The sequence below is a fragment of the Choristoneura fumiferana genome, chromosome 22, assembly GCF_025370935.1.
Source record: "Choristoneura fumiferana chromosome 22, NRCan_CFum_1, whole genome shotgun sequence".
Lineage (NCBI taxonomy): Eukaryota > Metazoa > Arthropoda > Insecta > Lepidoptera > Tortricidae > Choristoneura > Choristoneura fumiferana.
The window spans coordinates 5,307,345-5,372,286 of record NC_133493.1 but is presented as its reverse complement, the minus strand read 5'-3'; the positions used below and the strand labels follow the sequence as shown (position 1 = coordinate 5,372,286).

The window sequence follows — 64,942 nt, the reverse complement described above, 5'->3', positions numbered from 1 at the left end:
AATACTAGCTGTTGCCCACGACTCCGTCGCGTAGAATCCATTTATGGTTATTCCGCATGAAACAATGCAATTTTGCGGGATTAAAAACTAAGCTGAAGGAAAACATCGTGGGAAACCTGCACAATATCTGCGAGCAATTTAATAGTGTGTGTGAAGTTCCAATCGAATTCTGGGACCTAGTGGGAACTACGGCCCAACCCTTTCATTCTGAGAAGAGCCTGTGCCCACCAGTTATATATAAGCTGGGATGATGTTGAATTGATATGTGAGATTAATCACGTTTGTATTCACTAGCAAAGATTCGTTTCAAACAAACATCGTAAGAAACAAGAAAAAACCTGCTTACATATTCAATATTTGCATTTAAGTATTAATACTAGCTGTTGCCCACGTCCGAACTAGAATCCATTTATGTTATTCGCATGAACATGCAATTTGCGGGATAAAATGCCCTTCCCGGGAATCAAGTTACCGAACTTCATCTAAAACAAGCTGGTTGCCCACGATTTTGTCCTCTGTCTTCGTTCGGTTATATTTATATCAGAGGTCCTAGTGTATCCTACGATTCCTACGCAACCAAACCCTACAGCTATACAAATCTCAAGTTACTTAAAAATTAAACAAAAACTATTTCTCCAGACAACGTATTATATTTTTCCTCAAGCCAATATTTTCCGAATCGTGTTTGAGCTCCATTTACTTCTAAAACATTAACTAATTCCCATGGAAAGCTCTAATTTTATTAGGCGCATCACATTTCGCTGTAGGTGGCCAAATTTTCCTTTTCAATTTCACAAGTAAATTGGATTACTGTCGTCCTGCCAGTCAAAGAAGTCAGTTTTTACCCCCGCAACAACCCCGGGTAGACTATACGTGAACTTCAGGTATTTATAATAGATTGCGTGTTTTGTTAGTAATTTGTTGTGCTGTGAGCATCTTGGCCGCGCAATGTACAGAAAATTTGCTTGTTGAGTCACTAGTCTTGCGTATACGAGGCCGGGTCGCTAAAGTCAGAGTACATGAAATTTGTGACAAGGGACTGATAATGTCAAGGAAGTTTGTACGTGTGCTAGCTTTCAATGATCTTAATGTTCCTGGTTTTAAAAATATCAATTGGTTTTGTGGTGAAAAAAACTCGCCGATTGCGAGTCGACCTCGCGCACTGAAAATCTATGTGTAATATAATACCTTTAAATATATTATGTGTATTTTCTCCCTGACATTTTTTCTAGATTCCGTTAATTCTAGATCCAGTTCCGTAATTTAAATCACCGTCTTTTGTCCAATGACATCATGCCACTCCGACTTCAAAAGCCCACGGACATTCGAACCCAAATTCCGAATCCTACTTTAGCACTCTTAGTGTATGTAAATCCCCGTTTCACATTCAAGCCCACTCCAAGCCCACAAGTGGACTCATGAATCCATTGTCCCCAATCCATTTGCAAACAATCGATTGGAGCATTGTAAGGATCTGTTACACTAAATGCTACTAAAGTCCTTTCAGCTGATCACTCCATCAAATTAAACACGTACATGTGCTGTACGTATGTATGTACACTCATTTGCATTACCTACCTAATATCTGCCACATTTCTAGAAGTCGTATCGTATCAAATATTTCTGCACACTGTTGTGTCAGATATTGGTACTGGTGACTGTACTACATAGACTTTACACGCGGCTTCGCACACGTAAACTATTGAGCTAGTTGAATTGAATTACGGTTTATTAATTCACAAAAATTACATGGTGAATTTAATTAAAGTTCCACATAAAAGTGCTTACGCTAAATGTCATGACTAAACCCAGCAAATTTTTCGAGATGGTCACGATTTTGAATGGATATTTAAGTTATTTAACAGAGTTCTAGACTAAGAGACTTGCTTTTTACTTTTTAGACGTCTTTTACTTTTTAGCTAGTATACGTATAGCATTTACTGTGATACGCATTTGCTGTGACGCATCTTTACGTCATTCAACTCGTACAATATCCAACTTTATCTTTCTTTGCTAAGATCTAAACTCAAATAAAAGTATGGATCCTGATTTTAAATAAGTATAAAAATAGCGTATAGATAAGGTCTGCTTTGGCGTGTGCTTGAACCACTGGGGGTTTCTTTTAGATTGGGGTCGTATTTAACTATTGTTTGAAGAGTTCGCACTTACTGGTAGAATTGATGCTGGTGTGAGAATGGAGTTTAATGCTATGTGTTTTTAAAATGCAACTCAGTACAGATTAGAAGATATATTGGCGACTTTATTATTTGACATAACAGGGGTTAAAATTTTGGGGAAGTCATAAACAAGCAAAGTATAGGGTTATACTATATTAACATTTTTAATGGCGGTAATCAAAATAGGTCAGAAAACAGGGTACGTATTATCATGTATAAATTTAAAATACATAAGTACAATGGAAATACCGAAAATTATAAAATATAATGCATCAAAATATATTAAGTTATTTGACATGAGTTCTAAACGCATAAGCTTGAAATGCATAGTGGTCAAATATATAATAGTTACAATGCATAATAGTTTTTAGTCATATGGCACAAAATGCATATGTTGATAATGTATACATTAAATATACATAAAATTATAAAAAATAAATAGTTAAATGAAATATCAATCAACATCTACTCGTATTCAGTATGTTTTCTATAATGATTGAAATACAGACACTGAAATTTCATAAAGAGAAATACATAGAATACAATTCTGGTCATAGTTGAACCTAACACGCTCCTCCTAGTCGCACCTAAAGTTTCTATTCAACTAATGATCAGACTTTAGTTTAAAATGCAATGTAGGTACTAACTAAGTAATCTAAACAAAAACTCAGTGCCAGAGGCCGTATTGCGTCCGCTTGTTAGACAATACGGCCTGCGATCAGTCGATATCTTTAAGGTTAGGTTAGAGTTTTGTCCAGGCGCGGTGCCTTAACTGCGCGGAATAGGAGCTCCGCGAAGCAGAGCTCCGTCGACATTGTCTTATAGCCCTTAATTTTTCAGAACCTAACATGCAAATACAACGTAAATAGACTGGAGATGATGATGAACATGGGCATTATATCGTAGGTATTTTGACCATTATGAAAAACATACTATAGGATTTTTAATTGTTATTTCTTTCAACTATTATATAGCATCCGTTCTGATTGTATAAATTCTGAACACATACATTGTGATGTTAGTCATTTTAACTGTATGTATTTCGACCATTATGATAAACGTGCTTTATGAATTTTGATTGTTATTTATTTTAACCATTATATTTTATAATTTTCGGTATTTCAACTGTATGTATTTCAACCGATATGTGTTTTAAATTCATACATTATAATACGTACCCCAAAAAACAATTTTATTAAAAGAAATATCTTTAATTTTCCTGTGTCTTTAGCATCCACACAAGAATACCACAGAATACGTTTAAAAGTACAAAAGCTCTGAGAAGAAACTTATAAAAGCTTACCCCTTCAAGTTCCCAGAGATCCCAAAAGTTCGTGAAAAAGACGTTGGGCACTTTCAGGCATAATATTTCTTATGTTAGGTAGGTACGTATTAAAAAAGACGCGGTATTTTTTTAGGATTACATCTTTTTGAAAGAAAGAAAGAAAGATTTATTTTGGCTCCATAAGTACCACCTAAGACTAAGACTAAAACTAGTACTAAAACTATGTTACTTGGTGACACGGCAGGATACCAAAAAGGGTCTCCACTCAGCATGTGTTCCCGCACATTATGTGCAGTAACGCGCTGGTTTTCTGTGGAGCCCAAACGTTAAATATGTATGCATGAGCCAGTACCTTTGCCCCAGTCAGTTAGGAAAATTTGGGTTTTGAAAGCTTAATTTTTATTTCAATTGAGACGGAATCCTACTAAGGGTCTCCTCACTCTATCGATGTGGACTCGATAAAAGCCGATAGAAAAAACCATTATGTCGAAGCAATAAGAGCTAACAAGTCATTGTTCGGCTCGTGTCGGCTCGGCCGACGCCTGCCGACACGTCGACGTCTTTTTCGCTCTTATTGCGTGGACATAAAAAGTTTTTTGATCGGCTTAAGCCGATTCTGCGGAGATAAATGTGGGGAGACCCTAATAATAAGAAGTGCGTGCGTGCGCGCGCGCGCGTATGAGTGTGTTTCAGTGTGTATATTTGTTACTCAACCAAATGGATTTAGATGAGATTTTAAATCGTTGTATATACTCGTAACACAACCCTTCAGGCGGTCAGTTAAAATAACATTTTCGCAAACTTTCGCAATGAAAATATTTGTTTCTTACGTATAATTTTCAGGTTATTTAAATTAGAGGAATTAATATAACTGCTACGAAATAAAACGAAAACGAAACGAAACAAAAATAACTTAGACTAAATATTATGCTCAAATGGTCACACCTTGAAACATTTCAATGGAAATTGTTTGTGATTTCATTGAAGCTGACCTGTTATGAAACTTAAAGCTGAAACAAACTATGAAGTCAACTTTAACTTTTAAGTGCTGGAAATATGTTGTTTAGTAAACTGCTGAAGCGTTTTGTTAGGGTAAAATTTCACTTTAGGCAATTGCCCTACTGTCGTCAAAGAAGCGATCGAATAAAATATTAAATCATGAAGAATAGTCACTTAAAGTTCCACGCTATGTCACGCCATGCGACATGCACGTTTTAGCCTCCAATTATTTGCTCGAATACGGTTACATACAGATTTTATAAATTATGTTAGGCTCGCTCTGTGATGCTCGCTTGGCTATCAGAACTTACGCCGAGGGAAAAACAATCAGCGATCATTAAACTACATAATTATTCTGCACGAGCGAAGCCGCGGGCAAAAGTTAGTTACTCTATAGTGTGAGTAATTGCTCGTCACACTCGTACACTCGCTTAACTTTAGTAAGGGGTAATTTTGATAACATAAAACATAAACCAAGTATTACTCGTAATTGCCCAAAAAAAAGTATCATCTTGCGCTGCTTGGCAACTCTATCTAGTTTGTAGCTCTGCTCGCTTCTCGTTCATAGTCGGTGGTGGAGCAAAAGCCGATTAGTTGGATTTAATTAATGTTTTAGCGACTAAAGGATGCCGTGAATTTATCAATGTATACCAGATATTTTGAGCTCTACAGATTTTATCGTAACTATGATATTGATAAAGAGTGCTGATACTCTATTAACAAAAAAGACTGAAAGGTTTACAATTAAATTAGCTATGTATAGCTGGACTTTGGGAATAACGTATGGGCTATTTTTATTCCGATATTTTGAGTCACGATAATTTTGAACTATTTTTCTTCGTGTCCCGAGAGATCTTTTGGATCTCAGGGTCATAGGCTGGCAAGAGCTGGCCCAAGGTTTTAAAGCATGGCGTAGTCTCGTATTGGAGTCTAGTACCCACTTCGGTTTACTTCTCCCGGATACTAAGTAAATAGGTAGAAAATTGTTTTTCCCCATGAAACTACAGTGAGACACTCATTTTAAATGATAAATGATAACATAACAGATATTTCACTTCTGAAATCGAGTTTAGCTCAACATGTTTCGGGCTAATCCGTAACCTTCGTTTCGTTTTGAGTGCGCGTGTTGCAGCTGCCACCGAGTCGCGTTGCTCCCAGAAGAAGGGTTACGGATTAGCCCGAAACATGTCGCGCTAAGCTTATGTTAGTTATGTTATAATTTTAAATTGTTTTTCATTCAACGTAAAAAACGACGAAATTTCCAAATAGGAGTTTATGAGTGTGTGTATACAAATAGGAGTTTCTCATAATACCTACTTACCAGAATTTTAATTCAAGTAACAAATGTGATAAAAATCGTGTGCGTTTTAGTGTAATAAAGGTTCATCCACAACACTTTCAACTGGTCTAGCGAGTTCTACTAACAATAAATACTAACAATAACTAATAACAGTAAATAACGAAGCCCCTAGGCCAAGGGTAGGAAGTTATTGTAGAACTGAGAGCTGTAATGCCCTGTGGAGACGTTTGGGGTTCATCGCGAGGGTTAAGGTGCCCTTTGACTTGTAATCTAGTAATTCTATAGTATATTAAATACGTGTTTTTTAATAATAATATTCAATGGACTGTAGAATTTGAAGATTATAGGTAATATTTTTAATAATATTATTCGATATGGACGGACAAACGGACGGACGGACGGACAGGAAGAAACTATAAGGGCTCCGTTTTATCATTGCAAGTATTTTGAATAGCGAACAATTTTTCGAATTTTCATTCTATGCCTACGGATTTTAGCGAGCGTCATACATCAAAGTCGGCTTCATTGAGGTATGTTGTTCATGAATTTGTTCTCTAGACATAATGCTGCACAGAAGAACAATAAGCCACGGCTTTGGTCACAGTTACTATTTAGAAGGTTTAATTTAACAAATATGTTATATTCTTATTACCTGACATACTATTTTGGTACCACGTAAAAAACTTATTAAAACTTATTACTTATTATAACTTAACTTGTTAGTTGCGTGTCATGTCCGGTTAGAATTACACCTCTCCATTTCTTCTTTGTCGTAAAAGGCGACAAAGGATACCGTGGGCGACAGGCTAGCAACCTGTCACTATTGTACCGTTTTTATCAAACTTTAAATCTAAAATTGCTAAAAGTGGCTCCAAGCGGTAACGTTTCGTGGGCTATGCCTACCTCATTTGGGAATACAGGCGTGATGTTTGTGTGTGTGTGTGTGCGTGCGTGTGTGTGTGCGTGCGTGCGTGCGTGCGTGCGTGCGTGCGTGCGCGTGTGTTTGTGTGTATGTATATGTTACGTATTTTACGACCGGACGAGCGGTCAGTCACCAGATAGAGAACTTGGCTACTAAGCTTGAGGTCCCGGGTTCGATCTCCGATCGGGACAGATATTTGAGAAAAATACGAATGCGCATTCTCGATACTTGGGTGTTTGTATGTTTGTACGTTTGTCCGTCTTTCACGTCGAAACGGAGCGACGGATCGACGTGATTTTTGGCATAAAAATAGTTTATAGGCCAGAGAGTGACATGGGCTACTTTTTATCCCGGAAAAATGCACACTTCCCGAGGGAACAGCGCGCGATAACCGAATTTCACGCGGGAGAAGCCGCGGGCAAAAGCTAGTTGTATATAAACACACTCAAAAAATAAATAAAAGTTTTTTTTAGGTATTTTGCCTAAGCCTAAGTAAGTTGCCTAAACACCCATAACACACCTTAGTACCCATAACACAACTTTGCCTGCTTTGGGACTAGGTCAATTGGTGTCAAGTATCCCGTGATATTTATTTTACTTATTAGTTTTTCTGCTAATCATACATCTAACGTTAATCCATGTCTATTCGTAGAAGCCTCCTTAACACTTCGCCTACCCTCTAACCGCGAAAGGCCCAGGACTATTGTTAGTTACCAAATTCGAAGGCTGCGCCATAATGCGGTCCTCATAAATGCGACTAGGGAAATCATAGTTCGGCTCTTGAACATGAAATTAAATTTAATGTAACACAGGCTCTGAAGGCCCTTATAGATCTGGTATTATAATAGGACTTACAAAATTCGAAGTTCATATCATGCCGTACCGCTCACGTTAATAGTATTTAAAACAAGAGTAAGCGAGACGGTAGGATACCTACGAACTTTGACTTTATAGTTTTAGAGCAGTCTCCGTCTGGTCTGGAAAGTTGGCCTTCTATGCAAATTACCGATGTAAGTATTTGACTAATGTTTACTTATTATTAAGGTATAAAAATCTTAGCTTATACTTATTTACATAAAACAGAACTATTAAAATTAAAATTTGAAATAAATAAGTATAATTATTAAAAATTCAAGAAGAGACAAAGATCGAAATTCTAGCATATGAAATCATTTTAAAAAGACATGTAGATTTTTTTAAAAATCACCGTAGATTCAATTATATATTCAACGTTTTTTTTCTAACGCTAAATATTAGCGCCTCTATTTTGATAGTAGGGTATACATAGAATATGGCAAATTCAAAAGTTGAAATACTGTATAGTACGATTGAAACTACGCATACACACACATAGAAATTAAATAGAAAATGTAAACCAAAACTCAAAACCCAATATCCACCGATTGAAACGCCAGTCTTATTACATAATACACATGCAAATACACCCATTCAATGACAATGTAATTCAGCTCTAAAATTACATTCAATAACATCTGCCGTAAAAAGTAATCGCCCGCACAATCCAAACAAAAACGTTCCAGACAAAACTCTTCAAATATTTCTCTTTTACAATGACAATTTCGTCCCCAGGGAATTCGTACAATATTTTGTACAAAGCCTAGCATTACTCGGTAGCAGAACTGTCCGAGAAATTTTATATGCCCCAACCGGGACGTGATGCGATAAAAAGGCTTTTGGAGTTAATATTCGGTGAGGTAAAGATGGACTTAGTCTTGTTGTAGTTTCAGAACGTTTTGGCTTTGGGCGATTGCAGTGTTAAGGTAGGTATGAGGCTTGTCACTGTCCTAGTAGTTTTATGTTTTGGGTATTAGCATGTCAAACACTGACATTTCTCGTACCTGAATTACTTGTGAGAATCTGCCGCTAGAAATGACTTAAAAACGAACAACGTTTAACGTGAAAAAAGAAAAAATACCTACACACAAAACTTTATATTTGTAATAATTATGTATAATTAAAACAAAACAAATGGATGAAAAGTGTGAAAACTTTCCTGTACTTAGATTCCTCTACTAATTATTCTTGAATATTTTCAGGTAAGGAAACACTGTTTACCAATTAATGTACTCGTAGTAGCCTCGTAAGCCCCAACTAAAACGTAGTGGTTATATGCTCTTTGGCCCCAACGTCCTAAATTTAGGACACACGTCACAGCAAATGTCGACTTTTACTGATTGACATTAAGTTTCAAATTGTTATACTAGAAATTTGACGTGGGCCTTACGAGGTTAAGATAAAATTTACTTGCAACTGAAACTAGTTTTAAAACGCATTCAGAATATTCGTCCCGAAATGCTACATTTGTAATGTCAGTGGGACTCAATCGAGTCACCACTAAATACTACAAGACAAATGTAAGAAATATATGAAGACTTTAATGTATTTCTTCTGCTATTCTTGAACTATTCAGGCAAAGAAATATCATAACATTGTCATAATTAATCCATGCATAGTAAAATAATGTTGTACCCTTTTAATTATCTAAAACCTGGTTTAAACGCTTTCAGAATATCCGTCCTGACTTTTCGCCCGCTTAAAAGTCTTTAGGTAGTACAGTTCTGCAAAGCAGTGCATTTATTTCATAAATGGCTTAACAGTTATTTGACTTTTATATTTGTAGCACTGAATTCTAGGATTGTTTATTAGGAAACAAAGGATGATCTTTGGCACTGAGTGCTGTAGTGTTTTGATTATTATTTAGTGGTAATTATAAATTGAAATAGGTAGGTACGGTCATGGAATTTAATTCATGAGCCACCATGGAATCTTTTAAAAGGAAAAGTCATTACGATTTTCTTTCTGCATGAATGCGATGTCACTATGACGTACACTCTGAACATTAAATGGTTCCATGGTGGCAAGTCTTTGACCGTACATCATATTTTTGGGTTAGCATTAATAATTTTGTTATTTTTGTGAAAAAGGAGCAAGATGCCAATAGTTTTGGAAAATTTCACGTTAGATTGCAGTTTTAATAATACCACCCAAAAGAAAATAGGGGCCAGATGAGTTTCATTGGTAGAACGAAAATACTAAAAGAATAATTATTTTAAACATTCCTTGTCTAAAAAATAGTTTAATTATACAGCAAATCATAATACAAAATATTTCGTTCGTTTTTATACAAATAAAAACGCAATACTAGATTGTACAACAAGAATATAAAACGATCTATTTTACCCAAGGCGTTCATATAGCCACCCGAGCCGGTACGGCGAGGGTCGATAGATACGTCAAGGGGAAAATGGGTTTAATGCTCGAGTTTTACACTCTGCTTTTCACTTAGATTGCGAGGAAATGAAATAGCAACAGTGGAAACAATGATTCACTTTCTATGTACCTGTAACTTTTTATGCATTATTTATTATATAATTCCTATTTTTTAATTTTATTACTTTATTTTGATTGATTTGATAGATTTTTAGTTTTTTATAAATTAAAAATTATTAAAAAAATATGTGTAGAAACTTTTTGTTTGTGGCTGTTGACACCTGATTACCTTAGTCTTAGACGAAGATTTTATTTTATGCACTAGAGCATAAACAGTCATTTTATGTCGCCAGCATAAACACGAACTTTACGAGCATGAGAAGTGAAAATATATTTATATAATTTTTAATTTATATTAAACGAAAAATAAATCAATCTAAATCAATAAAACTAAAAAAATATAAGTAAAATATAAATAATGCGTGAAAAATAAAACGGTAGCTACCTACCTACATAGAAAGTGAACAATTGTTTCCACTGTTGCTACTTAATTTCCTCGCAATCGAAGTGAAAAGCAGTGTAAAACTCGACCATTAAAGCCATTTTCCGCTCGACGTGTCTATCCACCGTATCTCGCCGTACCAGCTCGGGTGGCTATATGAACCTCTTGGTTAAAATGGCTCGTTTTATGCTCTTGTTGTACAATCTACTATTTGATTTCATTTTACTGATAAAACTTAAGTGGCCCTTATTTTCTTTTGACTAGTGTAATTATTATTTTGACGATCATTATTTCCTATATTAAAATTTGTTAAATCTGGTAATCAGTAAAATTTTAAGTTTATAAATATACATAATATACGGTGTAACAGGTCACCACCATATACTATACTTTTATATTATATTATACTTTTATGTGTATTAAATCCTGTCCTTTTCATACAAAGGAGAGTGAGGTAGACAAGAGACTTTTGAGCGACCGTGAAACAAAAGGAGTGTTGAAAGGGAGAGAACAAAAGTCTTGCAGTTTCACTAAGGCATAAAAAACTGTATTTTAGCTAGCTAAATAAAACTTTATCTAATAATAATCCAAACCTGAAGCTATAAAACTCAATTGACAAAAATGCCATACAATTCTTGAACCTCGCCGCTGAAGTCATGGAAAAAACTAGTGCATGGTTAAAAAATCGGCCAAGTGCGAGTCGGACTCGCGCACCGAGGGTTCCGTACAAACCCAGGTAGTAACTTTAAAATTATTTAAAATATTTTTATAATAAATATGATGTAACTAAAAATTTACGGTTTTCGCAATTTTTCCTTTAGCTGTGCTATAAGACGTTGTTTCGTATCAAATTTCAAGATTCTGAGTTCACGGGAAGTACCCTGTAGGTTTTGATTCCCTTGCGAGTTTCGAAAATTTGCGGAAATTAGCCGCATAAACGGCTGTATCTTTTGATTGTGTTGGCTTAGAAGCTTGATTTTTTCACAGCTCCAGGGGACAGTTGAGTATTTGATATAAATTTCAGCTCGATACCTCGACGCGTTCCTGAGAAAAAGGGTCTAGACAGACGGACGGACGGACAACAAAGTGATCCTATAAGGCTTCCGTTTTTTCCTTTTGAGGTACGGAACCCTAAAAAGTGTCTTGATCACAGGTGCCCCGAGGCTACATTAAATGATCTAACTGGCAGACCCTCGCAGTCACATACACTATCCCTTTCTACCCTCGGCCTACACCTGCGTGAGATAAAAATAAAAATTCGGTCTAGGGCGAGTCGGACTCGTACATGAAGGGTTCCGTACCGACCTCCGTACAATGTTTTAAAAACAGTTCAGTAATGAGTTTTTGCTAAAAGTTCTATTACAGCTCTTTTTTTGCTGATTGCACCTAGCCCCTAGCAACTGGCGGCTGTCACCTTGCCCGCCTAGCAACCAAAAAAGCGCTGAAAAAAACACGTTTGGTGTATGAGGAGACGACCCCCTTTAACTTTTAACTTCATTTTCAACCGACTTCAATATAGGAAGGAGGAGGTTCTCAATTCGGCTGTATGTTTGTTACGCGATAACTCCGCCAATTGTGGGCCGAATTTCAAAATTCTGTTTTTGTTCTAAAGGACATACTTCCAAGGTGTTCCCATTGACACCAAGTCAGGATCTGATGATGGGATATTAGGGAAATCGAGGGAAACCCTCGAATTTTTAAAGCACACCTTTAGCGATATTGGTATTTTTAACACCAAGTCAAGTATTTACATCCAGTAAGTATCATTTGGTGAACGGGACCCGATAAAAAAGACCGTAGGTACCGGGACACTGTTATAAAATAACTTCTAAAACCTTGAAAATAATTTTCTACTAGTTTGAAGTTGGTACCTCAGCTCCATTTCATGTTAATTTTATTTTTATTTTTTAGTATTTGTTGATAAATAACGACCACAGTAATACATAATCTGTGATAATTTAGCTATTACGGGTCAAGAGATAGAGCCCTGTGACAGACAGACGGACAGACAGACAGACAAATAGACAGCGGAGTCTCAGTAATAAGGTCCCGTTGGCACCCTTTGGGTACGCAACCTTAAAAATTATGAAATGCAAATTCCGAACTCATTAAATAATATGTCCTTCGGTCACTTCCCTTCCTTATTTCATAAATAAAAAGAAGAAATATGGCCTCGAAAAATGAGACGTTCACTAAATAAATCACAGTACTTTGATATATTATTCAAATCTAATTTACTTTTGCGACTAACGAGACAAACTTCGCAATGACTTTGCAGCAATTTTATTTTTTTATCCAATTTGCAAGTTATTTCCGTGCGATATTATCTGAGAAAACGTTGCTTTCAGACTCTTTCAGACCAGGTAATTACATTTATAACCCATTTTAAAGCAACTTTCTTTGCTGTAAAAGAAATATAATAATATTTTGCTAATACTCGTAGCTTGGTTTTGATACAGTTATTTTGTGGCTGTCAGATTTTTTTTTAGCCTGGTATAGTATCCTAGGGCTGGGCAAAAGCCTCTTCTTGAAAAATTCTTTATTAACCCCCCCCCCCCCGATGCAAAAAGAGGAGTGTTATATTTTTAAAAGTCGCTGAACTTATGTTGTTCAGTTTGACGAGTACCTATGATCTATGTTTTCATTATTTGCTCATATTACAGGCCACACCCCGTAAATTTGACGCTAATGTTTATCTGTCTGTCTGTGGCATCGTAGGCTCTGAAACGAATAGACAGATTGCGATGCTTTTTTAGGGTTCCGTACACAAAGGTTAAAAACGGGAACCCTTTTACTGAGACTTCGCTGTCCGTCCGTCCGTCTGTCACCAGGCTGTATCTCATGAGCCGTGATAGTTAGACAGTTGAAATTTTCACAGATTATGTAAAACTGTGACCGCTATAACAAAAAATACTAAAAACAGAGTAAAATAAATACAACAAACGTGATTTGCCGTTTTTTTGCTAATGTCTAATGAATGTTGTATAAATGGTTCGGAACCCTTCGTGCGCGTGTCCGACTCGCACTTGGACAGTTTTTTTTTATGTAAGAGCAAATCCGTGGCTAATGTCTAGTGCATTCATATGTGATTTTGTAGTTAAGTATTCCTTCCGTGTTGCCAAAATTATTTAGAAAGAAAAAAAAAACAATTATTCTCGACACAACAATAGACAACGCTACAAGACCAAACTTAACTTAACTTCGGGAAATTGCATTCAAAGACAGATCTACCTAACTAATACTTCTCTCTCATTCTCCGGGTTGTCTAACGAAAATGTTCACCACGCCCACTGGTTTGTACTAAGTAGTACTAGTTAAGTTAACCTTAGGTTAACTTTTACACTTTTGCATCTTTTGCTTTCAGTGTTTAATTTTGTATCATTGCAAAAAAAGGTTAAATTTGAATTTGATTTTTGTTCTGTTTTCACTAGTCAGGATTTTTTAAGGCAACTCGATAACGATAAGTATAATTATACTTAATATTCTTTTTCATACTTTTAATTCTACGAAGGTTCTCAAATGGCGGTCGCGGACCACTGTTTTCGTACTATTTTCTCATTAAAATAGCTATTCATGATTTCAATGCAGCATACACAAGTACTTCGCGGCAATCGCGACACACCTAAGAACATACGCGTCACACCGGTTGAAAAAGTCTGGTATAGACATAGACATAGCAAGTGATGTTAATAAAAGACTAAAAATTTGCTTGAAAATCAGCATTTTTAGTACATTCGAGGTCAAAGATATCTTTATCTACATCCATTATCATAACTTCCCTATAATGTTCAGAGACGATAAGCAAATGACCTACATTAAGAAACTTCTATCTGTGGTTTCATCTTAATGTCGCGTATGAATTTGCCGTTAGAGGCGCTAGTGTAGCGTGTGAGGTCTCCGAAATGTCAAATCTCATAGTTTTTGGGTGAGCTACGCGGGTTTTTTTATAATTAGAATAATTTTGTAAATATTTTGCATTACCAGAAATTAATTATGGCATTTATGCGATAAGGGGCAATGAATGTCTGTGTTGTGAGACAGTTTTGTCTTTCGAAAACTTTTGTCCTTTCTTTCTTCCCAAACAAAACGGGACTGCGGAAGACTGTGGTTGCTCGATATTTTTATGGTACGGTTTTTAGATGCATTTAATATGATTTAAATCCAAGCTTTGTTTTCACTCCCGTAATAACAGACTTTGAAAGCCGCACTTAAAAACCTCACGCAACAGTGGCGCCATCTAAAAAACGATAGCCCTCATTACATTCAAATTTCGAAAATCTTAAAAACAAAAAATCATGTTTGGTTGCGATAATCGCATTAGTCGATTTGTAATTTCATTCAATAATAAAATTATTGTTCCATATTTCTTAAATCGCGAATATTTTAGAATCAAAATCGACTTAAGTCTAGATTGCTATAACTGTCACTGTAAGTCATTTATTGATACTGAGGTTTTATGTCTGCAAACAAAGAACAACTTACTCAAAAAGGTCGAGTACTGCCTTTTCGCAACGTAACGTTTGGCAACCTGTTTCATTTCGCAACTTTTCATTACGCAAACTCTAAAACTGTAAATATTTCAGGCTTTATTTCAGGGCCATCGTGTAGAGCCCTTTAGGTTAAGTTAGGTTAGTTTTATAAAAATCCTGAAATATTTACAGTTTCAGAAATATTAAACAGTTGGGAAATGAAAAGTTGCGAAATGGAACAGGTTGCCAAACGTTATTCGCCGAAACATTAGTAAACCCAAAAAGGTACGTATATCTATACATATTATAGAAAACTTATGGTATGCATGTAGATAAAATTATGTATGCGACTGTACATAACTAGGCATTATGTATCAGTCACATAAATAACTATTTCACTTTACTTCTGTACCTTGTCGCTAATATTTCATGTTTGAACTTTTGTACAAAATTGTCCGATTGCATACTGTGACAAGTACTATACAAGGTCGAATCGTATTCCGAACAAACTCAATATAGCGGAGCAGCCATTTAAATTCTATTACATGGAAGTTTTGCTTTTGCGTTTTTTCCAGGCACTTCTTTTCTTATAACAGCGAATTTTAGACGTTGCGGCGTTTCGCGACATATTATCTTAGTGTGAACACGGCTACAGTATTATTGCAGTATTCTAGCACTATACAAAGCATTTTTTAATATGTAAAAATGCATATAACGGGACACTTGCCACGCTTACCAACAATTGACCTAATCCCAAAGTGAGCTAATGATTAAATAAATAAATAAATATCATGGGACACTTGACACCAATTATTGACCTAGTCCCAAACTAAGCAAAGCTTGTACTATGGATACTAGGCAACGGATCAACATACTTATGTAGATAAATACATATAAATACATATTAAACATCCGAGACACGAGAGCAAACATTTGTATTATTCATACAAATATCTGCCCCGGCCGGGAATCGAATCCGGGACCTCAAGCTTTTAGTCAGGTTCTCTAACCACTTGGCCATCCGGTCGTCAAAATATTTCGTTCGTAATTGTTTTACGGATTGTGCCATAGTTACTATTATGCCATTGATATAGACTCGAGAACAAACATTCCTATTTTTCCAAAAAAATCTCTGTTTCAAAAATGTATTTAAGTATATGTCGTTTTGCTAAATCTCAGAATTAATGTTGTTATTGTAATGTTTCTCTTACTCACAGAACGGAAGCTTGACCAGGGAAAAAGATTGGCGAGTCTTGCCTCAATACCTAAGCTCCTCCTTTGATACCGTTGACCATGCAATACTTATAAAAAATCTTGAATTTCATTCACACACCAACGTTTGTAAAATTATTTTGAAAATAGAAAACAATTTGTGGAAATAACTGACAATCAAAATAGTCACAAAAATCTAAGGTTGTCGATGTTAAACGAGGTGTTCCCCAGAGATCCATTCTGGGCCCTCTATTCTTTCCTATATTGACTAACGGCCTCAACAATTTATCACTAATATCGATGAAAACTATTCTATGTCCTTCCCAGAGTCTTGAACTATCTCCATATCAAAATACATAATTACTTTCGCATTTACAGTAAGTATAAATATTATTAACGATTATCAAGGATAAAAATATTGTTCTCTGTTTGTAGTTACCTTCATTTTGCAAAGTTTTAACCTCCGGTAAAGCCAGATTTACTTCAACAAACACTATTCCTCTTTAGTAAAGTCTTATCCTTCTTTTGCTTACGTAACCCTTATTTCCGCACTTGTTTCGCAGCCCCGAGCGCGAGACAGTTTGAAATTGAAAAGAAAACTCAAGGAAAATTCTCTCCGAAGAGGAATCGTCGTGTAAGATTGTTATGAGTTGAAGCCATGAATATTTTGATGGCTTACCTTCATACTGATTGGAGCTTACTTGGTACACAGTGCGATAGGAGGCAGAAGTTGTATTATAGTAGGGTCTGATTGCAAGCCTTCCTATGTCATTAAGTATCACGTTGGGATAAATATGGGCTAGACACTCCAAAGTTACGTAAAAACAAATACAAGTACATTATGCGATGTATTTCCCGGTTTTGTATGATAGCCATTCAGGATTTGTTTAGTCAGAGATTATTGCGCAATGATGGATGGATTGTGAAATGCAACATTGTATAAGTAAGTGAAACATAACTCTCCTCTGACAATGTTTGCTACGCTCACGTCTTATCCCGCGCTACTCTTTTTTTTTAAATAACTGTTGCATAAAATACTACTTCAACCTCTGTCTAAAATAATGAATTTGGTTACCGAGGGACAGATTCTAGAACACAAGGCATCTTCTGGTGACGACATAGTCAGGACGCAGCAGTAACGGTAATATTAAGAACTGTATTGAGTTAAACAGCAAGGCATGCTTGTTTATTCTTTATGTCCTGCAGTGAGCGTCAAGGGGCTTTTAAATAAGAAACGGCTGTATTTAGCGTGACAAAGTCTTGTTGCTCTATATAAAACGTAACATATTGTATAAAGCGAAATAGGTAATGAAATACTGTTTATATCACCTCGATATGGCCACATTGTAGTGTGGCTGAGTTGATGAGAAGGCAAAAGTTTAACAGTATCGTTTAGCTATAAAATGTAGACAAAGAAAATTTGGTGACAATGCAATAATTTAGTAGTTGTACTCTGATGGTTTAGCCAGGATCATCCCCGCAGGACGGAACTTTTCAACTGTTTATGGCACTGACTACGAGTATAATTGTACTCATAGTGTCTACTCTTGTGTCTGATATCCTGTCAATCGTTCAAAGGTTAACTGGAGATAAGTTCGCCTTTGTGCATCTTATTATCCTGTGTTCAGTTTTACAATACAATACAATAAATAATCTTAGGAGATATTATGTAGTTTGGATGACAATGCAAATACAATTAACAAAAAGTACAGGCAACAAAAACCCCTCCGGCCACGTGGTTCGACAACGTTGTCCGACATGTCGGACGACGAGGAATTTTGATTCCTTGCTGCCCGACAAAAACGACTGGTATTATATTTTACCAAAAACATGTTATGCTTCTGCTATTCTTATGTTTGTGGCATGATGAATTGGCCCTCTTCAATTGATATCGGAAGTTTGAATATTGAAGATGCCGTATTTTTCTGCGTTATTTTCTTCTTCCATTTTTTTTAATTACACAGACGCTGGGAAAAAATGGTTTTGATTTAAAGACAAATTATATGTTTGGATTTGATTTCAAATGATTGTCTAAGATTAAATAAAGGCTTACCTAAACTTATTTAGGTACCGTTTTTATGTAAGGTAAATTATCATTATTACCTTTAGGGTTTTGATCTAGGGTGTCCCAAAAAGGACGCAAGATTTGAAATTGATGAAATACGCATTTTTTTCGTTATAATATATTTGTATAAAATCTTGAAATACATAAAATAGGGTTATTTGTGGAATAATACGTCAGGCAAATGTCCTCCTAGGCTTTGCTTGGTACATACGCACTCTTTTGTCAAAATTTTCTAAGACCATTTTGCATAGATGCGGCTGAATTTATCCAATGCAGCGTTGAATTTCCTCTTTTAAAGCATTGCCATTTGAACGGCTTGTTTTTGGACGACCAGTGGATGAACATCATGAATTGATCCACTCTCCCTGAACTTTGCAACCACTCTGCTCGCAGTTGATGAAGTCAAGTCAATATTCCGACCATATTTTGCACGGAATTTTCGAATCGTACAAGCCAAACTTCTTCTCAAATATTGTTCAATAATAAAAACGCGTTGATCTTTCGTATAACCCGTCATTTTTACATTCAGCTGTCAAATAGTTTTTTTACGGTTGCCAGCACTAAAATACAAAAATGGCGGTAAATTGAAATCTTGCGTCCTTTTTGGGACACCCGATATATACGGCCTACTCCCACTGAGGCACGGGACACCTAAAAAGCAGTGTACAGTCGAGTTCATAAACTTGTGAGCAAAAATTTGATCAAAAATATCTGAACACGACTCTATTGTTAACGGCGTAGAAGCGTGTTCAGATGTTTTTGATCAAATTTTTGCTCACAAGTTTATGAACTCGATTGTACCTTTAGGCAAGGTTGGCAGGTCTCTAACTAGGTGGACTGAGGACATCGTGAGATTTGCACGCAACCAGTGGACGCAAAAGGGACGGGGTCAGAAGGTTCTCGAATGGCGTCCGCGGACCGGGAGACGAGCTGTCGGTAGGCCTCCAACAAGATGGAGCGACGACTTGGTTAAGATCGCGGGATCGCGGTGGATGCGGAAAGCACAAGACCGGTCTGAGTGGAGAGCCTTGGGGGAGGCCTATGTCCAGCAGTGGACGTCTTTCGGCTGACATGATGATGATGATGAGTGGACGCAAGTGGCCAGTTTTATTATGGCGTTCTAAGGGGGGAGTCTTCAACAGTGGTCGTCTTCTGGCTGATGATGGTGATTGCATGTACCCGTCGAAGAAATAATCTTAAAATCGATTGTGAAACGGTTCCATTCGGACATGATTCAGTTTTCGCGGCTATAGCCAGTTGAACTGACTGTTTTGTGTGTATTTTGCAACAAGTAATTGGTAATTTTGTGTTTCCAAAGCGTTAAAATGCTGCCAATCTACCTGCTATGTAAGCCATTCTAGCTAGCCTAAGTCAACGGGGGCAGGCTGAAAACCAGCGCTGGCAGCTTCTGAGCAAGCGCAGCATAAGCTGAGCCTGTTCCTTTTGCCACACAGTGCAAGGAACTGGCAAACACATTCTTTATTAGTTTATTGTTTATTTGTATTCTGTGTGCCTATCCTGTATTGTTCATGTTGGCAAATAAATCAATCTTCTTCTTCTTCTTCTTCTTAAAAAGTATATAACAAACATCCGCTGTGAAGCTACGTAATCCTTTAAAGCACTTTATTTCAAAACTAAACATTAAAACTGAAAACGATGGTTGTCTGTCACAGATATGTAAAATAGGTTTTATTAAATTGTACTGTAAAAAAATTGGTAGGACATTTAACTATTTAATAATCTTTATTTTAATTACTGACATATTATTATAATATCTTAACTATATTGTAATTGCATATGTCGGCGGCCGATCGTAAAATCCGCCATATCACGAAATTCCTAGGCATATCCTAAACGTTGCCTAAAAACTATGCCTAAACGTTGGCCAGGCATATCACGCACGATGTGCCTGAGAAACAATACGGCAGATCAATTAGAGCAATGCATTCGTCGATACTCGGCTCTATACCAGGCACATCGTGATATGTCTAAAAAAAGAAAAATGTAGGCACGACGAGCGAAGCGAGGAGTGGTTAGTATGAATTATGACCACAACGCACGAGCCGAGTGGGCGAAGCGAGCGTGCCGCGGCGAAGTGCCAGAACCGATATGGCTGCGTTTCATTGACCTGTCTAAATTGGTCAAATCATGAAATGGCGGCATTTCATGATATGCCTAGGAATTTCATGATCTGCCTAAACGTCACTAGGCAAATCGTGAAACGGTGAGTTTTCAACGATATGGCGGATGTCCCTTAGCCAATTCATGAAAAGGCACCATTTCAGGATATGCCTAGGAATTTCGTGAACTGGCGGATTTTACGATCGGAATGGATGCGGAACATGCCGCCGACACATACACCGTGAACCCGCGGCTAAATAGGTCATCCGTTCATGTCGTTGGTGGACGTCCTACGCTACGCTTGCCGAACTATTGAATTTGATACTTAGGTATCATGTATCTATGTATGTATGTAAACTTTTAATAAAAAAAAACACAACTGACAAACGTTGAAATGCATGACAAAGGCGAACTTAATACACGGCTTAATTTGTATTAGAACTCTTGCTATCTAAGTTAAATCTCTCTTTTGACCTCATCCATTGCCTATCCTCCCAAGCATATCTCTGCGTTAGATAGAACATTACAGGACAGTTGGGTCACGGGCAATTAGAGTCCAAAATGAGGAGCTCCTCTCTTAATGGGTTCTCTAACCGAACACCAAGCAGCTACTAATCTAAAAGAACGGCGCAAATTTTGTCCACAGTTACCATTCGAGTACTTAATTTATGTGGAGTTGTATCCAGTAGTGGACTGCTGATGATTATTACCTCAATCAATTAAAGCCACGTTTTAATTTTCTTTGATTTTTATTTGATTTTGAGAATATACCAACTAACCTAACCTATTTTTAACCCCCAACGCAAAAAGAGGGGTGTTATAAGTTTGACCGCTGTGTGTCTGTTTGTCTGTCTGTGACACCATAGCTCTTGAGCGGATAGACCGGTCTTTTATTTGAAATCAGGTTTGTTAGCGATGGTTCTTAGGCATGTATCGTTTCATCAAAATCGGTTTAGCCGTTTTTGAGATTGCAGTTTGAAGTGACAAAGTCGGGAGCTTTCCAACTTTTTGTTGGTGTTATTTAAGTATTTCACTGGGCCTAATTGTGTAAAATTATGTTATGCCTTCTGGTCGTTTCACCTAATGTTAGTATGCATTTAAATTAATATACAAATAAATGGCATTGCTCCACACGAACGTGATGCCAATCATCATCATCATGCCATTATGATTGGTTTTTTGGAGTCTTTTTGATTTTTTTATTTCAACTCCAAATTTGCTACTTTTTGTGTTTTTTTTTATAGATGTCGCTAGTGCTGCTGCTTAAGTAGCAAAGTAGAAATAAGCAACCTTAAATATGTATGCATAGGAAAAAATCGTGTCTAGATTCCTGTCCAGCAGTGGTGTAGGGGTTATAGCACGCAGCACGGAATGCTGAGGACCTGGGTTCGATTCCCAGTGCTGGTCTCTTTTTCTGGTTTTTCTGTGTATCCATGTCTCAGTTTGTATTTTCCATATCATCATGCCAGCCAAAAGACGTCCACTGCTGGACATAGGCCTTCCCCAAGGCTCTCCACTCAGACCGGTCTTGTGCTTTCCGCATCCAACGCGATCCCGCGATATTAACCAGGTCGTCGCTCCATCTTGTTGGAGGCCTACCGACAGCTTGTCTCCCGGTCCGCGGACGCCAACCTTCGTTCGGTTCGTGAACCTTCTGCCCCATCGGCCGCCAGTCCTGCGAGCAATGTGTGTGCCCACTGCCACTTCAGTTTCCCAATTCTTTGCAGTGTCTTTTCGTCCAAATTACCGCAGTGTTTAAAGTCAAAAGTCTTTGACCAGTGTGTATTGCCAGTGATGACATACGGATCTGAGACGTGGGCGTTAACTTTGGGCCTCATGAGGAAGCTCAAAGTCACTCAAAGGGCTATGGAGAGGTCTATGCTCGGGGTTCCTCTGCGCTATAGAATCAGAAATGATGATATCCGCAGTAGAACTAAGGTTACCGACATAGCCCGAAGAATTGCGAAACTGTTATGCCAATATATTATGGCAAATGAGCATTATGTAATCTAAACGTTATGCTTTTCAAAAGTTATGCGTTATTATGATTTACGTTCCCTATGTAATATAGGTAGGATGTTGTATTAAGTTCAGTCCGTCGCATTGCCCGCAGTTTCTGGAACTAGTGATAAGGTGCATACTTGAGACGAAACTCATTCCTTTTTCAATAAAAAAAAAAACTTGTTTTTCACAGAACTGAAAACATTTCTATACCAAAACGATCAAACACATCGAACGTAACGCAGTTAATCTAGATAGATCAAGATCAATAGACTAGGTCAAACAATATAATGGAAATGAATTCCCCTAGGAGGGATGAAAAATGGAAACTTCGAGAAGGGTCGGTCCATTGACGTGGCAGGGAATATAGAAACGGTTGGATTTACTAACAAAAGCTCTTGAGGGTTTTAGACTAAGCGGCGAAATATCGAAGTTTGACCCGGATTTTGGTAATTAACTTTGTCATTTTATTCTTTGTTTAAACCAGTGGTTTTCAACCAGTGATCCACGGACTAGTTGTGAATGCCCCGCAAGAGTTAAAAAGAAAACCCGCAAAAGTGTTTTAACTTGGAACCGATGCATGCCTGGCATGCCACGGCACTGCGCGTTTTGATAGTTGCACTAGTGAAAAGTAAATGACAATGCAGTTTCTCATCATCATATCAGCTGCAGGTCGTCCACCATCGGACATAAGCTTCCTCCATATACCTCCAGTTGCTTCGGTTGGAAGTGGTCTGCATCCACCGTGAACCCGCGGCTTTAACCAGGTCATCCGCCCATCTCGTTGGTGGACGATACCTACGCTGCGTTTGCCGATCCGCGGTCTCCATTCGAGAACTTTTCGGGTCCGATGGACATTGTTCTCCTTGCTATACAAATTTATGTTTGTTTGTCTTTGTGAATGGGAATAAATGTCTTCTTTCTTTCTTTTTTTATAGCCCGCCCATTGGCATTTTCAACGAGCTAACTCGGTTGGCTATGTCTTGCTTGCTTGTTTGTGGCTTGGCTTGGGTATGTATATATGCATTACAACGTCAAAAATAATCAAATCAAAAACACTATTTCGGATCAAAAAAATACATAGTGTTAGAATACAACAAGGTACTTATGTAGTAGGTATACGGTTAGTAACATAATAATATAGCACTACCTTCGCATATAATATATAAAAAAATAGACGAAAAGAAGCGCCGGAGCAGGGAACAGCGGAATATAAATGAAATAAAAACATTTTAACTTCATGAGGCCTGGCATAATATATGTAATGACATAAATAACCGGACAAGAGCGTGTCGGTCACGCCCTAAATAAGGTTCCGTAGCCATTACGAAAAAAATAAATTTTATTTTTCTAAGGATTTCGTATTTTATACGGAATCTTCCAAGTTTAGGTATATTTTATACCTATACGATACAATACCCCACACTACAAGGTTGGATGAGAAAAAAAAATACCCCTACTTTACGTCTGTGGGAGGTACACAATTTTTTTTTTAAATCTTTATTGTGCCATTTTGTTGGCATAGTTTACATACATATTCCTGCAAAATTAAGCTTTCTAGCATTGATAGTCCCTGAGCAAAGCCGCGGACAGACAGACAGACAGACAGACAGACGGACAGACATGGTGAAACTATAAGGGTTCCGTTTTTGCCATTTTGGCTCCGGAACCCTAAAAAACTGAACTTCATTGATATTCGGTTCAAATTGTGAAAACAGAAATTTTACGTCGGGCCTCAGGAGGTTAAGTCACCTCTAATAAATATAAAAGTAAAAATCATTGCTACAAACCCCAAACTCCATTTGATAGTAACTCCATGTCCCTCTGTAATTTATACACCAAGTACCGAAATCATCTACGTATATCTATTACCATAGTAAAACTTCCATTAAGACGGCCAAGGTTCATTAGAACTGTTTGAATTATTTCGTGTTCTTTTTATTTACGGTGATTTAATAAAAATCTGTTTTTATATACCAATAATAAGTTTATGTGTGCGTGCGTGTGTGCGTACGTGCGTGTCCAATGTCCATAGATATTTTAGCACACAGTAATATATCTTAAACGAGGCGGAAAAAAATTAGGTATACATGCTCTGGAGGGAAACTGCCTTAAATCCTTAAGTAAGCTCATTTTACTTAAAGAAATCATTCTTTTATTTAAGAAAAAAAAAACCAGAACTGCTCTAAGTAATAGATTTTGTAATATTTATTAAAATTTTCCTTTATGTTCACGTGTTATTTATACTTATTATAATTAATTAATTTAATTATTATGTTGATAATAAAATGAAATTAATGTAAGATTCCACTTTTTTCGTATTTCAAAGAAGTTTTATGTTTATTAGAACATTTTATCCTGACCTAATAGCCATAAAAAGCGAGTGTTAGTTTTTTGCTTATTTGATTTTCGGGTGAGATAAGCGAATTTAAATAAAAAGTTTGAATGCAGTTTTGTTTCTTCTCGAAAATAAAATAATGTTTTAATTAAGTAAAATGAGCTCACTAAAGCAAGGATTTAAGTCAACTTTCTTCCAGAGCCCATCAATTTTTTCCACTCTGTGTACCGTCAAATTATAATACTTTTACAGTAACAGAAAATCTGCTTTCATCTCGAAAGACTGCTAGTTTAATATCCTCAGACATTATTACCCAATAATCGATAATGGAATAAAACGATTGGCTAATAAAAGCAAATAAGTGGAACCCAAAGCAGAAACGAAGGAAGTCTGCTACTGACATCTATTGTACATGCGTGCACTGCGAGCCAGGTGAATTAGTAGGCATCTTATTATTAGCCCCCGACGCAAAAAGAGGGGGGTTATAAGTTTGACCGCTGTGTATCTGTGTCTGTCTGTCTGTGGCACCGTAGCTCTTAAACGGGTTGACCCTTTTGATTGCGGTTTGTTTTATTGAAATCAGGTTTTCTAGCAATGGTTCTTAGACATGTTTCATCGAAATCAGTTTAGCCGTTTTTGAGATATTGAACTTTGAAGTGACAAAGTCGAGGGTTTTCCAACTTTTTGATGGTTAGGTTACAAGCTTTTATTCAACTTGCAATATGTACTCGTATGAATGTATGTACAGTCGAATCAGGTTTCCTGACCCGCCGTAGAACGAGCTCACAGTAAGTATCACAATGAATTTCCTTGTCAGGCAATGCGATGTCACTAAGTATAACTTCTTCTGCGAAAAGGTTCCGCAGTGGATCACGATTCAGTTGGTGATTGGTTGGTTGGTGGTGGTGGTTGGTGGTTGGTGGTTGGTGGTTGGTGGTTGGTGGTTGGTGGTTGGTGGTTGGGGTTGGTGGTTGGTGGTTGGTGGTTGGTGGTTGGTGGTTAGTGGTTGGTGGTTGGTGGCGGTGGTTAGTGGTTGGTGGTTGGTGGTTGGTTGGTTCGATAGGTAGTGAGGTGAATACGCGGGCGCTTGTATCGCCGTCATTGTTCTCAAAACTTTTTTTATCAGATTTCTTAAGAAATAGGCACAATAAATAAATAAATAAATAAATATCACGGGACAATTCACACCAATTGACCTAGTCCCAAAGTAAGCTTAGCAAAGTTTGTGTTATGGGTACTAAGCAACGGATAAATATAATTATATAGATAGATACATACTTAAATACATAGTAAACACCCAAGACCCGAGAACAAACATTCGTATTTTTCATACAAATATCTGCCCCGACACGGGAATCGAACCCGGAACCTCAAGCTTCGTAGTCAGGTTCTCTAACCACTAGGCCATCTGGTCGTCTAAACATCAACATGTGTCAACATTCATCAATATGTGTCGGATGATGACTTTTTTTTTTGAGGGAGGTGGAGAATGCTCATAGAATACTGCCGAGCCGGCCTCGGCGGCATGCCCGACTCATCTGTGAATGGCTCACCAGACGCCTACGGACTAAACTACACCCCCTATGGAGTGTTTGTTGTACCTTTTTCTTACGAAATCTGATAAAAAAAGTGTTGAGTACAATGACGGCGGTACAAACGCCAGAATATTCACCCAGTGGTTGGTTGGTTGGTTGGTTCATGTGGGGCTCAAATCTTGCAAGTTAAAATATGACGCACTTTCAGTGGTCAGATTGACTTGAAATTTGGTATACTTATGTAAATCTAGTAGCAAAACAGTATTCTGGTAGTGGTATCCTGGTGCTCCGGCCAGGATCGCCTCCGCAGGATGGAACTAGTCAACCGTAAGTGGCATCGACTTGAAATTTAGTATAGAGATGTAGTTTGTATAATAACGCAACAGTCTGTTGAAAATGATGAAGAAGACGATTATTTATTAATTAAAACATTATATTTTCATAGCAATACGAACTAAGACACATATCGAAAGACAGCTAAACTAGACATATTCAAACCATAGTTAAAGTGTAAGCGGCCAATATAAATCTACAAAGGTTTACAACCTCAACACAGTCAATATAAAGTATACCCAGAAAAAAAACTCGTTGGTATCAAAAATTATTTTCACTTCTCATGCTCGTAAAGTTCATGTTTATGCTGGATTTAGGCGACATAAAATTACTTTTTATGCACTAGTGCATAAAGTGAAATCTTCGTCTAAGACCAAGGTAATCAAGTGTCAACAGCCACAAACAAAAAAGTTTCTACATATTTTTTAAAATAATTTCTAATTTATTTAAAACTAAAAATAAATCAATAAAACTAAAAAATATAATTAATTATATAAAATTGCATGAAAAAAGGTACATAGCAAGTGAACAATTGTTTCCACTGTTGCTATTTCATTTCCTCGCAATCTAAGTGAAAATCAGAGTGTAAAACTCGAACATTAAACCCATTTTCCCCTCGAAGTGTCTATCTATATGAACGTCTTGGGTAAAATGGCTCGTTTTATGCTCTTGTTGTACAATCTACTATTTTTTATCATAATTTTATTTAAGCTTCATTTAGACGATGCATGAACTTGCATGCGAGCTGCGTTACATTGCGGACTATTAGAGGACAATGAATTCAGTTGATCAAACAAATACCGCATTGTCTAAATGAGGCTTAGGAATACTATTATAAAAATTTTGCCCAAAAAGTCGATAAGAACATCCTTTTACATCAATTATTTCAGACACAAATCATTTATTTACACACAATATAATAATATACAATGAGTATCAAATACGTTATTATATCAAAAAACCGGCCAAGAGCGTGTCGGACACGCTCATAATAGGGTTCCGTAGCCATTACGAAAAAATTAAGTAATATTTTTTCAAGGATTTCGTATTTTATACGGAATCTTCCAAGTTTAGGTATGTTTTATACCTTAGGCTGCTATTTACTCTTAAACTACTAATAATTCTCAAGCAAACTTAGCCGTTCCTTGAAAGTTTGATATACTTACTACCATCCTGAATTTTTACAAATTTTTCCACCCACTGGTTTAGAATTTAGAGGGGGGGGGAACGCTCGATTTTCATGAAAATCATTGCACTTTAAAGTTGAATATTTCGCAAACAAATCACTGAATCGCAAAATCGTTTTAGCAAACCAGTAATGGTTTTAAAGGACCTATCCAACAACTATCACACTATAGGGTTGGATGAGAAAAAAAATCACCCCCACTTTACGTCTATGGGAGGTACTCCAAAAAAATTTATTTAGAGTTTTTTTATTGTACTATTTTGTCGGCATAGTTTACATATATATCTGTGCAAGATTACAGCTTTCTAGCATTGATAGTCCCTGAGCAAAGCCGCGGACGGACGGACAGACAGACAGACAGACAGACAAACATGGCGAAACTATAAGGGTGTTTTTGCCGTTTTGGCTCCGGAACCCTAAAAAAAGAAAAATACATCATATTCTAAGTCTAAAACCTATACTTATAAGTATCACCTATCACTACCGTTCGGCAGGGTGCCCCTAAGGCTGCATTTCCTCGTCGTGTAAAATTGCAATGCCAATACGTTGACCGAGAAAAGCGCCATAAATATCTGTGGTCACATGTGGAACTGACAAGTTTCTTTTTTGTTTGGGTGACTCAAAAAAGTATCTATTTAAACTGTCCGCCATTGTTCGTCCCGCTGCTCGTGGCCAATGACAATAAAAAGGCATTTAATAAATGTCGTACGCCATTGTAACAGTTTTATCTTAGAAAAGGATTTCATAGTTATTTTATGGGACGGCTCACACAAATTCAAGGCAGAGGATTTCAATGAAGAAGGAAAATAGAGAGGAAAGGAAGAATACGCGGAAACGGAAAAAAAAAAAAAATTTATTAAGAACAGAAACCAATAAAATTTTTGGTGGCAGTAATGATTTTTTTTAGTTAAAAATATATGGTTGGTAAATGTTTTTATTGATATTACAATATAGATTATTTTAATAGGCAGCCAGGCTTTGAAATTAAAACAGCTTGATTTATTTATTTATTATTTATTTATTTATCAATACAAATTACAGCAATACAGTTAGAAAACCAATGCAATGATGAAATTCTGCGTTTTATCGAAACCGATTAAGCCATTGAGTTAATGAGCGGACATTTAAGAGAGGTCATACATACAGGTTTACACAAACATAACCCTCCTTTTGGGCTTCGCCGTAGGGTAAAAAGATACCGTCAGGTAGCCCTCCATTCGAGTTTTGCTTGAGTAAAAAAAAGATAAAAAAATATCTTACGTTTGAAATTTACCATGAGCTTCCGGTGAAGGAATAACATCGCTAGGAACCCTGCCCACACCGGTGAAAAAATTTAATAGCGTGTGTAAAGTTCTCAATCCGCACTGGGCCCGCGTGGGAACTGCAGGAGATGATGAAGATTATGACGATGAGAGAAGCTTAAGTAACCGTGACACCTGAAAAGTCTCATACACTCAGCCATTACTCCCCCAGGTCTCAATATGGTGGTTCCGTAATTTCCTAGATATAATAAATGCCAGCATAGTAAACCGTCCGATCGGAAGATAATGTATTGTGTTGTCAATGAAGCCCGCCCTATGGGGGTATGGCGGCCGAGATAAGAAGGGGTAGCTCTTAGTGCGATATCTATAAAAAATAAACAAACTTGCTTCATATTTTTATTCTTAACTGACGTGTTCATTTACTGATCAAAGTTCCAAAATAAAAAAAAGAGAAAAAATAAAAAAAAAACAACGCAAAGAGTGGTATTATATTTAACACCAATGTTTGTTTATCTGTTATTATATGGCATCGTAGTTGATGCGGTTTTTAGGGTTCCGGAGCCAAAATGGCAAAAATGGAACTCTTATAGATTCGTCATGTCCGTCTGTCTGTCTGTCCGTCCGTATGTCACAGGCATTACTATGTTACAGGAAAACTACAAGATGTATATCTATGTAAACTACAATATGAAATTTGGAGTACAGATGTCTTGTCAAAGCCGCTATTTAGTTTTGAAGTTAAATTACAAAAAAAAAAAATTATAGGAAGGGCACTCCATACACGTAACAGAAATTGTTTTTTTTTTTTTAACTCGCATCAACGTGTGGCACATAGTTCGACAGCTCTTTTGAAAAGATAGTAAGGTTTCTCAAAAATTTTTTTCATTAAGTGAAGATTTCCGGAAATAATCGCTCCCATAGTAGCAAAAATTTTCTTGTGGAAGAGACATACAAAAAAAAAACATTTCCTTTACTCATTACATCAGTTCAACATTCATCATCATCATCATCATATCAGCCGTAGGACGTCCACTGTTAAATATTTAGACCTCCAGTTTCTGATCAGTAATAAATTTAAAAAAAGTTACTGGAACTCCCAAAACCGCTTTTGCGTTTACCCAAGGCACAGTACGATCCGTTCAGCGACCGGTAAAACAAGAGACCCATTGTCAGGTCTCATATCTAGATACCTCTATACAAACTTATACCAACCACCTTCACTGCAAACTCAACTCCTCGTGTTTCATCATAGGACTCAAAGCGAACGAACTCATAAAATTGTCCTTAAATACGGCGCGCAAACTTACCATCGCACTAATACTGGTGTAAAGAGAGCTCTATTTGTTTCTCAATAAGGTTTTAGAACATGCTGTTTGCAAATTTGTGCAAGCTCTTAGACACGATGGTTAAGCACTCAATGTACCCTTTATCTAAGATTAAAAAAGGGGGGTTTCCACTAGATAGTCAGGGGGAGACAGGTGTTGAGAGATGATGTAAATGTGTTTGGCAAGGCATAATTTATTAAAGAGAGGTATTTTCTTTAGAAATAGCCGGGGAGATGATACTCGTAATCAGATTAGAAGACAGTATTTCCATAGCTTCAATAATATAGAAAGTTCCACGATGGACGTACCACCATAGAGTAATTTTATTGCATCAGGCGTTAATTCTTACTTTACGATAGCTACGTCTACATATGCACCGGTATCCATGCATTTCGCAACTAACGTTTTGGCAACCTGATTAATTTCGCAAACTCTAAAACTGTAAATATTTTAGGATTTATTTCAGGGTCATCGTGTAGAACCCTTTAGGTTAGGTTAGGTTATTTTTATAAAAATCCTGAAATATTTACTGTTTCAGAAATATTAAACAGTTGCGAAGTTCATCGTGCTAATAGATGTTAGGTGTATAGAGGACCAGATCGCTTGAAGTGCATTTATAACTATCGGGAAAGAAAGTTTCTCGAGTGGCGACCACCTAAAGACGCAGTGGTTGCAGGCCTTCTATTAAGTGAACCTACGATCGTGAGAGTTGTGGAGAAGGTAGAAAGTTGTTGTCGTTAAATAGTGGCGAAAATGGAAATACTTTTCTTCAGAAGTGGACATCCAGCGGATCATGATGATGATAAACTAGAACATCTCTGAGCTATGTTTGAAGTTGGAAACTGATTTAAGTATTTAAGTATAGTTGCAACAAAGCCCCGACTTGACTGGCAAGTTGTTAGGAGTTCAAAAAGAACTAAAATTTAATTTGTACTCTGATCGCTATAGTCACTATTTTCGTTAGAATTCAATGAAAATCGCAAGTGTATACTTTTCCAAATCATTAATTGCAGATCTGTAATTTCGTTATTTTGCAGTGATTTCAGATATTTTGCATATTTCCGATCGAATGCTACGAGTAAGTATATCATACTTTCGCCGATTATTCTGCACAGAATAAAACAGTTTGTTTTTTATTTTATAGTAATATCAGATAGATTATTTTCAAATATTATACAAAAATTGACAAAAAGTTGGGATTTTAAGATATTTTCACATACGGCGCTGTCGATTATCTGGCCAATACCGGTGCGGAGCTCAAGGCGGAGCTCAATGACCGAGATCAAGACCTCCTCCTCGGCGACCTGGAGATATCCGGGATCCCGGAGGCAGCCAGCGAGAATGGATCGCATCTCGTGGGCCTGGTTGCGAGGAGCCTCGGCGTGGTCTTGGACGAGCGCGACATCGTTTTTGCGGCGCGTGTGGGGGCGCCTCGGCGGTCGCGGGACGTCGCGGAGGGTGGCGGTGCTGCTGGAGACGCGGGCGTCAGTGTGGAGCGCGTGCGCCTGCGCCCCTTGTTCGTGCGTCTCGCCCGCCGGGCGCCGCGTCCGACCTGCTGCGCCGCGAGGGTGCGCCGGGGCGCGGACACGTCAGATTTCGGTTTGCCCGGATCGCCCACTCGGTCCTATGCGAACGAGCGACTCACCAGGCTGAACCGGTCGCTTTTCTACAGCACGCGGTAGGAGTGCAGGAGGCTCGACTGGCGTTACCCGTGGACGACGGCTGGTCGCGTGTACCTACGTGCGCCGCGATAGGGATGGGCCTGCCCATCGGATTCGCTCGTCTGCATGACATCGCTCAGGTTTTTGGCAACTTATCGCGTTAGCGCCAGTGCAGTGCAGTGTAGTAGACTATCTTAAAAAGAGACTTGATATATGCTTGATATGATATGTTGAGTCGGATGCAGATTTTGTCGAAATAAAAATATTCAATTTTTTTGTCTATTTAATCGTTTGTTGTCACGGCTAAGGCTGCATTTCTACCAAAGACGTGTGAGGATGCGTTGCGAGGAATGCACTTGTCTTGAACCCATAGAAACGCTTCATTTACTTAGCTTTGCTCCGCCAAGCATTTTCCACTAGAGATGAACTGAGCGAGGATTGTTAAATGAACTGTTTTTATTGTTTCATAACAAACACATAATGTGGTGGAACTGTGGCGGTCCACTTAGCTGATTTAGGTAAAAAGGACATACGCTTTTATGCTGGAATTATTATTATTGTGGTTGTGGTTATGCGGGTGTGTGTGCTTGAAGATCGTGGGGATGCACTTACGTGAATCTTAGGGTGCATAGATTCAAACGCCCAGTCCGTTTTATGGTTTATTATATCACACACGGTATAGCAATTTAACCACTAAATAACTTAAAAAGCATAGAAGAAGATAAGCAGAATTATTGCCAAGCACAAGCAAGCGCGTAAGCAAGAAATCGTATGCTTAAACAGCGGCGGCGGGCGACATGCACCTCGCGTCTCAATCATATTCAGACTGGTGCGCGGGCGCAGCGCGGCGAGCGCCGCGCGCTGGGTAAACCGGTTAGGCCGTGCATCGTGCATCGTACGTAACCGGCCGCGCGCAGGTAGCTACAAAAATACTACTAATAAAATGAAACGGTCTGTCCCATTTCAACGTACAAAATTAATAACATGCACTCAAGTTGTTATATAAAACAACTTGACATTCTTTTAATTACTAGGTAATCATTATTTAAGGATTTATAATATTGTACAGTTTAGACATGTATAATTAATATTAAGTTAGATTAAAATACATCATCAAATAAAAAATGAAGTAAATAATTAAAACATGATTTACAAATTAGGCGATTACAATTATTTGAAATAATCAGTTATACTAAATATAAAATAATTTGATTGCAAACATTAAAATTGTAAATTATAAATAATAAAATTGATTCCATTTGACATAATTTCATTAGACATAATTTTACAACACATATTTATATAATAATAAATTCATTTAAATAATTAAAATTCAATAAATAAATTCATTTTAATTATTAAAATTCAATAAATAAATTAATTTCAATTATTAGAATTCCACAAATAAATTCATTCAAATTATTAAAATTAAACGCATAAATTTATTTGATTAGCCATAATTGCACGAATGATAGGATTTGGCATAAAATCTGCCCACATTATGTTTCACGCTAAAAATTCAACGCGGACGAAATCGCCGGTGGAAAGCTAGTATTTATATAAGACCGTAATATATGAAGTCCGTATTGATTCACGGACGTTTAAGTCAACAAATGTTCGTAATTTTATTATTAACCATGACTAAAATATTTCAATATAAGACCATTAAATATGGAGTTCGTATTATTTCACGAACGTTCGAGTCAACATGTTGACTCCCTGTTGCAACAGGAAGTTCCCAATGGCGAAGTTGATATTAATACATTTTACAGTAGTATTATTGGCACGAATTAGTGAATCCGCTAGAATTTTTGCGTGGTTTCCGGCGCCTTGTATTAGCCATCAAGTTGTGTTTCGACCAATCACACACGAATTGGCGAGACGTGGCCATGAAGTGATTGTAATGACGACAGACCCAGCGTTCCCGAATGACAAGGCTCCACAAAACCTCAAAGAAATCGACGTTCACGACATCTCATACGATACATGGAGAGACATAGTTATATCAAAGCAAAAAGAAATGACTAATGATATAGAAGTACAATTAAAGATGTTCTACAACGCAATAAAAGAATTATATAGAAAGCAAATGAATACTACGGAAATGAAGAACATAATTAACGGTCATGAAAAATTTGATCTGTTAATATTTGACGCAAACGCCTTCGGCGCTTTGGCTTTAAAAGAAATAATAAAAGCTCCTGTAATAATGATAAGTTCCTTGGGACCTTCTACAGGACATATGGAAGCTCTTGGTGCCCCAGTTCACACTTTCCTGTACCCAAATTCGCTAAAAAAAAAAATTAACATTCCCAGTATGTGGGATAAGATACAAGAATTTATCAACTTGTGGAAAATTGGGAATTTTATTTTACGGGTACGACCAAATATATTTAAAGATATGTCAAAGTATTTGGGTGTCCATTTACCTTCAATGACAGAGTTGATGACGAATATTGACTTGCTCATGCTTAACGAGCATCCAGCGTGGAGTGGAGTACGCCCTGTTCCGCCGAATGTAGTGTACATCGGTGGTATTCATCAGAGTTCCAGGAAAGATTTACCAGAGGTAAGGAACTTTATGACAAACTACTTCTGATACTTTTAACAATTACATTGTCATGTCACGATAAGGATTAAATTTTTGCCCTACTTTAGGTAAAAATAATACAGTAAAATGAGCATTTGCTCGCTAGTTTTATGGTAACTATCATGATTCATTAAAATAATTTGTTTTTTTAGTATAGGTAGTATCACGAGAGTTGAAGTGAATTAATTACAAACACAGCTAGTAACACGAAGAACTGATTGCACAACATACTTTTTTCACGCTTTTTAGTGTAAAAGATCTAAGATACAATAGTTCAATGTCAACTGCTCGTCACCTTTTACGAAAATTTCATTATTGAGGAGTCCTGGTGCTTCATCACCCGTTTCATTTCACCATATACATTATGATGAGCTTAAATTGCTTATCAACTGTGTTAAAGTAATTGAAATTTAACCCGTGAAGTACTTGTTATTGAGTGGTCGCTCCGTTGGTCAAATGTGGTGTTCGACTAAGCAATCAGCCCCCTGTACCACAAAAGTTACAAGTGCTACAATTCGACAAAATTGTAACATTTTACTATGGGAAACTTGACAATTTTGTCGAATTGTAGCACTTGTAACTTTTGTGGTACAGGGGGCAGATCTTACAATTTATATTCCTTTTTTCAACAAGATACATTTTTTTTAATTCTAGGAACTTAAAACCTACCTTGACTCTTCGAAACATGGAGTAATCTATATGAGTTTTGGTACAAACGTGGACCCTTCGGTACTTCCTCCACAGAAGATTCAGGCGTTCATTAAAGCATTCTCTGAGCTTCCTTACGACGTATTGTGGAAATGGAATGAAGATGAACTTCCTGGTCGCACTAAGAATATAAGGATATCGAAATGGCTACCACAATCAGACTTACTCTGTAAGTATGAGAACATTGTGTAAAACACTACAGGAAGAGGACAGACTGGTAATAACTAATACTTGAAGTTGACGGTAAAAGTGCACTGCTAGACAAAGTCGTACTAGAAGTCCACGTCATAATAACGACGCAATAAAAAAATTTAAGTCAAAGTAACTTTTGCAAACCTAAGTGTATAGGATAAAGCGATGGTCAAAAATAAATAAAGACAAAGGTCTAACTAAAATTCTGTTCTGTCTGAGAGGGTACAAAAATTAATGTCATGTTGATTAGTAAAATTTCAACAGTAAGCTTGGTTTAGTTACCATCACATCATTATCATCTCGGCCTATATACGTCTTACTACTGAGCAAAACCTTCGTCTCAGAATGAGCTCTGCGATATAATAATCATGAGCTTTAACCCGCGGCTTCACTCGCCTGAACCATAAACATTTCAAAGAAGCAAGCAATCAATCAAGCAAGCAAGCATGCAAGTGAGCATGTAAGCAAGCATAATTATGCAAGAAATAGTGCAAGCAAGCATGCATTCAAGGCTGCGCATTTAAGCATGCAAGCAAGTATGCAAGCCAGCATGAAAGCAAGCAGGCATGCAAGCAAGCCTAGCAACTAAAATCTTTAAAAATAAAGATTAGCTAGGAATATCATGTAACTAATTGTAAAATTGTTATGAAAATTAAATAAACAGTTATAAATTTTAATTTTTTTTTTTAAGCATGCAAGTGAGCATGTAAGCAATCATGCAAGCAACCATGCAAGCAAGCATGCAAGCAAGCATGCAAGCAAGCATGCAAGCAGGCATGCATTCAATCATGGAAGCAAGCATGTAATTATGCAAGAAATAGTGCAAGCAAGCATGTAGGCAAGCATGCAAGCAAGCATGCAACCAAGCGTGGAAGCAATCATGTTAGCAAGCATGTAATTATAAATGAAATAGTGCAAGCAAGTATGCATGAAATTGTACAAGCAAGCATGCATTCAAGGCTGCATTTAAGCATGCAAGCAAACATGTAAGCAAGCATGTAATTATGCGAAAAATGGTGCAAGCAAGCATACAGGCAAGTATGCAAGCCAGAAAGCAAGCAAGCATGCTTTTTAACACATTATTTAAAAAACGTTTGTGTAACGTGCATTCATAGTTCTATGTAGAGAGTCAGCTCAGCGGTTAGAATAAACTTTTAGTCATGGGAACGGTAATTTTTTTCGTGATAAAAAATATCCTATTATTTATTTAGGACTACTAATATATATGAGTATGACGTATGCAAAATTTCATAAGAATCGGTGCAGTAGTTACGGCGTCAAAGCGTAACAAACAAACAAACTCACTTTCCCCTTTATAATAGTAAAGATTCATCTCAACAATTAGTAGGATTAAGTTTTTTGAAGATGATTGTTATTCTAAGGGGCTGTTTCACCATCCATTGATAAGTGTTATCTGACGGTTAAATGTGATGCCATCTCTATTTGTTTTGTCCGAACACCACATAAGAAGCGAAAGGAGAAAAAGATATCGTATCAAGTCATACATTTAACGACCGGATGGCCAAGTGGTTAGAGAACCTGACTACGAAGCTTGAGGTCCCGGGTTCGATTCCCGGCCGGGGCAGATATTTGTGTGAATAACACGAATGCTTGGTCTCGGGTCTTGGATGTTTAATATGTACTTAAGTATGTATTTATCTATATATGTTTATTGTCTAGTATCCATAGCACAAGCTTTGCTTAGTTTGGGGCTAGGTCAATTGGTGTCAAGTGTCCCATGATATGATATTTATACTACTCCTCATCAGTGCTGCTTCTTGATGTTGGTTGTTTTACGCTAGTCAAAATATCAAATAATGCTGCAGAGCGAGTTGAGTAGTGAAGGCAACATCGTGGATGCGCAATGAGTAGAACGAGGTACAGTGGATTGTAGTAACATAACACTTGCGAATGAAAGTTTTTTTTATACAGTTCACCCAAAAGTAAAGCTATTCATAACGCAAGCTGGCCTGCAGTCCACGGATGAGGCGATCAACGCCGGCATTCCAGTGATCGGCGTGCCCATGTTGATGGATCAGTGGTACAACGCCGAACACTATGTCCAACACCGGGTCGGGCTGCAGCTTGACATACTGACGCTTGATGCAGATGTAGTGAAGAATGCTGTTGAAACTGTTATAAAAGATCCAAGGTAGGTGAAATTTCGTAGTGGTATGAGGAATAAAGCCCAGTTTATACCTACAATGCATTATATTGCAACCACGGACTTCCGGACTTAACATTTCACCAAAATTAACACATAAACAATTTACTCACACATGCAGAAAAACCAGGTCAGGATTTAGGTTTCACAGTATTTTTAAAGGTCTACCGTAAAATTGTAAACTCATGTCATGTACCATATTAGTTATACTTGAGCGTCAAATTATATTTTAACACTGCTATTTACCACATCTATAGGTCCTTAGTATTAAAAGAGCAACGATTTAGAGTTGTAAAGAATAATCAAAAAAATTGCGAATAATTCTACTTAGTGGCTAAACAATCGCTCTTTTCGGAATCGAATATGCAGTAGGTCTATAATACTTCTCATACTTTATTATTTCGTTGATAGATTGTTTAATTTATTATTAACCTAAATCGATTATATTTCGTGAACTGGATACCGATCGTGAAGAGCAAAAAGATTGGTAAAATTTAATCTTAGTATGTATAAAAATATTCAAAAACAAAAACTTTTTGTGTTAGCTTTTGCGAAAATATCTTTCAGGGCCCCGTAGTAACTCAAACTTTTTCTTGGCTGATTATTTTTTACATAAAATTGCAAAAACATCCCCTATTTGCCAACACCATAATTTAGCTTATCAACATGGCGGACCTTTGGAAATGGTCACATTTAGCTAAATGTCATTGTAGTGGTGCGTGTTGCTATTTAGTGAAAGAAAGGGATGGCATAATTTATTATGGCTGGCAGCACGCACGCATTTAAGCACGCACACAAACGCTATCCGTGAAATGTGTAAGATCTGCTTGTTCATATCATGTCTGCGATTGCAACATACATGATTTTTATAAGCAAAAAAAATTGGTGGTAGCTGAAAGCTTGAAGCCACAAGTTGACAGCCTGAGTTTTAGCTGTCATTCTGATTTTGTGGGTAGGGGAATCAGAAGAAGAGTATGTATAGTCTAGATTGCTATCTTAGCTCCTTAGTTAGATAAAGTTGACTCAGAAGTTTATTTTTTTCACTGCGTCGAGAGATAGCAGTCATTAGTAGTAACATTGACTGCTGCTTGATACCTTGATATCTAAAAAACGTCATGTCAGAGACAGACAGACTGACATACGGACAACAAATTAATTCTATTAGTTTTCCGTTTTTTCAATCAATCAAATGATATTTTGTATGTTCATGAGTTTTACATAGGTGTCAATTATTATTTAGTATGTCTAGTACATCATGTCGTGCCGAGAGGCGTACAATATCTAGGAGTAACTATAGGTATGAATAATCTATGCTAAACCAAATGTCAATATTTTGTTACATTAAATATTCAATAAGATAAATTAATAAAATGATACTACTAATAAAATATACTTAGTCAATTTTATAATAATTTGGAATCAATTTAAATATTATATGTTATAGGCTGAAATTCACTAACATGTCTAGGTAATCACTAATGCTATAAATACATTTATTGTCAATATCCAAAATACAAACTGAAACGTAGTTGCACAGAAAAACCATAAAAAGAGACCAGCGCTGGGAATCGAACTCAGGTCCTCAGCATTCCGTGCTGCGTGCTATACCGCTACACCACCACTGGACAGAAGTACAGACACGAATTTCTCCTATACACCACATATCTCAGCTTGTTTGTTTTTTATTTAGTCACTTAAGTAGCGACACTAGACCGACCGACTGAAAAACGACCGTAAAAGTAACAAAATTCGGAGTTGAAATAAGAAATACAAAAAGACTCCAAAAACCAAACTTACATTTGTAAACTAACCAGTTAATAAAAAGCATTATTTTAAAAACTAGACAAGGCAATTGTTTAAGGTCATTGGTAACTTATTATAAACTTTTGCACTCATGCATTACAGAGAAAAACGCAGACGTTGACTTTGATCCAACCACATCATATCCATATTTCGGTTGAAGTCTTGCTCTTGGATTTCTACCCCTAAACATGTCTATATTATTCCTTACAAAAAGATAGAGCTCATATAAGTACAGAGCAGGAAAAGTAAGAATCTTCTTATATGATATTCTGATACCTTTAGTAAGCCATTTAACTTTTCTTGTATTGCTAATCCTTACTCCAAGATTATGGAATTCTGAATAAAATATGCTTCATTTGCGTTATCTGCTTGAAATGTTTCGCAAAAACTTAAACTAATAATGCATTCCCTAAAAATTCTATTATATTTACACATTTCCCGTTTCCATGTGTACCAAAAATCTAATTTTCTTTGCTTTATTGGCAGGTATAGCAATCGTTTGGGCAGTGTGATCTGATAACTTTTAGGTCGTGGATTGCTATTCTGCCGCCTTAAGGAGAAAAACCATAAGTGTTTTTTTTTTGCAAAATTGACTTTTCACCAGCCTCGCACTCCGGGAAAAAAATTTGATTTTTCTGTCTAGCAGTTATTTGGATATCTCTTACAGGTCATGATTTTTTAGGCAAGAACCAGTCCATGCCATTTTGTTGCTATTACTTCCTGTTGGAGGATGAAAAGACGTAACACTATTGTTTTATGGTCTCTAAAGTTTATTGCCATGTTATCAATGCAAGTACTTGTTGTATTAGTTATCCTAGTGGGTGTACCAATTTGCAGTCTAAAATTATGTTATACAATATAGATTCAAATTTTGTATTTTAAGAGTTTTTGAGTTGACGGTTGATGTTGAAGTCCCCGCATATAACAACTTTCTTATTACGCAAGTAATATTATTTTTTTCTGTTTGAGAAACGGGACCCTCTAAATGACAATGCTGTCTGTTCTCTGTTCTCACTCTCTTCACAATGAGAAGTTGATTTATACTTTAATATTTTTTAGCTACCGACAAAATATTGTGAAAATCCGAGAACTGATAAGCGACCAGCCGATGTCCCCCCTGGACCGCGCGGTGTGGTGGACGGAGCACGTGCTGCAGCACGGCGGCGCGAGACACCTGCGCGCGCCCGCCGCCAACATGCCGTGGACGCAGTACTACGAACTGGATCTAGGACTTCTAGTACTAGGGGCTTCACTAGCGTCATTGATAGGAGTAATTGTGGTTGCTCGATACGCTGTTACGATATTAGTGAAGAAGTTCATAAAGATGAAAGTAAAACAATCCTAGTTAAATTTTACTTTATCATAATTTACTATTCACGGTATCCAATCATTTGGCAACAAACGTTTCAACAAATATTCATTTAACAAACAACGTTTCGCTATCTTTTGTTTCACAAATTAATCGTTTTATAACACTGCATATTTCACAAATTGTTCATTTCACAAACTCTTTATTTGACAAACCATCATATAAGAAACAATAATAATAATAGAAATTTATATTCACCATCACAACTAAAAAATTAAAATTACAATACACAGACAGATAACATTACTAAGTGAGGCAAAATGGACAGGAGACGCAGCGAGGTTGCTGGTTTTCAGTCTCCAACCAAACTAAAACTAACTTAACAGTACTAATCTACTTAGAACTACGGTAGGTGCGCTGCCATAAAGACAGTATTACAACAAAGTATCCGGTACATGTACTTACATTACCAAATCAATTTTCGTTCAGAGGCAGAAATTTCAACTCAACCAAGTTTCACCAGTAAAAACAATCAGTTCACCAATAATAAAATACAGTGGCATAATATGTCACTAACTTAATTAATTCTAATAATACAACACATAGTTCAAGGTTCGCCTTTGTACATCCTTTCTCTTGCTAACTGTAATTTTCATATGTTTTAATGCTCAATAACGAGTTATACAATACAATACAAACATCACAACAAGTGCGCAACAGCAGGTAGGTAATACTAAGTTAGAAAAATGAAACAACCTACTTATTAATTATGATTTTACGGGTCCAGACCATTTTTTGTCGCCACAAAAGCCACTGCTTGCAAAGTCTCTTAAAACTAACCAATGATTTAGCTTTTTTTATGGGCGGAGGTAGATCATTCCAGCATTTTGTTGCTGCAAATCGAAAGCTGCCCCTAAACGATACTACCCTAGGCTACGTATGCGTGGTACACCCAACATAACAGTCCTACTGTTCTCATCACACCACATTTATTTGTCGTGACGTTGTACACGACGTTGTGCAGTCGCATACATGAGTTCTGAACGCGCTGTACTTTTTTCTCAGTTTTCCCATAGAGACAAGGACCATAAACTACGTCACCATAGTCCAGGTTCGACAAAACCAATGCATCCGTCAACCTCAATCTAACTGTTGTGCTCAGGAACGGGCGAATTCTGTATAAGGTCTTAAGTGCGCCGTAGCATTTAGAAGTCTTAGCCCTAATATGTTCCTCAAACCTAATTCAATCATTATTTGGCAAACTACTCTTTTATTATTTTCGTCATTTGGCAAAAACCACGTTTGTCAAATCAACGTTTGGCAAAAAAACGTTTAGTAAAATATATCATTTGATTCACACTTAATTAAGAATAATTTAGAGGTGCGTAGCTCAGGTTAACTTGGCTGAGAAATAGGTTAGGTTAGAACTGAGACCCTAAGAAAAATTAACTTCTGCCAGTAAAGTTGGTTAGGTTAGGCTAGAACTGCGGTCCTAAAAAAAACAAACTGCTGCCAGTAGGTACAGTAGGTTAGGTTAGGTTACAACTGCGACCCATAGAAAATAAACTACTGTCATTTACCTATAGTTCGTTAAGTTAGGTTAGATAGAACTACGACCTTAAGGAATGCGAAACAAAAACGAGCCACGAGCACCAAATCCTACCAATTTAAATATGTTATGTAACTTGTTTGTCAAATAATCATTAATTAATTAATGTTTTAATGAGCAGGTAAATTTAGTTTCAACTCCCTTGCTACGGCTTGGATCTAATTTCAGCAATGGTAAATAAAACATGCCTTGACAGTAAATAAATAAAAATCAAGGTAGTTTTGAAGGACGGTTTAAAAAAAATGTATTAATAATTTGTGGGTAGTTTTGTTTTGTTTCATAAAACATATGTGGGTACTTGGGGAGTTACAGTGACAAATTAAAACGGTGGTTGTGGTTCGTTAGTCTAACAACAACTTATAGTGTCTTTTCCAACCTCGACATTGGCGGAATCATCGATAGTATCGATGGAGCTATACTTTCAAGAATTGAATTGAATTAGTCTAACAACTGGTAGCATGGTGTACGGTTGTGTCACTCTGAAGATGAGCTCTGGTTGAGTTCGAAACGCGTCAGTGTAGTGTGGTGGTGGTGATAGATGGGTTTGTGTGATTTGTGTGTGTTCTTACAGTGTGGAGGTGGAGGAACTGCATGAACACGCATATTTTGCATAAGCTTGGCTATCGTAAGGTCGCGGGTGAGCAAGGAAATTCTTTTAGTTCATTGATATGGACCTACGCAAAGTAACGCCTGATTCAATAAATTAATTAATGTTTTGTAAAATGACTAGTTTGAAAAATGAGTTGTTTGGGTAATGTCATTATGATGTGTTTGTAAAGTGACAAGAAAAGTTTGTTAAAAGTATATTTATCGAATGATCATTTGTGATATGAGCAGTTTGTGATATGAAGTTGTTGTGAAATGAATAGGTAGTTTGTGAAATGATTATTTGTTAAACGTTGTTTGCCAAATGATAGTAAGCCACTATTTAGACATTATGTAGCATTTGAACTATTTCCAATTATTAAAGTTTTTTATGGTGCTGTCTTATCAATACTTTGAAAAAATCTCGTATCTATTCTCAAATCAATACCTCAATAAAATTGACCCTTGAAATATCTAATGTTCACAAAGTTCACTCAGAAAAATAATGGATTTTGAGGTAGGTGCGTGCTTTTTTAATTTAAAAGTAGCGATGATATTGTTATATTTCCGTCTCGAATTACTGAATATGTTCCTTCTATAAAATAAAAATCTTTCAAATACTTAGAAAGTTATTCACTACATTTACCTGTCTTTACTAATATTATTTAGACGACCGGATGGCCTAGTAGACGGAGAGCGGACTGCAAAATTTCGTAACTACTTGATACCGCGATGAACCGCACAATGGTTTCCCATAAAACAGATGCTGAGTCCGAATTTGATAGTCTGCCAGGGCGGAACTTGCCGAAAGTACCAAAAAAATAGTCACTTCCGGTGCGAAGAAAGGGCGTCATTTAATCCATCTGATACTGAAATAATAGTCATGGCATCAGTTAGGAATTTACTGGTAGATACAGTAAAGCGAAATATGCCAGTATTTTTTTTGCTGGAAGTGCTCGGCAGACGCTCTCACAGGACCAGGCCCCTAAATATACCCATCTGATACCAAAATTAACAGAACAAATAAAATCTATAATAAAACATATGCAGCATGTAAAAGACAAATATCTATTTGGCTGAAAGGTAAAAGCTACGAGGAAACCGAATCAATCTTACAAGTACATTAGCATCATGTGTACCTCGAAAGAGAATTTACTGGCTCATTTATCCACACATATCACACACACGCTCAAACACACGCTTAAAACTATATACAAAATACTATTACTAAGTACCTTAATCATACACGTAAACACAAACATCTATTATTAATTTTTCTAGTTTATTATCTAGTTGTAATTAATTTAACTCTAGAATTTATTTTTTAGCATAATCACGACCTTGTACGAAAGAGCGAATACCTCCTAATACAAGTGTTAAACTTAAAAGGAGGATTCGTCAACAACTGTAAACACATTGTTAGAAAATAAATGATTTTGATTTTTTTGATTTGATACCAGCATGAAACCAATTCCAGTCGGTAGTATAAACCTTCATTTCCGGAATATATAAGTCTGCCAAGGCTGTTTCTGCCGAAACACCTTGACATACGAGATTATGTGAGCAACCTCTACTCAGCTCAATATAGACATTTAGGAATAAAGTGATCAAAAGTCCCCATTGATCCCATATGTGCAAAAAGTTATTCGGGGTCAAAGTTCAAAATTTGGGGTTATTTGTTTTTTTTCCGAAAACGTTTTTATCAAAAAGTAGTTGTCCAATGCGTTTCGGGCATTCTCGCCACTGTAGTCAGGGATTGGATGTTTCTACACGACCATAATGTATTCCAACACCGTCCTGCGTGTGAAGCGGACAGACTATGTGATTTATCTATATAAGTATGTTTTATCCGTAAGCAACAACTGTGTCCAGTTACATGTATCCATAGTGTACCTGAACGAAGCTTTCCCGGGTTCGATTAGTATTGGGCTTGTTTTACTATGTATTGTATGTGTTGCAAATAACACAAGCTTTGCTAAGCTTACTTACTTCAATTGGTGTGATTATTTTATTTATATATTTAACTAACGTTGTCTGCAACTTCATATGCAAATAATTAATTTATCGCGCGTTCTTAGGGATTATACTATTTTTCCGGGATAAAAACTATCCTATGCCATACCTAGTATAGGTACCCACTAAATTTCGCATTTAAAATATTAGTTAGTAATATGCTTACTTGTTTGATATACTTTGACGACTAAAGTACTCAATCGATCGTGGTGTAATTTAGTATGGAGATAGTATCATTTAAAAGCACAATAATCAACGACTGTATGGGGATAGTTTGAAGTCTTAAACAGGACATAGGATACTTTTTAACCGTTGAAAAAAAACGGAAGAGGTGCTCAAGTCGACGCGTATATATTTTTTTTTTATGTACCATCACTCATAGGTTTTTACTGAGTAGTCCGAATTTGATTATTCTTCATTTATTGGAAAGGGTATACCCCCAAGTTGGTTCCGTAAAAATTTGGAAAAAAAATCCAACACTAAGGGTAGGAAAACAGGGGATGATTGATTGTTTACACACTGATTGTAATGTACGAGTCATACGCATAACTTCTTACAGCGTACGTCGTCCAATTTTGATAATCCTTTTATTACTGGATAGGGTGTACAAGGGCTGCTTCTTATGAATCCGGAATTAAAAAAACAACGATACGTGTATAAATGAAAATGGTTTTATTGTTTTTCAAAATACACTATTGCCAATCCGACTGAGGTATCTCCAAAACGTGCAAACTACGCCCACCATCCCAGCCTATATACGTCCCACTGCTGGGCACAGGCCTCCTCTCAGAACAAGAGGGCTTGGGCCATAGTTCCCACGCGGGCCCAGTGCGGATTGGGAACTTCACACGCACCATTGAATTGCTTCGCATGATAGTGCAGTGCAGGTTTCCTCACGATGTTTTCCTTCACCGAAAAGCTCGTGGTAATTTCAAATGTAATTCCACACATGAATTTCGAAAAACTTAGAGGTGCGAGCCGGGGTTTGAACCCACGACCCTCTGCTTGAGAGGCGACAGGTCAAACAACTAGGCCACCACGGCTTATACTACGCCCAAAATCATAATAAATAACCGCATGAAAATTTCTACGAGTTCCGTTTTTGCAGCAACCTGATATTTTAAAGCCACCATAAACAGAAGAATTACGTATTTGAGGAAAAAAAGGAATAAAAAAAGGTTAAAATTTACCATGCAGGTTGGTTACAGCATCTATATTAGTTAATTTTTCCGATTCCGGGTACATTAGTAGCAGCCCTCATACCTCGAAGTTGGTCTCATATCAATTTTGGAAAAAATCCTTCCCTAGTGGGAAAAAATATACAAACATATTAAACCGCCGAAAAAACTACAGCAAAAAATATTACTTAAATCTTTCTTATTTAACCTTTATCTAGGCACCAGTTTGGAGTCGGTGCCTCAGCACTAGCCAGCCTGAACCTATAGACGTCTACCTGATGGGCTTCTATCACTCTTCTTGGCTCGTGCTGAGGCAGCAACTTCAAACTGGTATCTAGATTAAGTTTATATAAGAAAGACTAGCTTTTGCCCGCGGCTTCGCTCGCGTTAAATTTGGAGTAACACAGATTTACTTTCCACGATCTTTATTTTCGTACTTTAATTGATTTTTCAAAGCCCTGTTGCACATCTTCAGGCCAGGGGTGTAATTTTAAAAACCTCCTTTTTTTTTTGTTGCCCGCGACTTCGTACCTACGCGACATAAGATTCCCGTGGTTTAGGAATAAGCGAATTCAATATAAAACCACACACTGTCCGCAATTTTATTGAAATAGGCTTCTTTTATTTTGAGTATATAAATATTTTTAAAAAGCTTTCACTAATAGTTTTTTTTAAATCAGCTCAGTTGTTTCAGAGATTACCCCCAATAAACAATGAAACAAATAAAGTTTAAAAAGACAAAAAATCCTTACTTAGTGCACTTCTATGATAATTTATCCACTTACTTACATGTGTGCCAAATTGAGGTCTGTAAAATCTGTACTTTAAGCTACGCGTTATCTGTCAGTCAGTCAGCCAGTCACGGTATTTCGTAGCACCGTATACTGTTCTATAGGTATGGATAAATTTTGTTACGTAATGAGTTGATTGGTTTGGCGTAGGTTCTTAATGTGTCTAAACCATTAAGGAGTTATACGTTTCAGCATCAGCTCACCTGAATAACCAGAAAGAATACAACTAAAGGTCTATACGTGCATAATTATGATACTAAAAGAAACTTCCTCTAACTCCTAACCGTTAAGGAGTTTTACCTTCCATCATCAGCTCATCAACATGAGATGATGTCTATCAGACGTAAATACTTAAATAGCTTGAGCAAATGTATGAAAAACGTTATGCGAGCCTACAAAATTTGAGGGTTGCCCTCGATTTCCCTGTAATCCCGTCATCAGATCCTGATTTGGTGACAACAGGGCCACCTCGGGAGTATACACTTTCAAATAAAAAAGTTTTTTTTTAAATAAATAAGAAAAAGAAAAAGCCCGTTTTTTCCCCTTCCCGTAATCATTTTCGGGAAATGCTCTCTTAAAGCTCCCCTACACTCCCCAAGGAATCCACTTGCCAAATTTCAGCTTTCTTCGACCAGTAAAACAAAAAATTCCGTTTTTACCGTTCCCGTAGGAATTTTGGATAGTCCTCTCTCAATGCTCCACTACATACTCCCCAAGCAATCTACATGCTGATGATTTTCAGCTTTCTGCGTCCTGTTAAACACAAAATCACAATTTTTTCCCTTTCCGTGGGAGTTTCGGAAAATTATCTCTTAATGCTTCACTCCTCAAGAAACCTTAATGCCAAATGTCAGCTTTCTGCGACCAGTAAAACGAAAAATCCCGTTTTTTTCCCCGTTGCCGTCAGAATTTCGGGAAATTCTTTTGTGGTGCTCCCTTAATACCGTATTCTGGCAAATAACTGAATAGAATTGAATTGAATTGAATTACACTCCCCAAAGAACCTAAATGCAAAATTTCAGTTTTCTACGACCAGCAAAACGAAAATCCCCGTTTTTCCCCGTTCCCGTAGAAATTTTGAAAACTCCACTCTCAATTCTTCTCTTCACCCCCCAAGCAATCTACATGCCGATTTTCAGCTTTCTGCGTCCAGTAAAACGAAAAATCCCATTTTTCCCATCCCGTCAGAATTTCGGGAAATACTTTTGCAGTGCTCCCTTACACCCCCAAGGAACTTAAATACTAAATTTCAGTTTTCTACGACCAGTAAAACGAAAAATCCCGTTTTTTCCCCGTTCCCGAGGAAACGAACCGTATATAAAACTCGTTTTTTCCTTATCCCGTAGGAATTTCCGAAAATCTTTAAAACAGTTTTTTACTCTTTATATAACGTACTTCTATGCCAAATTTGAGAAGTCTAGTAATTATAATTCATAGGATTCCGTTGAACTGAATATGTAAATCCTGTTTTTTCCTTATCCCATGGGAATTTCCAAAAACACGAAATCAATGTTTTAATTAATAAAATACCTACTTGTGTATCAAATTTGAAGAGTCTAGTTATTATAGTTACTGATATAGGGTCACTCGGAATCGAATATATAAATCCCATTTTTTCCCGATCCCGTCACAATTTCGGGAAATCCTTTTATAATGCTCACCTACACTCCAAGGAACCTAAATGCCAAATTTCAGCTTTCTACGACCAGTAAAACGAAAAATCGATCCCGTTGAACTGAATATAAATCCCGTTTTTTCCTTATCCCGTGTGAATATTCGAAAAATCTTACACCTATTTTATACTATTATAACAACCTACTTCTGTGCCAAATTTGAAGAATCTAGTAATTATAGTTCACAGGATTCTGTTGAATTGATTATATAAATCCCGTTTTTTCTTCATCCCGTGAGAATTTCCAAAAATCCTAAAAACTATTTTTTACTATTATAATCACCTACTTCTATGATAAATTTAAAGAGTCTAGTTATTATAGTTACTGAGATAGGGTCACTCGGAATCAAACATATAAATCCCGTTTATTCCCATTACCGTGGTTATTTTCAAAAATCCTTCCTTAGTGGGTGCCTTGTATAAGGTATCTATGTGCAAAATTTCAAGTCTCTAGGTCCAGTGGTTTAGGCTGTGCGTTGATTTATCAACAGTCAATCAGTCAGTTTAGAATTATATTTATATATATAGATGTATTATTTTATGGGTTCAGTACCTCAAAAGGAAAAAACGGAACCCTCATAGAAACATTTTTTGTCCGTCTGTCTGTCTATCTGTCTGTGAAGACCCATTTTCTCGGGAACTAGTGGAGGTATCAAGCTGAAATTTATATCAAATATTGAGGTCTACTGTCCCTTGCTGTGAAAAAATCAAACTTCTAAGCCAACGCAATCAAAACATGCAGCCGTTTCTGCTGCAAATTTCCGCAAATTTTCGAAACTCGCAAGGGAATCAAAATCTACAGGGTATTTCCCGTGAACTCAGAATCTTGAAATTTGGTATGAAGGTAGCTATTACTTATAACAGAACCAACTACAAAAGTAGAAAAGTTATGGGAGAGGCCTATGTCCATCCAACAGTGTCAACTGTGTCTTACGGCTGAGATGATGATGATAATGACCTAGAAAAGTCTGAAAATCTTGATTTTTTGTCTGTCTGTAAATTTAGGTCCAATATAATCTGACCCCACACTGCGTACATTTTGCTTAAGAGTAGGGCTCTGCATATACTGGATTTATTAAATCACTCGGAAAAAGCGAGAAATATCTTCACGACACGATTCCCGTTTACTTACATACCTATAAATGAGTACAGAACCCTCGGTGCGCGAGTCCGACTCTCACTTGCCCGGTTTTTTGCTTTTCAGTTCCTTTTTTCGGCGGTTTAATTTTTTATTAGGATATGATTACTTAGTTATGCGTGAACATGCTATTTGATGTAAGGAATCGACAATGCGGATCGGAATTACTTCCAAATAAACCTGTTTATGACATGAACAAAAAAAATACTTTTTTATTGCCATCTATACCTACTAAATGACATTCTACATCATTCGCTCTTACCACATTAAATTTGGCATGTATGTAGGTTGCTTAAGGAGTGAAGAGAACCATTAAGAAATTTCCTGAAATTCCCACGGGAAAGGGAAAAAACGGGATTTTTCGTTTTACTGGTTCTAGAAAGCTAAAATTCGGCATGTAGGTTTTTGGAGAGTGTAGAGAAGCGTTAAGAGAGGGCTTTCCAAAATTCCCACGGGAACGGGAAAATACGGAATTTTTCCTTTTACTGGTTGTAGAAAACTCAAATTTGGCATTTAGGTTCCTTGAGGAGCGTAAGGGAGCACTACAAAAGGATTTCCCGAAATTCTGACAACAGGAAAAAACAGGATTTATCGTTATACTGGTCGTATAAAGCTGAAAATTGACATGTAGGTTGCTTCAGGAGTGTAGAAAAGCATTAAGAGATAATTTGCCGAAATTCTCACGGGAAAGGGAAAAAATGGGATTTTTCGTTTTACTGGTAGAAAGCTGAAATGCGGCATGTAGGTTGCTTGGGGAATGTAGAGGAGCATTGAGAGAGGACTTTCCAAAATTCATACGAGAACGGGGAAAAAACGGGATTTTTCGTTTTACTGGTCGTAGAAAGCTGAATCTTGGCAAGTGGGTTCCTTGGGGAGTGGAGGGAAACATTAATTGAGCATTTTCTGAAATTCTTATGGGAACGGGAAAAAACAGGATTTTGCGTTATACTGGTTGTGGAAAGCTTAAATTTCAAAATTAAAAAGTTTATACTGCACGTGCTGCAAAAAGCTCTTTAACCGACTTCAAAAAAAGAAGGAGGTTATGCATTCCGCTATAATTACAATTTATTTATGTATGTTCACCGATTTTTCGCCCAATTTTTATTTTTTTATTTTTAAGAATATCTTCTCCCGAGGTAGCCCCATGGTCACTAAATCAGAATCTGATGACGGGATCTCGAGGAAATCGAGGGCCACCCTCAAATTTTGTAGGCACGCATAAGGTTTTTCATATATTTTCTCAAGCTATTTAAATATTTGCGTCTGATAGACATCATCTCATGTTGATGAGCTGATGATGGAAGGTTAAACTCCTTAACGGCTAGGAGTTAGAGGTAGTTTCTTTAAATATAATATGCACGTATAGGTAGACCTTTAGTTGTATTCTTTCTGGTTATTCAGGTGAGCTGATGATGGACCAACAAACAACGCACAGCCTAAACCGCTGGGCCTAGAAACTTGAAATTTGGTACAATGGTTCTTTTTATGATGTAAGTGAGCATTATGAAAGGATTGTGAAGTGAAGTTTTAGTTAAGTTATATGGAATTTTCTCATTTCTGGACTTAGAAGTATGAAAATAGGTGTATAAGTTTTCGATTACAATTAAAAAATATATATTTAGGTGAAATGGATTAAATTTCTCCTTAAAGGGGTAAAAGGGGGGGTAAAGTTTATATATAAATTTTCTCATTTCTGGACTTAGAAGTATAAAAATAGAAGTATAAGTTCGCGATTACAATTTAATAATTATCTGTGTAAGTGAAATGGATAAAATTTCCCCCTTAAGGGGTTAAATGGTGGGGGTAAAGTTTGTATAAATTTTTCTCATTTCTGGACTTAGAGGAAAGTAAGTATGAAAATATAAGTTCTCGATTACAATGAAAAATTGTCTATGTAGGTCGTACGTGAAATTGATTAAATTGCCCCATAAAGGGGTTAAATGGGTGGGGGATACAGTTTGTATGGGAATTTTCTCATTTATGGATTTAGAAGTATGAAAATAGGTATATAAGTTCTCGGTTACAATCAAAGCTTATCTGTGTAGGTGAAATTGATAAAATTCCCCCCTAAAGGGGTAAAATGGGGGGTAAAGTTTGCATGGAAACCTTCTCATTTCTGGACTAAGAAGTATATAAATAGGTGTAAGTATAAGTTTTTGATTACAATTAAAAATTATCTGTGTAAGTGAAATGAATAAAATTCCCCCTAAAAGGGTAAAATGGGGGGGTTAAGTTTGTATGGAAATTTTCTCATTTCTAGCCTTAAAGGTATGAAAATAGGTATATTATTATAAGTTCTCGATAACAATGAAAAATTATTTATATTGTATTGTTTAATAAAATAATGTTTTATCAATGATAGGTAGGGAAACCTTGGCTTATCAGTGATACTTGGTAATTCGGTGATATTGCGTTATTCTCTTACGTTGAGCTCATAATAGTGAATTGCAAGCAAATAAATCACCGCAAACCTGATTGCAAGCAACAAAACTGACAGCTGCCAACGATTTTATAGTTGACATTTCCTCGTAGTGAGATTTGTGTAAGATAATAGAGCAGTATCACCGAATTGCCAAGTATCACCGATAAGCCATGGTTTGCTATACTGAATAACATATCAAAGTTTGAATGGCAACAAAATCAAAATCAAAATCAAAATCGTTTATTTGTTCAACACAGGTACATGAGGTCTTATAGGTAGATAAGTGTTTTGTATCACTATGTCGATCCGTAAGGCGTACAAATTGTAAGGTCAGTTAACTAAGACACCTGTAGTTCTTATTAACTAATTTAAGCTATTCAAATATTCATTTATTGTATAGAACGCTTCTTTAGCTAAAAATGTATACAATTCTTTTTTTAACTCTGTTAAATTTTCTATTGTTAATAACTCATTAGGTACCTTATTATATATTCTAGGAGCCATTCCAATTATGCTCTTCAGCAATAAAGCTGTTTTAGAAGGTAATGAGCATTTTTTTCTTCTGAGACGAAAACTATTAAAGTTTTGAAATAGACAACAAAAATTATTACTTCATAATTCATATATATGTCGTAAAACCCCACGTTTTGAAATAGTTACCAGGATACATCGAACATGCCATTATTTAACTTCATTGTTGTATATATGCTCGCAGACCCAAAGAGGTTGTTTCCTATTTGTTGATGCGGATTTTTGACCCCAAGTTTATTTGTTCTACATGAGGTCGGAAAAGTAGTAAGTTATGCGCTTCTATTTGGCATTCTTTGTTTTGAGATGAATAGGGGGGGTTTTCATAATTCATATATATGGACACTGGCAGTGCGGAATGCCCAAGCCTTGTTTATGTTAAAAAAAAGAAAAAGAGGTTGTCTATGCTTGAGTGTGTTTGACTGCGATGGCGGGTAGTTTTGATTTGGCATTCTTGTTTTGAGAGCGAAAGGGGAAGGACAGGAACCGTCAACGCAGCCAACCTCACTGCGTTCCGTTGTGATTAATCTTTCATCTTTAATTATCCAAATCATCCTAGAGTATTGTGATTTAATCTTTTTAGATTTTTAATAAAGTGTGGTGAGTTGAACTTTGAGTGTTCTTATTTGTTGGGCTAATCATATCAAAATTAATATGGCGAACGGCGAGAGTGACGACGGCGATCGAGCGGACCCGATCCGCCCTTCGACATCAGAAGTGGGATATCGAGCAACGTGTCCACAAGAACAACATGGAGACGGTGAAGAAAAATGGCGTTTGATTTTGGAACAACAAAACAAAATTTTCTTGCCTTGTTACAAGCGATGAAAACGCCCCAGTCTAAAGAGAATATTCAACTGCCCTACTTTGATCCCGATAAACAAAATATGGATGCACGTGCCTGGGTGTGTACAGCAGACATGTGTATGGCCGATTCTTACCTACAAGGTGCACCGCTTATGATAGCTTTGAGCCGTGCGTTAAAAGGTCAGGCATCGGCATGGCTGTCACAAGTTTCGTTCCCTGGAATGACGTGGATGGAGTTTAAGGAGATTTTCATCGCGAGATATGACTGTCCCGAGACACCAGCTGCATCTCTTATAAACCTAAATAACGGTACACCAAAAGAAGGTGAGTGTCTCGCTGCTTATGCGTCGCGCGTGTTAACGTCACTAATGTCACGATGGAAAAATCTTACTACAGAACAGATCGCTATTTCAACTGTTTTGGCTCATTTGTCACATGTGGATACACGTGTTCAAAGATTGGCGTTTACCACCGAAATCGGTACTAGAAATAAACTACAGCAAGAATTACGTGCCATGTCATTTCTAAAAAGAAAATCTATGTCACATGAAGCTGATTCAGATGTCAAACGGTTTAAATTCAACCCTACGACCGTTACACCAAAATGTTTTAAATGTGGGCAACTAGGTCATAAAGCACCTATGTGTCGATCAAAGAGAGATTTCAAAGCTGAAGGAAGACCGCAATCTTCAAGTTTTTCATCAGCCCCAGCGTCGAACACTTTGACGAAGAATAGAGATTCACATTCCATCACCTGCTACAAGTGCAAAAATCCCGGCCACTACGCAAACAAGTGCCCGGCATCAAGCGGCCCTGGGCGTCCCGGCGGCAGCACCAGCGCCGGCAGCAGCGGCGCAGCTGCGGCACCGGAGACGCGGCGCGTGGACATGTGCGTGATTAACGCGCCCATTGGAACGCTACAACACTCTGGTGAGTCATTTGTATTCTGTTATGACTCTGGAGCGGAGTGTTCACTCATTAAAGAATCTGTTTTGCCTAAATTTACGGGTGAGCGTATTTGTACTGTGGTTACAATGACTGGCATTGGTCAAACTTCGGTTAACAGCAATTTGAAACTTTCGACTTGCGTGGAAATTGATAGCTTGCCTTTGAACATAATTTTTCATGCCTTACCTGATGAGTACTTACAGCATGATATTGTTATTGGTCGTGAAATTTTGGCTAAGGGTATAGTTGTAACCATGACCTCGGATTACGTAACTTTCAAGAATGTCGAGTCACCGATAGAGTCTCAAGTAGAGTCACAGATAGAGTCACATGTAGAGTCAAATATAGAGTCACATGTAGAGTCACAGATAGAGTCGCAGATAGAGTCAAATGTAGAGTCAGTCGTAGAGTCAGTCAAAAATGTAGAGTCACGTACAATTTTACACGTAGAGCAAGACCAAAATTTTGAGAACATTAATACGGACGTAACATCAGACTACAAGCCGAAACTCATTTCAATTTTAAACGAATTTAAAGAGCGGTTTATTAGTGGAACACCCAGTACTACTGCGAAAACTGAGCCAATGCAAATAAAACTTAAAGATCCTAATAAAACTGTATGTCGTCGTCCCTATCGTTTGAGTCCTGACGAAAGACAAGTTGTACGTAATAAAGTTGATGAATTGCTTACCTCCAACGTGATTCGCCCTAGCTCATCCCCCTTTGCGAGTCCTATTCTCCTGATTAAAAAGAAAGACGGGTCTGACCGTATGTGTGTCGATTACAGAGAGCTGAACGACAACACCGTGCCTGATAGATTTCCTCTTCCGATCATTTCCGATCAAATAAATAGACTCCATGGTGCTCATTATTTCACAACTCTTGACATGGCCAGCGGTTTTCATCAAATTCCCGTACACGTCGACTCTATCGAACGTACTGCATTCGTAACGCCAGATGGGCAATACGAATATTTAACGATGCCCTTCGGGTTACGTAACGCTCCATCGGTTTTTCAGCGTGCAGTGATCAAAGCATTAGGAGAACTTGCCAATTCTTATGTCGTAGTGTATATGGATGACATTATGATTGTAGCGTCAGATGTAGAGCAAGCTCTTCAAAGGTTACATAACGTTTTGGATGTCTTAACAAAAGCTGGGTTCTCTTTTAATCTTAAAAAGTGCTCGTTTCTTAAACGAAAGGTAGAGTACTTAGGCTTCGAGGTGAGTTGTGGTGAAATTAGACCAAACCCGAAGAAAGTAGAAGCTCTAGTTGATTTGCCTCCTCCAGGCACAGTAACACAATTGCGACAATTCATCGGGCTTGCGTCTTATTTCCGCCAATTCATCCCCAAATTTTCACAGATAATGGCACCCTTATATGCCTTGACTAATATCTCAAAAGGTAACATTAAATGGGAAACATCGCACGAAGTTATTAGGCAAAATGTCATCTCTATTTTAACCAACAATCCGGTTTTGACTATTTTCGATCCGAACTGCCCTATCGAGCTACACACGGATGCGAGCTCAGTTGGTTATGGCGCAATTTTGATGCAGAAAAAGGACGGCAAACGATGCGTAATTGCTTACTTTAGTAAACGCACCACTCCTGCGGAGTCAAAGTACCACTCATACGAGTTGGAAACTCTCGCAGTTGTGAATGCGGTTAGGCACTTCCGGCATTATTTACACGGACAGAAGTTCACTGTTATGACAGATTGCCATGCTCTACAGTCTACACGAAAGAAGCTGGATCTCACACCTAGAGTCCATAGGTGGTGGGCATTTTTGCAGTCGTTTGACTTCGACATCGTTCATGTCGATGGAAAGCGAATGCAACACGCCGATTTCTTTTCGCGAAACCCTGTCCCTGTACATAATGAAAAACCTCCGGTTAATAAGGTAGAGCGGAAACTGATTAATGTTGCTAATCTTACTGACAATTGGTTACTAGCCGAACAGCAAAGAGACGAGGAAATTTCAAATCTAATCACAAAACTAAATGATGGAAATCTTGATGATCATGTTGCTAAAACTTATGAATTTAGGTCTGGTATATTACATCGCAAGGTACAGCGCAAAAACAGAACTCGTTGTCTTCCTATTTTACCTAGAGCTTTACGGTGGTCTGTAGTTAATACGACGCACGAGTCCCTGATGCACCTCGGATGGGAGAAAACTCTGGATAAAATCTGTAATCATTACTGGTTCGAAAACATGACTAAATTTGTTAGGAAGTTTGTTGACAATTGTGTCACTTGTAAAATTTCTAAATCTCATTCAGGCAAAATTTCGGCTGAATTACACCCTATTCCAAAAGTCGCGATACCATGGCATACTCTTCATATTGACGCCACCGGCAAGTTAAGCGGTAAAAACGCGAAAAAGGAGTATGTTTTTGTTATCATTGACGCGTTCACAAAATTTGTTTTGCTACGTCATACCACGAATATTGACACGAACAGTAGTATCAAAGCTCTTAAAAGTTGTGTTTCATTATTTGGTGCTCCTACACGTGTGATTGCTGATCAAGGACGTTGCTTTGCAAGCACTGATTTCAGAGAGTTCTGTACCTCTCACAATATTTCCTTGCATTTAATCGCTACCGGAAGTTCTCGCGCTAATGGACAGGTAGAGCGGGTCATGAGTACGCTCAAGAGTATGCTTACGGCAGTAGAGACGAGTAAAGAGCGCTCATGGCAAGATTCTCTTTTAGATGTCCAGCTAGCGTTAAATTGTACGGTTAATAGAGTTACCAAATATAGTCCCTTAGAGCTCATGATAGGTAGAGTCGCACGTCCACTTGATTTAATGTTTGCAGACGAGGTTGAAATTGACATTGATGACGTAAGAGCTGATGCTGTAGTTAACATGGCTCAAAATGCAAATTATGACAAGTCAAGATTTGATTCTAATAAAGCCAAATTTACTCGATTTTCTGAAGGTGATTTAGTTCTTCTAAAAAATGAAGAAAGGAATCAGACCAAACTTGATCCGAAATATAAAGGACCTTTTAAGGTCGTAGAAGTTCTAGATGGTGACAGGTACAATTTAAAATCGCTCACTGGTAATCGACATTACAAATATGCTCACGACCGATTACGTAAAGTACCCGATTTAAATGCTTCATATGAGCTTGATATTGATATAGAGCCTACGGACTCTGAAGCCGGTACAAGTTCACAACCATAATGTTTATTTCTTTTGCTCTATTGTTTTTAAGCGCTATTTAGTTTTTATCGCTGGTTAAGCGATAAAATGCAGAGTGCTGGTAGAGCACTGTTATTTGATTTTTGCTATTGCTGGTTAAGCATTAGCTGCAGAGTGCTGGTTAGGCACTATTGGATGTTATTTTGCTATTGCTGGTTAGGCATTAGCTGCAGAGTGCTGGTTAGGCACTATTGGTTGTTATTTTTGCTATTGCTGGTTAAGCAATTAGCGGCAGAGTGCTGGTTAGGCACTATTGGTTACTATTTTGCTATTGCTGGTTAAGCGATAGTAGCAGAGTACTGGTTAAGTACTAAGTTGATTTTCACTGTTGGTTAGACAGTGATGCAGAGCGCTAGTTTATCTTGCACTTATGATAGAGCTACAGAAATAATGTAATCACATTGTTTGCATTCTAGTTTTGTTTGTTTCATATTGAATTAAACTGTCATTGTTTTGAAACGTGTAGAGTAGCGACTACTGACCAACCCTTGCTTGTTGGTCAGGATAGCCGAGTGAACATGTTACTCCCGTGGGACTATTTCCTTTCATTTCAGATACTTCCTCCCACGAGGACGTGTGAAAAGTCAGAATGGCCGTGTCGCAGACCCACGTACACGACACTGGCAGTTTGCGGAATGCCCAAGCCTTGTTTATGTTAAAAAAAAAGAAAAAGAGGTTGTCTATGCTTGAGTGTGTTTGACTGCGATGGCGGGTAGTTTTGATTTGGCATTCTTGTTTTGAGAGCGAAAGGAGAAGGACAGGAACCGTCAACGCAGCCAACCTCACTGCGTTCCGTTGTGATTAATCTTTCATCTTTAATTATCCAAATCATCCTAGAGTATTGTGATTTAATCTTTTTAGATTTTTAATAAAGTGTGGTGAGTTGAACTTTGAGTGTTCTTATTTGTTGGGCTAATCATATCAAAATGAATATGGCGAACGGCGAGAGTGACGACGGCGATCGAGCGGACCCGATCCGCCCTTCGACATATATATAATCTAGGGAACGTTAGTATACGTAGTCTCTGGAAATGTGGTTTACACGAGTCGAGGTAGTTAATGCCACATAAAGATCTAATGCATTTTTTCTGCGTCCTAAATACCATTTCTCTGTTAGTTGAGTTAGCCCAGAATATGATACCGTATCTGAGTGATGATGTAACATAGACATGGTATGCGGTTAACACCACTGACTCATTAACAACCTTTCTAAGATTGTATAAAGCATAGGAAATTGATTTAGCTTTTTACATATAGTGTCAGTTTGATCGTGCCACGTCAACTTATTATCTAGACTTAAACCTAAGAATTTTGTTGTTTCCGTTTGGTCGATTTGTTGATCGTTGTAAACTATGTTCAATTTACGTGCATTTTTCGTTCTTTGTTGAAATGTCATTAATTTAGTTTTTCCCAAATTTATTTTCAAGTTTACATTTTCCAAAGTCATTTACCAGAAAACTCCTTGTATTTTCTATGTAAGTAAGTATACTTCATTATCTGCGCCTCGCTACGCCTACGACCTCGAAAATATTGTTGGTATACGTCTACAATTTATGTTGGGACTATTGAAACCAATTTCAATGACTATATTTAATGCACTTGTACAAATAAAATTAATAATTATATTGCAAATTTTTTCAAGTGACGTTCGAGACTTACGAGCTGTACAAAATGGTCAAGCGAGAATCGACTTTACGCGTACAGGATAGGAAAAAAAATACCAATGAATTATTTACGACCGCAAAAATATTGTTGGTATATGCGTCTGCAATTTATGTTGGGGCTATTTAAACCAATTCCAAGGACTAAATTAAAAGCACTTGTACAAATAAAATGAATTATTAATTACGCACATTTTTTTAAGTGACGTTCATCATATCAGTTCACACCAAGAGGTATTATGGGTGCTTCAGGGGTGCATCATGATATAACTGAACTTGTATCATCTAACACATATTATTTACTTACTCATATTAGACATTTCAATAGGTACAACTCACAGGTTTTTCGCGATTTTCTTCGAACTTACAATATTTACCGAAAAACACTAAAAATGCATAGAATATATTTTTATGTATAGTAAAAAGTGCTTTGGTATGCTAGCCCCCTTGGCTCACAAATAAGATTTTTTTAAATCTTATTTTCGCTCTCCTGTAAAATGACGATTTTGCACTTGTATCACTTATCACAGGAGGTACAGATGTCTATTTCTATGTCCTCTCGTACGTAACTACTCAACGGCTGAACCGATTTTGATAAATGATACGTCATTGGATTCATATCGATGACGCGAGTGACACTGGGTACATGAAATTCTTGAAGAATCAAAATGGCAGATTTTTGACGCCAAATTGTGTTTTCAAAAAAATATTTAATCCTATCGAGTAGGGTATCGAATGAAAGCTAATAACTAGCCCATTCTAAATATATATGTTTTAGTCTACCATTTTCACAGAAATATCAAAAAAGTGTGAAATAAAACAATAAATTAAAAAAATCAAAAACCCGACTGCCTTAAAAATAATAAAAAGAAGAAAACAAGTCTATTGGGACCAGCTCAAAAATTCTTTGTACCTTGGGTCCCGACTGTTGAACTTTATGTTAGCTACTTAACAGAGTTCTAGCCCAATAGACTTTGTTTTCTTCTTTTTATTATTTTTAAGACAGTCGGGTTTTTTATTTTTTAAATGTATTAATAAAGACAAGAATTCTAAACACTTTTGTCATAGAGATTGTAGAGGGCTGCGGGGTGGATAGGGCTAGATTGAATGCGGTGGTTAGATCGGAATACAGGGCGTGGTTGCATGCGCTTCTTTCTCCGCATTTGGGGACCCTCCTTGATGACGACTCCTTGCGGGTGGCGGTTGCGCTTCGTCGGGGCTGTGATGTGGGTGAGCCTCATTCATGCATCTGCGGCTCTATAGTGGAGAGCAACGGTCACCACGCATTGAGTTGTTGTCGTTGTGCGGGAGATTCCAGCGTCATCAAGCCCTTAACGATATTATTCGGAGGGCGTTGGTCTCCGCTAATGTTCCGTGCGTTTTGGAGCCTCCGGGTCTCAGTCAGTCGGGTGGCAAAACACCGGATGGCTTGACTTTGGTGCCCAGGCAGGAAGAAAAGTGCCTTTTATGGGATGCCACTTGTGTCAACACTTTTGCGCCTGGGCATCTTGGTCGTACTGTAAGGTCTGGGGGGGCGGCCACTAAGTAGGCGGCTCTTAGAAAGCGCAAGAAGTATGCGGCTCTCTCGAACTACCTTTTTGTTCCGCTTGCGGTGGAGACAACTGGGTGAGCGGTTCGGTTGGACTCTCGCTACGGGTCGTTTCTGGTGCAGAAGTAGTCCATCGCCGTTCAGCAGGGCAGCGCTGCCAGTGTGATGGGTACTTTTTCGCCGGGAACAATGCGGGGTGGGTTGTTTTGTTAGTTTGGTATTTTTTTTTTACTTTATTTTAATTTCTTGTGTATTAATTTATTAATTTTTTTAGTCTTCATTTTTTATTGTTTTGATTTTATCGTTGATGTGATTTTATTGTAGTTTTTATTTAATTTTGATGTAATATGTATTTAATGAAATAAATTCTTTATTTTTAAATTAGATTATTTCTGTACAAGAAGTAATGATATTCCATCAAAACATAAATGTGAAATCAGGGCCAAATTCAATATTAATATATGTCTTGCTTGTTGACTTTAACGACAAAAGAAGTGAGATCTAAGGGCGGCAAGTGCCAAGGTGCCAAGTTCAATGGTCAGTCCTGAAATTTATTTGTAACAATATAAAATCTTTTAAAGTTAAAATCTTTTTGTAGCTTTCGTGTAATTTGAAAAGTGTGGAATAATAAATCTATTTATTTTTCACGTATTTTTTTTATGTTATTTCTATGTCACATTGGTCCAACCAAATTCGCGGCCTTACCCATCTAACTGTCAACTTTTTTTTTTACATTCCTTCCCCTCTTCTCTGTAACTACAATATACTAATTCCCAACAATATTAAACCTCTTATAATATAATTTTCCTTATACATAGATGACGACATTTGCAATGCAATGCAATAATTAATACCATACCTTCCTTCCTTTCTATCTATTGTAAAGTTGCCTAGAAGAGATCGCTCTGCATCGACAAGGCCTTACCTTGGAAAATCTCAATATACGTGTGTTTTCTATACCGCTTATTATGTGTTGGTGTTCAATAAAGAGTTATTGTATTGTATTGACTACGAAGCGTTAATATACAGCCTGATAATGATACAGGTTGTAGTAATATAAACCGCCGCCCGCTTCACAGTCAACACATTATTATCGATACAGTTCGCAGCGCAAGCAAGCATCATGATCCACTTAATGATTATTGGAAGTATTATCGTGGCGTTTTATTTTTACACCACGAGGACTTTCAAATACTGGGAGAAGAAAGGAGTAAAATACGATAAACCTATACCCATTTTTGGTAACATGGCCCCCAGTTTTTTGGCACAGAAAACTATATCGCAACTTGTAGAAAAATTATATTGGAAGTATCCCGAAGAGAAAGTGGTTGGTTTGTTCTGGTCCTCAAATCCCGAACTGTTGGTCAGAGATCCAGATATTATTAAGCGTATTTGGACAACAGATTTTGACTATTTTTACTCAAGAGGACTCTATGAGACCGACAATGATCATCGCAATGTTGAACTTTTGAGAAAAAATTTACTGGTGGTTGAAGGTGATATATGGCGGCTTTTGCGGCACAGCACGACGCCGGCGTTCACGAGCTGCAAGCTGAAGGCGATGTTCCCGCTCATCGTAGAGCGCGCCGAACGGCTACAAGAGCGCACGCGAACCATCAGCGCAGGTGGGCAGCCAGTCGATGCGCGGGACCTTATGGCGCGATATTCAACGGACTTCATCGGCGCTTGCGGCCTCGGGATTGGCGGCGATGCACTCCATGATGAAGATTCAAATTTTCGAAAACTTGGTGCCAGAATTTTTCAGGTATGCACCAAAAAATTTCTAACTATCATGCTGAAAACTTTTTTTCCGTATACTTTCAGACATGCGAAAGTTCATGGTATAGTAGAAAAAGATTTTTGTGACTTGGTCAACAAAATCTTAAAAGAGAGAAATTATAAACCATCGGGCAGGCACGACTTTATCGACCTGATGTTAGAGATAAAGGCGAAAGGAAAAATGGAGTGCAAGTCTATGGAAAAGATGAAACCGGACGGGACGCCGGAGCGCGTGTCAATGGAAATGGACGACGAGCTCATCGCAGCTCAGGTGTTCATATTCTTTGCAGCTGGCTTTGAAACATCTGCCTCGTCTTCCAGCTATACACTACACGAGATCGCTTACAACCCGAAAGTACAAAAGAAAATACAGGAGGAGATTGATCAAGTGCTAGCAAATTACAATAATAAGTTGAGTTACGACGCGATAAAAGAGATGCGCTATTTGGAATGGGCGTTTCAGGAGGGAATGCGGGTACTTCCTCCAGCCGGCAGAATGATACGAACGTGTCGAAAAAAGTACACATTTCCTGACTTAGAGTTGACGATAGAAGAGGGAACACGAGTTGTGATCTCGACGCAAGCGCTACACAATGACCCGAAGTACTGGGACAGGCCAGACGATTTTCGGCCTGAGCGGTTCAGCCCAGAATGCAATGAACCGAAACATAAATTTGCATTTCTTCCATTCGGCTCCGGACCACGGGCATGCATCGGTAAGTTTAATCAAAAGTATTTCACCTGTATACCTGATACGTTTAGCGCTGGAAGTCCTTTACGTAATTTTACAAGGTTAACTCCAAGATAAGCAAACATTTACTGATATGTACCTAGCTAAGTGCAAAATTTTGCATTTTTTTATTTTGACAAGAGCAAACGGGAGAAAACGCTTAAGTATTTAGTACATTTGACATTCAAATTAAAATTAAAATTGTTAAAAATAGACCATCGATGTACCTATGCATGCTACGAAGTCTCAAGATTTTTCTCAATCTCAATAAATGCAGACAGTTGGGTTGGTTTGCTTGAACACCCTCTGCAGATTAGCTATCGAAATTTATGATACAAAATGTATTCGCGCCTTTACTTTGAACTGCGTGTACATTGAACATCGACCAAAGTATGAAAAATGTTTACGTCACCCATAATAAACAAATACAGTCGAATTAACTCAATCGCTTGCTGAAATATTTCTGAATAAATAATACCTATCGTCGTTCACGTATAGGTACGTAATAATAATGGACTGGAACGTTTTATGCATTTGTTGTTAAATCTACCATTTGTTCGCAGGAGAGCGTTTGGGTCTGATTCAGTCCCTGGCGGGGCTGGCGGCCATCTTGTCCCAGTTCTCAGTGGTACCCGCGCCGGCCACCGTGCGCTGCCCCCTGCTCGACCCCACCACTAACATAGTGCAAGGAATCATCGGCGGCCTACCACTTATTTTTACTCCAAGAACTTAACTCCCCACCCATCTTTTGAATTCTATTACACATTACCAATGTAACCCAAATGAGCTTTACGCATAATTTGCGAATTCCGAATATTATTTAGGCAGAAACTCAGAGCCACCAACCAGCCCATGCTCAAACCTATGACCCTCTGCTTGAGAGGTCATAGGATACCACTATTTTTTTTAATGGGTACTTAATCATTAATAACATACATTCTGTAAAAACTTGTCGTTATCACCCCTTTTACCTTTCATTCGCGTCACTTTAAATCCAAGTTTCTCAAAAGATTATTTTATAGATTGCACCTATTTAAATTAAACTTAATTCAATTAAGAAAAAAATGCGTTTTTTACCAACAATTGGTCATGCTTCATATTTTTGTTGTATGGTTTTTATAATTTATTTGATAAATATAGACTATTTTAAGAAACTTATTTCGGTATTATTATTTTTAATGAATCCTATCCACATTAAAAAAAAAAATAATTATTGCTGACGTAACGTCATCAAATTCATAATAGATAACGAAGTCTTCGTCTTTTGTGCAGAGGTTAACAGGAAACTAAAGTACATGTATTTTTTAAAGTATTAGCTTTAGCCGGTCCCCCTACACCGACGACGCTTAGATAAAACGACGCTTAGGTAAATCAGCATATTCCCCGCGGGATAGGGATAAACGAATAGTTAGCAGATGAAGTCGCGGGCAACAGCTAGGTAGTGCATAATTATTTTTTACTTTTTAATTGTCTTTTTTAAGGCGGCTTTTTGTTCGGGCGTTTTTTTTATTTTTGCAGGTGTTTTTTTGTCGGGGGTTTTTTAAATTTTAAATTTAAGTTTTTTTATTTCATGTTTTTTAAACTTTGATGTTTAAAAAAAAAAGTGTACTAGTGTGTTGGATATCCTGGC

General features: G+C 37.3%; 2 protein-coding genes across 2 annotated transcripts; both read left to right on the top strand.

The window, feature by feature from the left end:
* The first annotated feature begins 33,628 nt into the window (after window positions 1-33,628).
* Window positions 33,629-43,504, top strand: LOC141440338 (UDP-glycosyltransferase UGT5-like). The gene is made up of 4 exons (XM_074104846.1): window positions 33,629-34,493; window positions 35,169-35,391; window positions 37,347-37,566; window positions 40,441-43,504. The coding sequence occupies exons 1-4, from the start codon at window positions 33,633-33,635 to the stop codon at window positions 40,724-40,726; spliced, it is 1,590 nt and encodes a 529-aa protein (XP_073960947.1). The 5' UTR covers window positions 33,629-33,632; the 3' UTR covers window positions 40,727-43,504.
* An 18,353-nt stretch (window positions 43,505-61,857) lies between these two features.
* LOC141440504 (cytochrome P450 6B2-like) lies at window positions 61,858-64,470 on the top strand. Its single transcript, XM_074105029.1, has 2 exons — window positions 61,858-63,298; window positions 63,876-64,470. Exons 1-2 carry the CDS (start codon window positions 61,927-61,929, stop codon window positions 64,043-64,045), a joined length of 1,542 nt encoding a protein of 513 aa, XP_073961130.1. The 5' UTR covers window positions 61,858-61,926; the 3' UTR covers window positions 64,046-64,470.
* Window positions 64,471-64,942: the final 472 nt, after the last annotated feature.

Excerpts from the sequence above, each read along its gene's own strand:
- LOC141440338 (XM_074104846.1), top strand. The coding sequence starts at position 33,633 with ATGTTGACTCCCTGTTGCAACAGGAAGTTCCCAATGGCGAAGTTGATA. Across the intron at positions 35,392-37,346 it reads ACCACAATCAGACTTACTCT|TTCACCCAAAAGTAAAGCTA; the intron begins GTAAGTATGAGA and ends TTTTTTATACAG. Across the intron at positions 37,567-40,440 it reads ACTGTTATAAAAGATCCAAG|CTACCGACAAAATATTGTGA; the intron begins GTAGGTGAAATT and ends AATATTTTTTAG.
- LOC141440504 (XM_074105029.1), top strand. The coding sequence starts at position 61,927 with ATGATCCACTTAATGATTATTGGAAGTATTATCGTGGCGTTTTATTTT. Across the intron at positions 63,299-63,875 it reads CGGACCACGGGCATGCATCG|GAGAGCGTTTGGGTCTGATT; the intron begins GTAAGTTTAATC and ends ATTTGTTCGCAG.